Source organism: Sapajus apella, unplaced genomic scaffold (genome assembly GCF_009761245.1).
Source record: "Sapajus apella isolate SASKATOON/1434 unplaced genomic scaffold, GSC_monkey_1.0 scaffold3, whole genome shotgun sequence".
Taxonomy (NCBI): Eukaryota; Metazoa; Chordata; class Mammalia; order Primates; family Cebidae; genus Sapajus; species Sapajus apella.
Genome location: NW_022436943.1, coordinates 40,346,934 through 40,419,022, shown reverse-complemented (window position 1 = coordinate 40,419,022; position 72,089 = coordinate 40,346,934). Strand labels below are relative to the sequence as shown.

General features: G+C 38.0%; 2 protein-coding genes and 1 long non-coding RNA gene across 6 annotated transcripts in view; all 3 read left to right on the top strand.

Moving 5' to 3' along the window:
• Nucleotides 1-1,798, top strand: part of LOC116532850 — an 11,756-nt gene extending 9,958 nt beyond the window's left edge. The window contains exons 2-3 of the long non-coding RNA XR_004260977.1: nucleotides 354-360; nucleotides 1,167-1,798. This is a non-coding gene — a long non-coding RNA (uncharacterized LOC116532850). The remainder of the gene's footprint in view (nucleotides 1-353; nucleotides 361-1,166) is intronic.
• A 20,480-nt stretch (nucleotides 1,799-22,278) lies between these two features.
• On the top strand, nucleotides 22,279-22,854 carry LOC116535789. The gene has a single exon (XM_032257185.1). The coding sequence runs from the start codon at nucleotides 22,312-22,314 to the stop codon at nucleotides 22,852-22,854; it is 543 nt and encodes a 180-aa protein (XP_032113076.1). The 5' UTR covers nucleotides 22,279-22,311.
• Nucleotides 22,676-54,247, top strand: RAD21 (RAD21 cohesin complex component). Of its 4 annotated transcripts, none has more exons than XM_032252390.1 (14): nucleotides 22,676-22,850; nucleotides 30,496-30,671; nucleotides 36,775-36,904; nucleotides 37,987-38,086; nucleotides 41,442-41,548; nucleotides 42,419-42,625; nucleotides 43,120-43,245; nucleotides 43,598-43,720; nucleotides 45,373-45,596; nucleotides 47,108-47,267; nucleotides 48,041-48,189; nucleotides 49,361-49,510; nucleotides 51,125-51,208; nucleotides 52,500-54,247. In XM_032252390.1, exons 2-14 carry the CDS (start codon nucleotides 30,528-30,530, stop codon nucleotides 52,689-52,691), a joined length of 1,896 nt encoding a protein of 631 aa, XP_032108281.1. In that variant the 5' UTR covers nucleotides 22,676-22,850; nucleotides 30,496-30,527; the 3' UTR covers nucleotides 52,692-54,247. The 4 variants fall into 4 exon arrangements, with proteins under 4 accessions (XP_032108281.1, XP_032108289.1, XP_032108306.1 ...); XM_032252398.1 differs by lacking the exon at nucleotides 22,676-22,850 and adding an exon at nucleotides 23,077-23,251 and having other exon boundaries at nucleotides 52,500-52,797; XM_032252415.1 differs by lacking the exon at nucleotides 22,676-22,850 and adding an exon at nucleotides 23,077-23,255 and having other exon boundaries at nucleotides 52,500-52,797.
• Nucleotides 54,248-72,089: the final 17,842 nt, after the last annotated feature.

Sequence of the window (72,089 nt, the reverse complement as noted above, 5' to 3'; positions counted from 1 at the left end):
TTTCTTATTGCATTCTTGTCTGGTTTTGGTTTCAGCATAATGCTGGCCTCATAGAATGAGTCTGGGAGTGTTCCTTCCCCTTCAGTTTTTTTGAAGAGTTTGAGTAGAATTGGTATCAGTTTATTATCTCTAAATGTTTTACAGAATTCAGCAGTGAAGCCGTCAGGTCCTGAACTTTTTATTATGGAAGGCTTTTTATTATGACTTTGATCTCATTATTCAATACTGGTTTGTTGAGGTTTTCTATTTCTTCATAGTTTAATATTCATCAGTTGTACATGTCCAGAAATTTGTCTATTTCTTCTAGGTTTTCCAATTTGTTGGTATACAGTTGTTCATAATACTGTCTAAAGATTCTTTGTATTTCTGAGGTCTCATTTATTGTATCTCCTTTTTCATTACTGAATTTATTTCTTTGGGTCTTCTTTTTTTCTCAGTCTAGCTAAAGGTTAGTCAATTTTGTTTATCTTTTCAAAAAACTAACTTTTTGTTTCATTTGCCTTCTGTATTTTTTGCTCAATTTTATTTATTTATGCTCTGATTTTCATTATTTATTTCCTTCTACTGATTTGGGGCTTGGTTTGTTCTTGCTTTTCTAGTTCCTTCAGGTGCACTGTTAGGTTGTTTATTTGAAGATTTCCTACTTTTTGATACATGTATTTATTATCATCAACTTCCCTTTTAGGATTGTTTTTGATGCATCCCACAGATTTTGGTATGTTTTATTTTTATTTTCATTGGTTTTGAGAAATTTTACAAATTTCCTTTTCAATTTCCTCATTGACCCATTGGCCTTTCAGGAGCATGTTGCTTGATTTTCATGTGTTTTTGTATTTTCTGAGGTCCCTCTTGTTACTGATTTCTAGTTTTATTTCATTGTGGTCAGGGAAAAAAAAAAAAACACTTTATGTGATTTTTATTTTTTTTAATTTGTTCAGACTTGCTTTGTGTCCTAACTTGTGATCTACCCTGGAGGATGTGTCATGTGCTGATGAGAAGAATGTGTATTTGGCAGCAGTTGGGTATAATGTTCTATAAATTTCAGTCAGGCCTATTTGATCTGGTGTATAGTTTAACTACGGTGTTTCTTTGTTGATTTTCTGTCTGGATGATCTGTCCATTACTGAGAGTGAGATGTTAAATATCCTATTAATATTTTACAGCAGTCTATCTCTTCCTTTAGATCTATTAATGTTTGATTTATATACTTGGAAGCTCTGATGTTAGGTGCATAGATATTTATAGTTGTTATATCTTCTTGCCAAATTGACTGCTTCATCATTGTATAGTGACCTTCTTTAACCTTAGTTTTTTAGTCTAGTTTATCTAAGTATAGCTACTTTTGTTTTTTATTGGTTTCCAGTTGCATGGAATATTTTTTCCACCCCTTCACTTTAAGCTTATGCATGCCTATATAGGTGAAGTGAGTTTCTTGAAGGCAGCATATAGTTGGGTCTTGTTTCTTTATCAATTCAGTCACGTTATGACTTTTAATTGGAGAATTTAGACCATTTATAGTTAGTGTTATTATTGGTAAGTAAGGACTTGCTACTGCCATTTTGCTGCCTATTTTCTGGTTGTTTTGAGACTACTCTCTTCCTTTCTCAGTCTAGTTTTTTTTCATGTTTAAGTGATTTTCCCTGGTAGTGTGTTTTAATTTCTTGGTTTTTATTTTTGCTGAATCTATTATAGGTTTTTGCACTGTAGTTACCATTAGGCTTACAAAAAAAATAGATATCACAAGTTATTTTATGTAGATGACAATTTACCTTAGATAAAAAGGCAGAAACAAAGGCAAAACCACACATACAAAAAAAAGCTACATTTTGTCACCCTCATATTTTGAATTTAGTTGTCTCCATTTGCATATTTTTATATTACATATTTTTTAATAAGTTGATGTAGCTATTATTGTTTTTGACAGATGTGTCTTTTGGGCTTTATTATTAGAGTTGTAAGTAGATTACACACCACCATTATAGGAATAGAGTATTCTGGGTTTGTCTACATACGTAATTCTACCAGCGGGTTTTATACCTTGAAAAGTTTTCTTTTTGTCCATTAATTATTTATCTATTTCAGATTGAAGAGCTCCCTTTAGCATTTCTTGTACGACAGATCTGCTGGTGGTGAATTCTCTCAACTTTTGCTTGTCTGGGAAATATTTTATCTCTCTTTCATAGTTGAAGAATCATTTTGTGGTGAATGCTCTCAACTTTTGCTTGTCTGGGAAAGACTTTATCTCTCTTTCATAGCTGAAGAATAATTTGGCTGGACACAGTATTCTTGGATGGCAGATTTTCTTTTTCTTTAAACACTTTGAAAATGTCATTCCATTCCCTCCTGAATACACCTATGCCTTTGTATTGAAGGATTAATTATTTTTTAAAATTTCCTCTGACAGGCTTGTTTTGTTTTTTAGTGGATATATTTGACTAGCAAATCTTTACCACTAGACTGCAGCCTTCTTTATGGCCCTTTTGGTTTCTTAAGTGCAGGTTCACCTTGGCTTTGGTAAATGATTAGAGCGCTGTTGGTTTTGAATGGGTGAGGTCCCAAAGGGACCTGGTAGTGTGGGAAGTCTAGCTAGGAGTTTATGCACAAGGAAACTATGAAACAAATTTACTATGGTGTGGTGCTTCTGAACAGCCACTCTGATTCGGTGTCTTCTTTGCCACGTTGCAGAACAGTGTTTCCAGGGCTGGGGATGGTAGTTCTACTTCCCTACTTTGTCTCTGACTGTCCTCTGGTATATTTCTCCCTTCAGGCAGCCACAATGCTTCCGATAGGTTAAGACAATGACAGATCTCCTCTCAAGAAATACAAGGTGGTAGAAAACCTGGTTGGCCATCTCAATCTCATTTTTTCTTTTGTAGAAACCATGAGTTGGAGAAGATTTTTCAGGTGCTAGTTGCCAGCCAGAATGGGGGAAAGGGCATCATGGATGTGGAAGTCTGATTCTCCCACCGTCTGCTCAAAGTACTCTCATTTCTCTGTGGTGCCAGCATCTGTCATATTTGATTCTGGGTTGTTTCTGTACATCGTTTTTGGTTTTCTGACAAGGAGGTGGGGTAATAAAACCAGCTTGCTTCTATGCCACCATTTAAACTGGAAGTTTAAGATCACTTTGTCTCAGACAAATAATAATCTTCTTAAAATAAGTATATAATGTGTGAGAATAGATTATTTTGTCGAAGGAAAACAAATATAAGTCTCTATTTCTTACAGAAATGAATTTATTTTCTCACTTTTAGCCTTCCATTGGAAAAAAAAAAAAAAGTATACTAAAGCCAGCCTAGTTATTATTCTGTACCCTTAAGACATATTTCAGTGATGAAGTTGACAAGTTATACTCAGATTTTTTTCAGCTATAAAACTGTGCTATTATAAAGATGAAGCCTGTAAGAATCTTTCAAAAGGTAGAATTCAATCATGTAACTCGTTAATTCTACACAAAAAAGTCACATCAAAGACAGATATGTATTTTTTTATAATTTAAAAAACGTCTTATTAAAAAAGAAAAAAGGAAAAAAGGCCAGGCATGGTGGTTCATGCCTATAATCCCAGCACTTTGGGAGGCTAAGAAAAGTGGATTGATTGAGTTCAGGAGTTCAAGACCAGCCTGGATAACATGGCAAAACCCTTTCTTTATTTTAAAAAATACAAGAAATACTAGCTGGGTGTGGTAACATGTCCCTGTAGTCCCAGCTATTTGAGAGGCTGAAGTGGGAGGATCACTTGAGCCTGGCAGGTAGAGGTTATAGTGAGCCATGATTATGCCACTGCCCTCCAATCTGGGCAACAGAGCAAGACCCTAACTCCAAAAGAGAAGAAAAAAAAAAAAGAGAAAACCGAACCAGCTAATGACATTGTTAATAGCAAGAAATATTATTTAAAATAACAGTAGCTGCAAATACAGTGATATTAGTAGCTCTGTCCTTTTATTTAAAGGAGCTTATGTTAGTTTAAATTATATTAAAATCTTTGAATATTTTAGTTCAAAATACTTATACACTGTCTATATAGAAAAGCAATAGATTACTTAGGAAATTTCTACTTTAAAATAAATGTGAATTTCTGACAGCAGGCTCATTCCCTCACTCATTCCACTCCTTCCATGCTGTCCTCTTTGGTTTTTTTTGCCATCCAGGGAATCTCCTGCCTCAGAGCCTTTGCATTTTCTCTTCCTTCTCTTGGATACTTGTGCCGTAAAGACTCACATGGCTCATCCTCTCACTTTCTTCAGATCTTCACATAAATATCACCTTCTGAAGGAGGCCTTCTTTGACTCTGCTATGGTTTGGATACTTGACCTCTCTAAACTTGATGTTGAAATATAATTTCCAATGTTCAGGGTGGGGCCTAGTGGGAGGTGTTTGAGTTGTAGAGGTGGGTCCATCATGAATGGCTTGGTACCACTTTTGAGGTAATGAGTGAGCTCTTGTTCTATTAGTTCCTAACAGCTGGTTGTTAAAAAGAGCCTGGCACCTCACTCTTTCTCTCTCACTTTTTTTCTCACCATGTGATCTTTGCACATGCCAGCTCCACTTCTCCTTCTGCCGCAAATGGAAGCAGTCTGAAACTCTCACCAAAAGCAGATGCTGACAGCATGCTTTTCGTACAACCAGCAGAACCATGAGCCAAATAAACCTCTTTTCTTGTAGAACCTGCAGAACCATGAACCAAATAAACCACTTTTTAAATAAATTATCTAGCTTCAGTTCCTTTATAACAATACAAAGACAGATGCCCTCAATATTCTCTACTCCCATTCCCTGCACTATTTTTCTTCATGTATTTATCCCTTTCTAATGCATTATGTTTAACTTTCTAATGTATTACATATTTTACTTCTTTATTACAATTCAGTAAATATGTATTGCATTGATCAGTAAATAAAAGGAAGGAAGGTAGGGATCCCAGTGACATACATTTTGCTTGAGTGGCTTTGTAGACACTATGTGGCTCTGAGTCTATAATGCTGGTGGCAGCTTCTTGCTCCAGTTCATAGCTAAGGAGGTGTGATGCTGGAATCAAGTGTTTGGAATAGTGTCTTCCTGACTCCCCAGCTTTCCGAAGGTTGCAGAGGTAGCCCTTTCTTGGGTGAGTTAGTTCTTGGTTGATATTCTGGAAGTCGATCTTGGAGACATAGCCTAAAACCAGCTCTTCCCCATGATTAATCTCTTTCTTCTCAGATTAGCCTAATGTTTCCTGTTACCTACAACTGAGCCCCAACTAATAAAGTATTATATCCTCCATTTTACAACAAGAAAGCCAAGTATCAGGAACATTAAATGACAACAATAAGTTAAACCCAAGTTTATATGATCCCACAAACAAAATGAACTGTAAGATATTACAAAGGATATGGACAAATAGCCAGACAGAATACATTCATAAGGCAAGGTATGTGGGAAGGGGCGTGAGGTTTCCATGCCCTCTGTGGGTATGCTGCCCTCCAGACACCTCCACACGTTCAGCAATCCAGAAGCCTTTCTGAACCCTGTTCTTTTGGGTTTTATGGAGGTTTCATTACATAGGCATGATTGATTACTTTATTAGACATTGGTGATCAACTTAACCTTCAGCCTTTCTCTTCTGCTTGCAGGAGTTGGGGAGTAGGGCTGGAAAGGCTGAAGCTCCCAACTCTCTAATTATGCCTTTCTAGTGACCCCCATCCTGAAGCTACCTAGGTGCTCTTAGCCACTGTTATCTCAGTAACATACAAAAAAAAAAAAAAAAAAAGCTTATCACTCAGGAGATTCCAAGGATTTTAGGAGCTGCATGCCAGAAAATGGAATGAAGATCAAATACCTATTTCACAACATTACAGAACAATTCTAGATTCCTCTGCCAATGGCTCAGGATATTTAAAACCTACTCAGTCCAGGAAATTCCTCTTGTAATCCTCAGAAACATAGATTTTTGGAACTAATGATAAATGTGTTCTTTCCAGCCCAGCTCTCTTTCTGGAATTCTTTGCATCTGCTACCAATGCCTATTAAGGGTGCTCCCAAAGACAATAAAATCTTGCCGCTCAATAGTTCAGTGTTTGGCATCATGTATAATGTATGATATTTTAGGAATGTTCAAGAAACATTGCAGTGGAAAACTCAAATTCAGTCACAAAAGTGGCTCTTTGGTTATAAAACATCCATTGTGGGTTTACAATCTATATTAGAATCAAATCTTCTTTCATCTGAAACTGGCTTGTTTTCCTTTTCTGATTATTCAGTTGATGACATGTGATTTGGGACAATCAGGGGCTGAGAATCTGGCGGTTGCTTCTAGTCTTTTGCACAATCTAAGGCAACTACACTCTTTCCGTGTTTAGTTATGTTTTGTGTATTTGTGGAATTTGGTTTTGAAATGGAAACTTTTTTTGAGAAAACCATCTCAGAAAAAAACATGGACAGGGAAAATCCTATCCATTATTTACATAACATTATACAGACAAGCCAAGAACAGGCTGCTTCTCTGAAGAACTAAATCTAGAAACAGATTTCACAATGTAGGAAGCAAATGAAGTTGGAGAGAGCAGAGGATAATAGGCCCAATATATTTTGTTTTCCTTTTTTTTTTTTTTTTTTTTTTTTTTTTTTTTTTTTTTTCAGAAATATTTGAAAGTTAGCAATGCAAAGTTATCAAACGATACATGGGTTAATTGTATTGCACTTTTATCATATTGTTTCATTGTTGCTGTTGTTGTTGTTGTTGTTGTTGAGACAGGGTCTCATTCTGTCGCCCAGGCTGGAGTGCAGTGGTGCAATCTCAGTTCACTATAGCCTCCACCTCCCAAGCTCAAGCAATCCTCCCACCTCAGCCTCCTGAATAGCTGGGACCACAGGCATGCACCATCATGCTCAACTGTTTGTTTGTTCATTTTATATTTTTGGTGGAGACAGGGTTTTGCCATGTTGCCCAGGCTGGTCTCGAACTCCTGAGCTTAAGTGGTCCACCAGCCCCAGCCTCTCAAAGTGCTGGGATCACAGGCATGAGCCACTGCACCTCGCCCTGTGTTTTTCTATTTATTTAAAGAGTCATTTCATAAGTTTTTTAAAAGTGGTTCAAAAAAGTACAGAAGAAATGAATAGTCCCATCAAAGTTATAAATTAAATAGAGAAGTTGTATAAAAGTTAATGAAAGATATGAGATATTTTCTCTTTGCAATCGAAGTCAACATTAAATTTCCCACTGGTCAAATAGAAATCAGACCCTAGTAACAAAGAGAATGCCCTTTAATAACTGCAGTTTCCTCTTATTTAATATAATCATTTAAAGATTTAAAAGAGAGGAGGCTAGAGAGAGAGAATAAAATCTTTGTTACCAATATATATTACATTTTTAAGAATTTTAAATTAGAATATTATAGCTCCAGAAAAAAACTGTTACGTAAGATGTCATCCTCAACATATTATATACTAAGTATAAATAAGGATGATAACTCCCAGAATGCACCAGGAAGATTCAGAGCAGAAGAAATGCTATGAGTGTGCAGGGGTTGGGGAACAACCCTCTGTGTAGTCAGGCATGTATAAGGCGAAAAAGAAATTTCTAGGAAGAAGTTTCATGTTTGGATCTGTAAGATTTGCTGAAAGTCCCAAATTGTACATTTGTTGACTAATCATTAAATTCCATAGCCAGACACACTGCCACACAAATGATGGTTCAATTAATATCTGTTAAACAGATATTAATTGCATGATACTCATGAAGTCTGCTGAATGCAGATGGACCTATCAACTCCTTTCTTCTTTCTTCTTGTCTAAATGGTGAAAGAAAAATAAGCACCATATTCTGACCCTGAAGCAACAAGACAGTCTAAGGATGGTAGTAGAGAAAGACGCAAAAGAGGTAGGTCTTTGAAGAAATCAAGGAAGTGCTTCTCTGTATAGTTTGTTATATGACATTATTAAATGTTTTTAGGCTGTGCATAGTGGCTCACACCTGTAATCCCAGCACTTTAGGAGACCAAGGCAGCAGATCATCTGAGGTCAGGAGTTTGAGATCAACCTGGCCAATATGGCAAAACCCTCTCTCTACTAAAATTAGCCGGGCATAGTGGTGTGCCCCTGTAGTCCCAGCCACTTGGAAGGCTGAGGCAGGAGAATAACTTGAACCTGGGAGGCAGAGGTGGCAGTGAGCCAAGATCGTGCCACTGCACTCCAGCCCGGGAAACAGAGAAGACTGCATCCCAAAAAAAAAAAAAAAAAGTTTTTATGCTTTATTTCTGAAATCTGTTATTCAGGTCATTTATTACATACAGCAAAAAGCATTTCTAATTGATGTATTTCTTTTTCTCTTCTTTTCTTTCTTTTTAGTAATAGCAGTGAATGCAGCTCCCAACTTATGTGTTTCTATTGATATACTTCTAGAAGAAGAAATTTTTATTTTTTCGAGATCCTCAAAAATATACCCATTCTGATTTGGTATCTCCTTTACCACAGCAGCCTAAAACAAAACAAACAAATAAAATCGCTTGCTTCTTTATATCTGCAGTTCATCCTTTCATAGAACACTTTACCAATTCATACTTTCATACTTAATGGTGTAGGATCTACTTTTGACCTTGTCTTTGGGATCTGCTCTAAGAGAAATTTCTGCTTTGGAATTTTTTTGGCTCATAGATTTGTATTATTCTCAACATATCTTTTTCAAATTTAATTAAATCATTGACATTAAAATAATTTTAACTGTTTAATTTAAATCAGGTTTTCTGGTTTAGCTATTACTAAGCTTTTGTCTTCAAAGTAATCACACTGCTACCCTGTGTTGTATAAATAATCACCTCTAAAATTTTCCTTAATAAACCGTTTTTTTTCTGGATTCTTCCCTCAAATAATCACAAGTCATCATCTGTACCAGTTATCGATTTATAGCATCCCAATTCCAAATTCACCTTTGTCTTGCTTTGTGATACAGGAGCTGGGCTATGTAAAGATTTTTTTGTCAGTGAGGGCAGTGTTAGGCTTTGTCAACAGAGGGCAAAAGAGGGACATTGCAGGAGGACAGGACTTTACCTGAATTTTGTGTGCCTTTTTGTTCCAATAGCACTTGACAGCAAGCAGTGTGGGACACCCAGTGGCATTCGTGCTCCAGCAAGTTTTGCCAGCACTGCTGTAAAATGTCATTAGCTCCTTGGTGGGTGGTTTCCCAGTGAGTTTCACCAGCCTTCCAGAGGCCTGATTCCCAGTTAGTTCACTGGTAACCCAAACGGGCAGTTTCCAGCCACCCTGACCTTTGGGACCTCAGCAAATTTCTCTGCCATGAAGTGGCCCACAGCCTCTCCATGAGAGTTTAGATCTCAATGTTGGCATCCTTGGGAGTCTTTTCCCTCTGTGGGTACTTGGCCTCTGCTACAGAGATAAGAGTTCCTTCCAATATCCACTATTATTGTATTCTGTAGACTTCTTCTCATTGTTTCATAGTTAATCCTATTGTTAGTTAATTGTTAGTTCATTATAATAATTCTTTATATTTGAAATGTTCTTTCAAGTTACTGAGTAGTTTCTACCTCCTGACTGTAACCTAACTGACATTTGTCTAAGAGGTTCATAGGAATTCTGCATGGGGTTTCAAGGACATTTGTCACAAATGTCAGGAGCTTACCACATTCCAAACTAAATTAACCTACATGGTGGAATGTCAGGCATGTAAGGCCAAATAATCTAGTACATTAACTAATCAATATATATTATTTTGCAAAGATCCAGGAATCAGAAAAGACTCAAAGGAATTCAATTTCTATTGTGGTAGACTTCCTTAAACCAATTGACATGTATTTTAATTGTGTCTCTAAGACATGATTTTAAAGATCAGCCTGAGAATTAAATTGTACATCTAAATGCTTTAATGTTTGGGGAAGTGTTTAGATACCAGAAGTAGACTCCACTGCTGCTTACAACTCAAGAGTTTGAAATACTTTTTTACTTCTACTAACACTGAGCATATAGACAAACTACTTTTTTAACGTACATACTTTGAACCCACATACAATTGAATATCAAGATATTTAAATTTTTTAAGCTTATGCTATTCTTTCTCAAGAATGACTAATAGTGGGGAAAATACTTGTAAATGATATATTTGATAAGGTATCTCATGTGATCTAGGATTTTCAACATATTAACAATCAAATGACAACCCAATTAAAAATAGGCAAAGGATGTGCACAGAGATATTTCTATAGAAGATATACAAATGGACAGGAAGCACATGAAAAGATACTCAATATTATTTAGTCATTTGGGAAATGCACATTAAAACCACAATGAGATACCATTTTACATCCACTGAGATGGATTTTTTTTTTTTTTTTTTTTTTGAGACTGAGTCTCACTGTCATCCAGGCTGGAGTGCGGTGGTGCAATCTCAGCTCACTGCAACCTCCGCCTCCCAGGTTCAAGTGATTTTCCTACCTCAGCCTCCCAAGTAGCTAGGATTACAGGCATGCACCACCATGCCCAGCTAATTTTTGTATTTTTAGTAGAGACACAGTTTCACCATGTGGGCCAGGCTGGTCTCAAACTCCGGACCTCAGGTGATCTGCCCACCTCGACCTCCCAAAGTGCTGGAATTACAGGTGTGAGCCACTGCACGTGGCCTGAAATGGATTTAACTTTAAAAAACAGAAAGTAACAAGTGTTGGTAAGGATATGAAACACTGGAGCCCTGATACATTATTAATAGGAATGTAAATCGATGCAGCTGCGGTGGAAGAGTTTGGCTGTTCCTCAATGAGTTAAACATAGAATTAGCCTATGATCCAGCAATTTTACTCCTAGATATATACCCAAAAAAAACCTGAAAAAAAGATGGTCAAACAAAAATTTTTGTACACATATGTTCATAGAAACACCATTCGTAGTAGAAAAGTAGAAACAGCACAAATGTCCACGAATTAATGAATGCATGAACGAAACGTGGTAGACCCATTTAATGGAATATTATTCAGCTATTTAAAAAAATCATGCTTCAACGTGAGTGAAACTAAAATGTTACATGTTTTAGAGCAACATCCTGCACATGCTGCAATGTGGATGAATCTAAAAAACGTTATGCTAAGTATATTAGTCCATTCTTGCATTGCTGTAAAGAAATACCCTGAGGCTGGGTAATTTATAATGAAAAGAGGTTTAGCTCACAATTGAGCAAGCTGTACAAGAAGCATGGCAGCATCTACTTGGCTTCTGGGACGGCCTTGGGAAACTTTCGGTCATGGCGGAAGGTGACCGGGAAGCAAGCACATCTTAGTGGCTGGAGCAGGAGGCAGAGAGCAAAGCAGGAGGTACTACACGTTTTTAAACAACCAGGTCGCGTGAGAACTCACTCGCTATCATGAGAACAGCAAGAGGGAAATGTATCCCGACAATCCAATCACCTCCCAACAGGCCCCTCCTCCCACACTGGGGATTACAATTCGACATGGGATTTGGGCAGCGGCACAGATCCAAACCATAGCACCAAGTGAAAGAATCCAGACACAGAAAACCACATATTGTATGATTCAGTTTATATGAAATATACACAATAGGTCAATCCATAGAAAAGCAGTCACCAGGGGCTACAGGGAGGAGGAAATGGGAAGGGACCGCTTAACGGGTTCCCTTTTGGGGTAATGAACATGTATGGAACTAGATGCTGGTGACTGTAACACAGCGTTGTAAATGTATTAAGTGCCCCTGAATTGTACAATTTAAAAATAGTAAAACTGGTGATTTTTATCCTACTGTATTGTACTGTGTGTTGTACTGTAATAAAAAGATAGATTATGAGAGGAAAGGAATTGGAGAGGGAAAACATGGACATTTCTTTCAGAATTTTTGCTGCAAAGGGGAGTTGATAAATGGTGAAGTGGATATGGAGCCAAGGGAAAGGTTTTAAAATATTGAAGATAGTTGCATTTTTTAATTATTAAGTAGATGCTATTGAATGAATGAACAAATGTATGACTACCAGACAGGCATAGAGTGTGTCAGAGTGCACCTCAGGATGAATAGATGAAGACTGACACTGAATCTTTAGAGCCCTAACAAATGACATCATGACCCACTTTTTCCACTGACACTCATGGCCCCACCATGCTGAAGAAATTAATTATGGCACTAGGAAAGCAATATAAAATATAGATGACCATGAAAACTAACTGATGCATTGCTTAGAAACGCAATTAGATTTCACCCCAATTTGTCTTGCCCTAGTGAGACAGTGGATAAAGCTCACTGATATGTGCTAATAGCAAGTTGTGTGAATGAGAAATCCTATTCCAATAGATATGAATGTTGGTGAATATATCAGATGAATAATTCATAGAATTAGATGGTTACATATAAATATGCTCTGATAAACTCGAAATGCTAGTTGAAAATATTCTGTGAATCTTTTCTTAGAAATATTCTTAGAAATCTGCTTATTGACGATTGCCATTATAAAATTGTTAAAATTATTATTCATGTCTCCATCTAATTATTTTACTTTTCTAAATCCTTTTATTGTGGAGAGTTCCTATAATAAACATATACAAAGGTAGAGAGAGATATATACAAAGGTGGAAACAGAATTAAAATGATCCTCCATATATGTATCGCCCAAGTTCAACAACTATCAACCCAAGCCAATCTTGTTTCGTTTATAGCTCCTACTTCTTGGGGACTATTTCGAAATAAATTCCAGATAATGTATCATTTTACCTGTAACTATGTTAGTATGTATCTTTCAAGCATAAGGCCATTCTTTAAAAATATATCCACAATACCATTTTCACATAAAAAGTAAATAATAATTGCTAAATATTATCCCCTTTAACCCTCTTCCGCTATCTAGTTGACAAAGAGTTTGCCCAATGTGAAAACTTATATTCTGCAACTTAAAATTCTATCAGTGGTTGAAGTAATACTAACATAAATTGAATCTAGTTAATTTCAGAAAAAAACGTACAGTTCATAAAAAAAGAGTTTTATATCAGATGCAATTTAGCCAATGAAGAGTAATTTATTCTGGAAAATCCAGAGAAAAAGGCTATAGCTAGCTCTACTCAATAGTGTATCAAAGAGGAAAGGTGCTAATTAGAAAATTCTATCCACCTACCTATCTGTCCTGATCATTTTATTTAGATGTTCTGCGACTGCCCTATATGGACTTAGCATGGCCAAAGAGAGATGCTATTTGGTTTTAAAGGCAGCCTCTTGGAGAGAGAGATAATAGAGAGTTTTCTGGGATTCATTAAATCCATCAAAGACTAACCATTTCAGATAAAATGAAATGCTGCCTTCAAAAGAAACTCATATTGTCAGGGAACAAAAAGTCTCCAGATCTTAGGGAACTGTAAGTTTTGAGATTATACATGTAAATTGAGTTTGTCAACTGTGAAGGTAGTGACTCCGAAAAGACATTAAACTGGCCTTACAAGCATTGATTTACAGGTCTTGATTTTTTCCCCATAGTTTATATTTTTAAAGAGGAATAGAATGTATGATTAGGCTTGGAAGAACACATTTTGTGGGAGACATACCAGAATGGTAGAAGAAGAAGAACAAGAGGAAGAGGAAGAAGAGGAAGAAGAAGAAGGAGGAAGAGGAGGAGGAGGAGGAGGAAGAAGAAGAAGGAGGAGAAGGAGGAGGAGGAAGGAAGGAGGAAGGAAGAAGGAAGAAGGAAGAAGGAGAAGGAGAAGAAGAAGGAAGAAGAAGAAGAAGAAGAAGAAGAAGAAGAAGAAGGAGGAGGAGGAGGAGGAGGAGGAGGAGGAGGAAGAAAGAAGAAGAAGGGAGAAGAAGAAGAAGAAGGAGGAGAAGGAGAAGGAGAAGAAGAGGGAGAAGAAGAAGAAGGGGAAAGAAGAAGAAGAAGAAGCAGCAGTGGAGGAGGAGGAGGAGGAATGAGGAGGAGGAGGAGGAAGAGGAGGAGGGGGAGGAGGAAGAGGAGGAAGAGGAGGAGGAGGAGAGGGACAGAGAAAGAGTGTTTAGAAGTGAAGTTTATAGGAGGGAAAATTCTCTGAATGAAATTATAAAATGATACTCTATGAAAGACAACTGATATGACATAGAAGATTGAACTACATGGAGGGAGATAACAGACATTAACTTTCGTGCTCCCTGTATTTCATATTTCTTTGAACCAGGTAAGTGCTTGTATCAGTGAGGATTAGAGTCAGCTACATATAACAGGAAAAAAATAACGACAGGACTTTATTTCTCAGTTATATAAAATAAGTCTGGAGATAGCCAATTGAGGGTTTATGAGACAACTCTACAAAGTTGTTACATACTCAGAGTTGTCCATATCACTGCATTTTTATCCTTAGTTTAACCTTTGTCCTTGTTGCCCAAAATGGCTGCTGGATTACCAGCCATTTCATCTATATTCCAAGCAGCAAAATAAAGAATGAGAAGAAAGACTGCTCCATTTCGTAGCTATCTGCTGGTAATGCCCACATAAAATTTAAGTAAAACATATTTTCTTGGCCACACCTCAATGCAAGAGATACTGGAAAATGTAATCATTTAGCTAGGTGCCATGTGCCAAACTAAAAACAAAAAGGTAAAAAAGGCAAAGATGTTGGGAAACAATTCTCAGCTTTTGCCATAGAACTCAGTATAAAGATCAATTAAGGAAAGAGAATAAGTGTATTTCAGGAGAAAAAAAATAGTAAATATGTAGAGGAAAATAAGTATGTGATTAGAGCTGGGCATTGTGGCTCACACCTATAATCCCAACACTTTGGAAGGCAGAGGTAGGAGGGTTACTTGAGCCTAGGAGTTTGAGGCCAGCCTAGGCAACAGGGAGAGTTTGTCTCTACTGAAAATTAGCCAGGCATGGTGGTGCACGCCTGTAGTCCCAGCTACTTGGGAGGCTGAGGCAAGAGGATCACTTAAGACAGGAGGTCAAGGCTAGAGTAATCTGTGATTGCTACTGCACTCCAGCCTGGGCAAAAGAGCAAGGCTCTTTAACCATTATTTACTGAGATCACATAACATGCCAAACACTATGCTCGATCCTTTATACACATCATCGCATGTTACAAACAACACAACACTAAAGGGGTAGATACAATTAACCTGATTTTACAAATAAGAAAATTCAGCCTTAGAGAGGTTGGGCAACTTGCTGAGGGTTACACAGCTACTAGATAGAAGAGACATGATGTAAACCCAGGTCTACTTGTTTCCAAAGTCTATTTTTTTTAAATCCTCTTCACCTACTAGGGTTGGAGAACAATATAAAAAAAAAAAAAAGAAAAGAAAAGAAAAATATATTTAAAGTAATTTAAAAATAAATCAGAGAAAAAGCTTCAGTGTGGTTCACATAGTCGCAGCCTTGGAATTACCTGAAGCTGTTAAAAAAGCAGACTTCCCAGCCCCTCCTAAACTACTAAATTTAAATCTGATTTAACCAAGATATCAAGGTAAGTAGTAAGCCCATTATAATTGGAGAAATGTCACGCTCTACCACCCTACCGTAAATATATCCGATCTCACTGATAACAAAACCCCAACTTTAGTCTTAGGGACTAAGTTGAGTTTCTATAATAACACTGATTCCTTATGTGTCATATAGCAAATAGAAGAATGATTTCCAAAGGGCATGGAAGTTACCTTGACTCAGGTGTCAGTTTTTTTCCCAGCACATTAATTTTTTGATCCCATCAAGTTAATATAAAACACATTAGCGGCCGGGTGCCGTGGCTCACACCTGTAATTCTAGCACTTTGGGAGGCCAAGGCGAATGGATCATGAGGTCAGGAGTTTGAGACCGGCCTGGCCAACATAGTGAAACCCCGTCTCTACAAAAAATACAAAAAATTAGCCCAGCGTGGTGGCAGCCACCTGTAATCTCAGCACTCAGGAGGCTGAGGCAGGAGAATCGCTTGAACCTGGGAGATGGAGGTTGCAGTGAGCTGAGATCGCCATTGCACTCCAGCCTGGGCTATACAGCAATACTCTGTCTCAAAAACAAAACAAAACAACACCACCAACAAAACATCACACAGCTGAGCATCTAGCCACGGAGATGCTCAGTACCAAGTACTGTACATAGTGCCCATTCACCATACAATACCAAGTACTGCACACGGTGCCCATTCACTTCAAGTTAGTTCTTGGCTCACTTTAGCTCCATGTTGTGTCTTTAAAGTGCTTACTGCAGCAAGCACTTAATCTCTGCATTTGATGTTTTTCTCATAACCGAGCAACTTCTACTTTTTCTTACACCCCTTCCACCAAGCACTTTCACCCTCTTTGTAGTAAAAGCACTATATTTGCTATAATATTTCCTTGATTGGTGGCAATTTAACATGTCTTTTTAGGTTTGCAATGATTCTTAATAGGATTGTTGGCACTTTTGTTAGTTGCATTGGTTTTAAGAAATCTATCTCAACCCTATTTTCTCTGTGTTTGCCCAATAACTTTTCTAAGCAATTTTACAGAATGAAAGGAACAATGTTTATTGTATTAAAACAAAAATGTCTGCATTCTATAATGGCGAGAATATTTCAGAGTACACATTAATTTTCTGCTTTTAGAAAGCACCCATTCTTTTTTCTTTTTTTTTTTTTTTTCCTGTTTTAGGAGATGGGGTTGCAATGTTGCCCAAGCTGGACTTGAACTCCTGGGCTCAAGCCATCTTCCCATGTAGCTGGGACGCTGGGACTACAGGTGTACACTACCATATCCAGCTAGCACCCATTATTCTCAAATATGCGGCACAATTATGGACAGGTCATGGGCTTGACAATAGAGGAAATGCATCAAAATACTCATTGAGAAAAATTCCCAGCTAGAATTAAAAATGCTCCCAGTATTGAAATATTAGCATAATGAAATTTTCTGAGAAAAGCCCAAGTGATTAACATAGACCTTGATCCAGCTTCTGCCTGTGACGCTTCCCCTGGTCTTCACTTCAGTCCTTGATAAACTCACATTTCCATCTGGCCCAGAGACTACACCCCTCTTATCCCTGGACCCACTCCAGGCCCCTGGCGATTTTTTATTGCTGATACATAACTGCCTGAGCAGACCCTTAGCCTAGCCATAATAAGGATGCTTGCAGCTGCTCTCTGAAGTCCTACCTCATACCCCAAACCTGAACGCAAACCTTGAAACTCAAACCTCAGCGTCTGCTTGAAGCTAAGAATATGACTCTGAATGAAATCTATGGTTTCTAAGATTTACAAAAATCCCTCTCTCTCTTTCTCCCCTTCTCTCTCTCTCTCACACACACACCATTCACACACACACACACACCCCACACACTTACCACTAATTAATATCTAGTATATATTATATTAGAATATCTAGTGAATTAAGAGTTGTTTCAAATAATGACATTTTGTCTAGTGCCAACGGTATCTTGTCTACCCTTAATGTTGGACAGACAGCAGTAAGGACACACAAGATACCGTTGGCACTAGAAGGAAAGGCAGAATCTACAAATTTTTTAGTCACTTTCAGTCCATTTTTCTTTGCTTAACCTGAAACCTTAAAGAGACTATTCACTCTTTCTGAACTTTTCTTTGATCACCTTTAGAAACATCATGCAACAATATTTTATACTTGATTTTTATTTAAATAAATTTTTTTTTAAATCTGGTGCAACATATTTAATACCCATCCTCCCTAACATTGAAACAGCTGTTTTATTGTCTTATTCTTCTCTTCATGTAACTCCTCCTAATTACTATAATTATTTTATTGTTATAGAGAATCCTGTTTTAAAAGGTACCAGTTCAGAAGAACAAGTCTACAAAAGTCTATGTAAATCTTAAACAAATCTGCTACTATTTTATCATCTTTTACTATATTTCTCTCTCTCTCTCTCTCTCTCTCTCTCTCTCTTTCTATAACAGTTTTTATCTCACAAAAAACTCTCAGCTGTGTGTTTGTGGGGGATGTTCTCATAAAATAACATGATACAGACAGAACACAGCTGTTTTTTACAAATATACTCAAGACAGTGGCAACAACCAGCCTCACAGACAATGATTTCCCCAAATCATACCACTCATCAACTGAGTAATCAGAAAAGGAAAGCAGACCATTTGCAACTGAAGGGAGACAAAATCTGTAATTGAAATCTGTCCTCTCATGGTTTTAGTCAAATAAATTCACAATTTCTAAATTTGACAAATGCACATTCATCAGATAAGTATTTCCAGGGAGAAGAGATACTGTGGCTAACTCCTGTAATAAGAAATTTAGCTTGACATTTTAATACAGGGAGATGGATGAGTATGTTGATAAGAGGAAACGCCAAGCCAGAATAAAACATACACCCTGTTCAAAAGGATCAAATCCAGCAGTTTCAGGGATTAGGATTGTATGTGAAGAAACTATATTGAAATCTACAAATGGGAAGGTGGGCTCAGAGTTGAGCGCTCTGAGTAAGAATCAACAGTTCAAGAGAAAAGAAATGTAGTACCTTGGGAGGTAACTTAGGGTAGGAGAACAGCATGCAAGAGAGAGGAAGAAGGGGAGAGAGAGAATAATTTTCAAATATAGTCATAGAACAGGATATGGTCAAAATGGGGAGTAGAGTATCCTGGTATTTACTGCTGTTCTTATAAACTAAATATCTGATAAATATTTGCCATACCTTGCTGGATATTTTATTATTCAGAAAGTAGATAAAACTAGAGTAACAACTGCCATTTATTAATTACTCAGTTCCAAGCACTATACTAAGCAATTTGTATATGTGATCCTATTGAATTATTTCAACCATCAAATATTATCCTTATTGTATAAATAAAGAAATTAAAGCCCAGAGACATTGATTGCACATGTTAAAACAGCTAGGAGGTAGAAGAGAAGAATTTGAATCCAAAGCCAATGTTCATATCCATCCCTCAAAAGTAGAAAAATAAAAGTCTTAAGGAAAAGGTAAGCCTGTTAATTTAAATGTTAGAATCAGACTTGCTGCTAGAAATTAGGAAAAGAGAATTGTTTTTATTCAAATGCGGAGGAAAAATATATGGTTTCATGAACAAAAACTCTAAAAGCTAATGTAATGTAAGAGAGACAGACAGTGGCAATGCATATTCACCTGGCCATAGAAGCTGAGATAAATTTAAACTGAAATTTAATATTAACAACAAAGTCTTCATCTTGCAATGTGGTCATGTGATTCTTAATGTGACAGGAAACATTTCCCACAAGATTAGCTTTGAGACCATTTAGCAGCTGATACACTTAAATTATTTTGAAGTAAGGAATCAAATTGTTCACTGACAGAAATCTAATTTCTGTTCCAGGGAGTTCAGCATGTTTTTTTTGTTTTGTTTTTTTTTTTTGAGATGATGCAACAACTGCCACTGTTGAGTTTGCTTAAAGTCACACCAGCAGGAAGGATTTAAGTTCTTTGAGTATTTAATCCATATTGGCTGAGGGAAACCATGTTTAAAATGGTTAAAAGTACTTGTACCCCTTTACTCCCCAGCTTGGGATTTTAACAACTATCCTTAATGCCAACTTTTTTTTTTTTTTTTTTTTTTTTTTTTTTTTTTTTTTTTTTTTTTTGTGACAGAGTCTCCAGGCACCAGGCTGGAGCGCAGTGGCACGATCTCGGCTTACTGCAACCTCCGCCTCCCTGATTCAAGGAATTCTCCTGCCTCAGCCTCCCGAGTAGCTGGGACTACAGGTGCGTGCCACCATGCCCAGCTAATTTTTGTATTTTTTTAGTAGAGAGGTGATTTCACCATGTTGGCCAGGATGGTCTCAATATCTTGACCTCGTGATCCACCTGCCTCTGCCTCCCAAAGTGCTGGGATTACAAGTGTGAGCCACTGCGCCCCGCCCTTAATGCCAACTGCTTAAAGTCTCCATTAAAAATGAACCAAAAGAACATAAAATATTTGGCTAACTAAAACAGGAATTTACTTGATGAAGCTTTGCTCTCTGGCCAGTATGACCACTTAGCTAACGGACTCTAGCCAGTGAGATGAACAGTTGATCCACAGTAAGTGGAGCACAAGACTGTCCACTTTCTTATCCACCTGCTATCACAGCATAAGGGTAAAAGTGAGTTGTTCTGTGTGTGATTAAAACCCTGGAAGGGTCTAGAAGTAGTGCTTGCTGACAATGAGGAGTCTATGGACTTAAATGTCTTGTTTTTCTTGTGTATTTTACTTAAAAATGAGAACACATTCAGAAACTGGACACAAAATTTCCTTTTAAAAAACATTTTAATTATGGATTCATAATAGTTGTACATAATTAAAGGGTACATCTGACATTTCAATACATTCATACAATGTGTAAAATCATGGTAATTGGGGCATCCATCGCCTCAAGTATTTATCATCTCTTTGTGTTAGAAACATTCCAATTCCACTCTTTTAGTTATTCTGAAATATACAATAAGCTATTAACTATAGTTGCCCTATTGTGCTACCAAACACTAGATTTTATTCCTTCTATCTAAGTGCATTTTTGGACCCAATAACCATGCCCTCTTCATCTGCCCCCTCCCCACTACCCTTCCCAGACTCTAGTAATTATCATTCTACCTTCTATCTCCATGAGTTCTTCTTCTTGTTTTTTGTTTTTTTTTTTTAAGCTCCCACATATTAGTGTGAACATTCACACTAGTGTCTTTCTGTGCCTGGCTTATTTCACTTAATGTTTTCCAGTTCTATCCATGTTGCAGCAAATGAACGGATTTTTTTTCTTTTTTAAGGCTGAAAAATATTACCTTGTGTATATGTACCACATTTTCTTTACCCATCTACCCACTGATGAACACTTAGATTTATTCCATATTTTGGCAATTGTGAATATTGCTGCAATAAACGTGGGAGGGCAGATACCCCTTTGATTTACTGATTTCCTCATTTATTTATTTATTTATTTGGTATTTACTCAGCAGTACGATTGCTGGCTCATATGGTGGCTCTGTGTTTAGTTGTTTGAGGACTCTCCATACTGTTCTTCACAGTGCTGTACTAACATACATTCCTACCAACAGTGTGCAAGTGTTCCTCTTTCTCCACATCTTTATCAGCATTCTATATTGCTGGTCTTTTGGATAAAAGCCATTTCAACTGGGATGAGATTATATCTCATTGTGGTTCTGATTTGCATTTCTCTGATGATTAGTGATGCTAAACATTTTTCATATTCCTGTCGGCCGTTCGTGTGTCTTTTTTTTTTTTTTTTTTTTTTTTTGATAAATGTCCATTCAGGTCTTTTGCCCATTTTTTAATTGGATTATTTATTTTCCTATTATGTTATTTGAGCTCCTTATACATTCTGGCTATTAATCCTGTGACAGATGAGTAGTTTGCAAGTATTTTCTCCCACTTGATGGGTTGTCTCCTCACTTTGTTGTTTGCTTTGCAGAAGCTTCTTAGCTTGGCATGATCCCATTTGTCCTTTTTTGCTTTGCTTGTCTATGTTTTTAAGGTCTTACTAAGAAATATTTGGTTCTGGAGATTTCCCTAATGTTTTCTTCTAGTAGTCTCAATAGTTTCAAACCTTAGATTCCAGTCTTCAAGTCATTTTGTTTCAATTTTTTTTAATATGGCAAAAGATAGGGATCTAGTTTCATTCTTCTACATGTAGTTATCAAGTTTCTCCAAAACAGTTTGTTGAAGAGACCCTCCCTTACCCAACATATGTTCTTGGCAGCTTTGTCAGAAATTAATTGACTGTATATGTATGGATTTATAGTCAACTGTATATGTACGGATTTATTTCTAGGTCCTGTACTCTGTACCATTAGGCTATGTGTCTGTTTTTATGCCAGCATCATGCTGTTTTGTTTACTATCACTTTGTAGTATAATTTGAAGTCAGGTAATGTGATGCCTCCAGCTTTATTCTTTTGCTCAGGATTGCTTTGGCTACTCTGTGTCTTTTGTGGTTCCACATAAATTTTAGGATTTTTATCTTTCTGTGAAGAATGTCATTGGTATTTTGATAGGGATTACATTAAATCTGTAGATTGTGCTGGGTAGTATGGAAATTTTAACACTATTGATTCTTCCAGTCCATGAACATGAAATATCTTTCCATTTTTTGTGTCCTCTTCAATTTCTTTTCATCAGTGGAAAAATCTCTACAATACAAGCAAAAGTGAATTTCTTCGTGGTACAAATAAGTATTTTAAGATAAGAAATTTTAAGGTTCCCTCCCAAGCTATCCTGAAAATTTCCCAAGGGCAGGAATTATCTCTCTTACATTCATCACTACATCCAGAGCCTAGCTGGCACAAAATGTAGCAAACAGAAGACCCTCTGTATTATGGGTTGACTGAGTAAGTGAACCTCTATATTTTACGGAGTTAGTTTGAGGTTTTTATGTTACCTTCATCGCTATAGAGCCATAAAATGAATTTTTTGTGTGGAGCCACACAAAACTGCACCACGACGGTGTTTTTCTTTAAAACGAGCACAAGAATAAAACTAAACGCAAATATTCGCCTCACTGGAAAGCATTGCGCGTGCGCTATCCTGCGCTATTACCCAACACAACTCTTAAAAGACCCTCTCGCAGGAGAATCACCTTTGCGCTTGCTCAGTTGCGGACTCCAGGACCTGAAGGCGGGTTCCAAAAAAAAGGAAATGGTCATTGCGCATGCGCCGCTCTTTCTGCGGCTTAGGCCGGCTGCGCAGGCGCACAGGTACCATTTTGACCGTAAACATCCTGCCGATTTGAACCGAGGATTTGGGCGGCAGGAAGAGCCGCGGCATAACGGCAGCCATCTTGTTTGTTTGAGTGAATCGGAAAGGAGGCACCGGCTGTGGCGGCGGCGGGAGCTGCCCCGAAGCTACACCTCGAAGGGTTCCCCCCCTTTCCCCGCCCCCTCCCCCAACCCTTTTCCCCTCCCCGGGCCACCCAGCCCGCCCAACTCCCAGCGGATAGCAAGGTAAGAGGCTCGTCGACCTCTTCTTTCCTTTCAGCTCCCTCCCCCCAACCCGTTCCCCGCCGCGCTGCCGTCGAGGAGCCGGACTCCTAGAGACGGGAGGGCGAGGGAGAAGGCAGCACTCGCCGCGGCTCCGCGTGCTGCCACCCTCCCTGCGCCCGAGCGGCGGCGCCACCCGCCCAGCCCCCTACGCCCCGGGCCCGCCCTCGGCCAGGACCCGTGCAGCCTGGGCCCGCATCATCGCTTGTTCGGTAACAAATGGTTCTAATCCATTCTGAGATCTACAAAGGCTGTTACTCTGTGGTCCAGTCTCACGTTCCCCAGGAGCCGGGGAAACACTGGGCTACGGAGGAATGGGGAGGAGGTTTGAACGAGCCCGCTCTGGGGACCGGGCCGCCTACTCCGTCGGTAAAAATGGCTGTCTGGGAAGACGCGGGAGGAGGCGGTGGCGGGCCCGGCGTCCGCGGTGCCAGCCCCGGGAGCAGCAACCTTCCGCCGAGCTCGGGTGCGGGGCTCGAGAAAGTGCGGACCTGGTGGGGCGGGGGGCGGCGGCGGATGCCCTTTGGCCAGTGACTGCTGCTGCCCTCCCTTTTTAAAAAGATAATTTTTACATTGGGAATGCTAAACCTTGCACAGACCCGTAGAAAAAGCAACTGAGGGAAGTTGCTGCTTATTCCGAGGACATTTGCTTAATTACTGGTTTTCCCCTCAACTTTTCCAGTCATTTTAAAAAGTGATTAAGGATATCGGGTGTTGTAGAGACGCTGTGGGGGAGGCGTGTGTTTCTGCTAAATGCTTGATGCCTTTTTCGTCGCTGAAAAAGGCTTTTTGCGAATGATCCGCTCTGATAATGTAGGGTGACACTGTCGAGTTGTGCTGCCAGACTTAGTGGCCTTCAAATTTGTAGGAGGGAAATTCTGAGGGGTTTACTTGGTCACTGATTTGTTAATGTCTTCAGCGTGCAAAAAAGCGTTTGTGTGAAGGGTGTCTGGGAAAGACTTGTGTTTATCGGCTTCTTTTTGCAAGGGAAAGTTTATCGTTGCTCTCATACTGGTTAGAAGAGTAACTGGTTTTCAGGCAAAATTTTCTGTTTTCTTAAAATGGGTGTGAATGCCAGTGGGCTGTGCTAGTCTGGAATTTTGGAGACGGGCAGGAGAAGGTTTCTGAAATCGTGAAGTCATTAAATACCTTTGTTAATGTCGGAGACAACTGATTATTTTTGGCACGTTATTGATTAGGACATACGCCATATCTCCGAAAAGTTAACAGTTTGCATAGTTGAGGTGACAGAAGTGCATAACTAATAGACATAGTGCTTTTTATACACAAGTCGGAATTACAAAAGAGATTTTCTTTTCTGGTGAATTACTGTTTTGTGAAACATACAAATTCTAAGAAACTATCTTTTGCAGTTTGGTACAGAATGGAAATTTTCTAATTCTTGGAATAAAGGTTGTGTTTTTAGTTTAAATGTCATGCTAGAGCTGTTAGGCATGATTATATTGGCTAATGTTTTGCAGCAAGATTGTCCTCAAAGTTAACTCTTTGCATCAGCGGTGACACTATGTTAGGTGTGCTCTTGTATTTAGTTTTCATAATCTTTTTTGGTGAACATTATACCCACTTTATTATAGTTGAGAAATAACTTACCGTTATGAAACAACTAAGAGGGAGCTAAATTTGAACCTACGACTGTCTGATTGTAAAACCCTTGGTTAAAGGATGTTAGAACCAAAACGGAGGAAATTTCTAGTGTGCCGGGTTAGAAATACCTTCTGAGATCTGCTCACCGCTACCCCAAAGAGGTATCTCCATTCTGATCTGAGTTAGATATTGATGTTTTCAAAGGTTAGGGAAATCACCAGATTTCAACCTTTTATGTTTTTATAGTAGGAAAACTGAACTGCATTAGAGGTTAGGTAGCTTAACCTGCTAGTTAATGACAAAGCAGGATTATGAATTTACTTCTGAGACAGTTTTTACTTTGAATAGGTGATACACATATATGCCCCAAGAGTTTTTATATATATATAACATTACAGAAAAGTAGGCCTCGCATGCCCTGCATACCTGCTTTCCAGAGTTAACCAGTATCACCACTCTCATGTGTACGCCACAGATATTTTAAGCTTATTCAAGAGCTTGTAAATATATGGAGAGAAGGGCATTCTTTTTTTAAAACTCCAACTTTTCTGCACTTAACCTGGAGATTTTCCATATTAGCACAAATGTATTCCTGTTTAAAGCTTTAGTGTACAACTGTTCCTTGATATTAAAGGGGGATTGGTTACGGGACCGAAATCATGAATGCTCAAGTCCCTTATATGAAATAGTGTAGTATTTGCATATAACCTACTCACATCCCATATACTTTAAACAATCTCTAGTTATAATACTACAATGTAAATGCTATGTTAATAGTTTATATAGTTATAGTTTTTTATTTATTTATTTTTTTATTGTTGTGTTATTTTTTGTCTCCCTTGCCCCACCCCGAACAATTTTTGATTCTGGGTTGGTTTAGTCTATGGATGCAGAAGCCATGGATAAGGAGGACTGACTGTATTCTGTTGTTTGAGTATGTTAATTTTTCATACCACTTATTGATGGCCAAGCAGATTACTTTGAATGTTTTGCTGTTCTGCTCTGGCAAGCCAGCATGGTGTTGTAGTTAGAAGTATGGATTCTAATGTTCAAGCTCCACTTCCATTAAATACTAGTGACATTTACTTGTCTTCATCTGTTTTCTCACCTGAAAAATGGACCAGTATTTACTTCTGTAGGACAGTCATGAAGACGTTGGATACATAAAACACATAGTGGTTAATAAGTTTTATTTGGGTTTTTTGGTGTTTGGTTTTTTGGTTTTGTCTTTACTAATAGGCATCTCCAAGTGTATCTTTTGTATTGGTTACTGAAAGTGAAATTTCTGGCCAGAAAGTGTAAGTGAAATTTTCATAAGATGTTGCCATATTGTCCTTCAGAGAGATCACACCAATTTTCACAACCACTGTCCTGCCATGCTTTCTAATGAAGTATTGATACTGACTGATACTGTTCTAGAAGCATGAGCTTTAGTTTGACTGATTCTTTGAAGCAATCTTAAATTGCCGTTTTTTGCATTCTTGAATATGTTCTAAAGTAGCAATCTTTCTGCTGTTTCACATCAGACTTTAATTTTTCAGGATCAATTAAAAAAATTGCTGCTTTAGAAAAAAATGACTCTCAAATCATGAAAAGCTAAGTTGTGCTCTGGTATCAAATGCAGATTTTCTGCACAGTTCTTTCATTTAGCAGAATACAGAATCTTCAAATATAAAAAGATTGGATAAAGTTTAGTATTAAGGAAAAATATTGGCTTAAAAGGCAATTATAATTACACTTCTCATTCAGGTATACACCAGGAGTTGATCCACCACTGCTACTTTGGCTTCTTTTAGTTATTAATTTCCTCTTGCTAATTGTTTCCCACATTAATTTTAGCACCACTCTGCGTTCCTTAGCCTCATCTGATGCGAAACAGGCATCTATTTAGGAATCCCTGCCTCTGCATAGCTGGGATATTTTAGGCATGGTGCTCTGACCAGCAGCTGAAGTGCTGGCCATCAGCTACCGACACCTGTTGAAAAATGCCAGTAGATTTAATTTTTAAAATGTCTAAAATTTTTTACATATGTCAATTATGAGATCACTTGGTGGATCATATTTATTTTTATTCATTAAGCACATATTTAGTAATTTTCATGCAGCAGACAGTATTCTAGAAGGTTAATATTAAGGAGTTTTTTGTTTATTTAGGATACAGTTGCTTGCTTCCATAGTGGAACTTGGAGCTTATCGTGTACAGCAGCGATTGTATTTCTCAGAACACACCGCCATGTTGGATTTCTATACAGTTCTGTAGATTTTATTTATAACACAGTTGAGGCAGCTTAAGTTTTCTGATGATATTTTAAGGCTTGAAGTAGGCACTGATTTGGAACCCTCTTCCAGTATGGGAAGCATGTTTTAATCTATAAAATACTAAATGCCAAATAAAGGACCTTTGAGGTGTTATTATTTAATGCTCGTACCTTAAGAATGTTTTGAGTTCTTCTTTGTATAGAATATAGTATTTCTTCATTCTTTTCTTTTTTAATAAACACAGAGTCTTGCTGTATTGGCCAGAGTGGTCTGGAACTCCTGGCCTCAAGAAATCCTCCTGACTTGGCCTCCCAAAGTGCTGGAATGACAGACATGAGCTACCATGCCTAGCCAGTTTCTTCCGTCCTTAACTCCAAATTTAGGAAAAAGAGTTCACAACATTAGACAGTTGGTGAAGCCTTTTTTTTCTTTTTAGAAAATTCTTTTTTAGTATGAATTAGTAATCCTTTGGGAAGACAAGAAACAAGAGAATGAGAATTTCAGGACTCTTTACTGTTAAGTGATGGAAATGTAGATAAAGCAAACCTGACTGCAGTAGTCTTGCACCACAGCCCCCTACCCTCCCAAATATTTTTGACATGTAAGAAATCTGTTGCTTGTGATATGCTTAACTAAAATATGTTTTCTCTATATCATTGGAAAGAATGGGAACTTTTTAATTGAAAGTACAGTAAGCAAAATTCTCATTTTAAGATTTATAGACTTGGTGAAAACATGAAAACTATCTGTATCTTTTAGAAAAAAGCTAATTCTAAAGAGATTTTAGTCCCACCTGCAGTGTAAGAGATCCAACTTCTCTGTCTTTGCCAGCATTTGATGTTGCCACTATTTTTTAATTTAGCTCTTACAATAAGTGTGTGGTGATAACATTTTTGGCTTTAATTTGTATTTCTCAAATGCCTAGTGATAAATATCTCATGTTCTTATCATCAGTAAACCTCTTCTATGAAATTTGTCTTCTTTCGCTCACTTTTTTTTCTTTTTAGACAGTCTGTCACCCAGGCTGGAATGCAGTGGCACAGTCTTTGTCTCACTTCAACCTATTCACCCTGGGTTCAAGCGATTCTCCTGCCTCAGCCACCCAAGTAGCTGGGCTTACGGGCACATGCCACCACACCTAGCTAATTTTTGTATTTTTTAGTAGAGATGGGGTTTCACCTAATTTCCCTGACTGGTCTTGAACTCCTGGCCTCAAGTGGTCTGCCTGCCTCGGCCTGCCAAAGCGTTAGGATTATAGGCATGAGCCAGTATGCCTGGCTTCTTTTGCTCACTATTTTTTATTCTTTTTATCCCTGAGTTTTGAGAATTCTTTACATATTCTATATCTGAGTTCTAGTCAGATGTGTGGTTTGCAAATATTTTTTCCCCAGTCTGTAACTTATCTTTGCATTTCTTTCTTAGAGCAAAAGTTTAATTTGATAAAGGCGAGTTTATTGAGCAAGAACTTTTCCTTCATGGGTTGTGTTTTTGGTTTTGTGTCAAAATTTTTACCAAGATTTAGGTACTGAAGGTCTACCCCCTGCCATTTAAAAAGTTTTGTCTATTTTGAATTTTTATATAACATGTGAGGTTTAGGTGGAGGGTTTTTTCCTTGCCTTTTTTGTTTTGGGGGGATGTGTGCGTGTGCATGTTTTCTGGCCTTCAGATGGTATTTAATCACTAGCACCATTTGTTGAGAAATCTATCATTTCTCCATTAGATAGCTTTTGCATCTTTGTTTAAAAAAAAAAAAAAATCAGTTGCTACTTCTGGGTTCTCAGTTCTGTTCCATTGACTGTGTTTCTCTCTCTGCCAATACCAGTGTAGAGTATTGTAGCTATATAGTAAGTCTTGAAATTAAGTAGACTAATTCTTCTCACTTTTTCAAAATAGTTTCAGCTTCTCTAGTTTCTTTGCTTTTCAATATAAATTTGATAATCTTGTCTGTAAATGTAAAAAAACTATTTTGATAATTGTATTAAAGTTTCTTTAAAAACTAAACGTACACTTACAATACTTTTCAGCAATCACACTTCTGGACAGTTGTCCCAGAGAAATGAAAACTTAACGTTCAGCAAAAGACTGTAGGCTGTAACAGCTTTATTTGTAATAGCCAAAAACTGGAAACAACTAAATGTCCTTCACTAGGTGAATGTGCAAGCAAATTATGATATATGCATCTCATGGAATGCTACCCAACGGTAGACGGTAATACTATTGATAAATGTAACAACTTGGATCACAGAAGCATTGTGCTAGATCCAAAAAGCCATTTCAAGAAGTCACATACTATATGATTCATTTATATAACTTTCTCAAAACAACACAATTAAGTCCAGTGTGGTGACTCACACCTGTAGTTCCAGCTACTTGAGAGGCTAAGGCAGGAGGGTTGCTTGAGCCTAGGAGTTCAAGGCTGCAGTGAGCTATGATCACATTACTGCACTCCAGCCTGGGAAATAGAATGAGACCCCATCTCTTAAAAGAAAAAAAGAGTGACAAAATTAGAAATGTGGAACAGATGGTGATTGTCAAGACTTAGGAATGGCAGGGAGAGAGGGATGAACATGAGTTTTGTAGTGATGGAATAGTTTTGTCTCTTTTTGCGTGGTGATTCTACAGATCTGCACATGTGATAAAATGGTATAAAAGTCTGTAGACACATTGTATCAATGTCAGTGCCCTGGTTTTGATACTACCTTCTAGTTATGTAAGATGTCACCTTTGGGAGTAAAAATACATGGGACCTACTATTTTCATGACTCCCTGTGACTCTATTTCAAATTAAAAATTTAAAGTACTTTTTATGTATTGTGCATGTACTTGATTTTATTTCTGTGAAAGCAAGGCGTATGTCGTTTTCTAGTCATGGACATTATAGAAAAAAGGCAGAAATTCATTTGCCAAGGTACATTTCTTTTAACTCTGTGAAAGAGGGAAACTAAATGATGTAAAGGAAATATCCTGCAGTTAATATACTCTTCTGAACTGGGGTTTTCAAGCTACCTTTATTTTGTTAATACATTAGAGTGCAAAAGGAAAGTAAAATGATGGTAACATTTGTGATTCCAAGACTATTTCAGTCATAAGATAAATGTTCTGCTATACATTGTCCTTGATTTAATGTTTAAATTATAAGTAGACAAATGCTTCGTAAGTTCCTCAGTTAAGAAAACTATATATTATAATTCTTTACCTTTTTTGAGCCTCTGTTTTTCTAAACTTCCCACCTGTAAAATGAGGCTGGCCCACCTACTTAGTTTTTCTTGGCGGAATATGAAATGCTTAGTACAGTGCTTTTCATGTAGTAGCAATTTTACAGATCATTGATCCCAGAATCACAATTTTTAATGGAATTCTAAAAATGGAAATTTCCACATAGATTGATATCTGTGCCTAAGTATCTTTCTTCTTAGATGTTGTTTTCTTGCCACAGAAAATATATTCTCTAGCTTTTGGCCAGTAAACAAACTATTTCCACTGTCAATCAAGATAAAAATGAAACCAGGTATGAAAGCAATTTGACTCTTGTCCCTTTTACTTTCACCTCTTAGAATTTTGGGGTCTGTTTTCCCCCCCTCAAAATTAAAGCAATAGACTTTTTTTTAAAATACGTATTAAACATTTACTCTAGCCTTTTATAGTTTTTATATTAAAGAGAGAAGAAAAATTTTAGATGTCTTATGTCTTGATAAGTATTTCAGTTGTCAGATGATATTTACATTAACTTTTTTTCCCCTCTTAGGTTTTCTTCTATTTTCATAACCAACCAGAACAATGTTCTACGCACATTTTGTTCTCAGTAAAAGAGGGCCACTAGCCAAAATTTGGCTAGCGGCCCATTGGGATAAGAAGCTAACCAAAGCCCATGTGTTTGAGTGTAATTTAGAGAGCAGCGTGGAGAGTATCATCTCACCAAAGGTATGTTTAATGTTGACATTTTTATTTACTTTGTTGATTGTTTATTGATATGTGAAACAGAACTTCTAAAGCAGTTTTTTTTAGGTAGGTACATTGGAGGCAAGGGAAATCCTTAGAAATTTTTCTTTGTTATGTGAAGTCTTTCATTATCACCTCTAGACATACTTTGACATGGTCACAGTATGATTCTTTTTTCTTTAAAAAAAATCTCTAAGTGCATTGACATTTTGATTTGCCTATTTTTAATGGCAAATAAGCATGAGTCAGGGCAGTGCCCAAATACTGTTTACTGATTGTTCCTTAGAGGAGCTTTTATTAATGTCCTCTGAAACTGTTCAGAGGCAGTGGTTTACACACTTGGATTTCAAAATAGTATGACTTAAAGTAATACCCTATGGGTTTTTTGCTTTGCCAAGAAAGAACCTTTAAAACACAAGTGGACTTACCATCTACTGTCATTAGCATTTCATTGAGGAGTGCACATGTTGACTTCAAAAATGTATGAAAGACTAATCGCAAAGAGTCCTTAAATATAATTTATATATATTTATATCTGGGTTTCAAAGACTCTTTCCTGCACCTTATTTTGCGTGTACATACACAAGTGCACACGCACGCACCACATGCATGACCCAACTGTCCTATAGTCAAAATGTTCCCGATCACAGCCATGTGAAGCAGCAGTGGGAACTATTCCTAGAATTTTGAGTTTGGACAGTGTTGATGTAATACATTAAGAGTAGTTTTATTACTGGAAGAATGAAGGAATCTCAGAAGAATAAAGCTGGGGATGAAGCAGAGACTTGTTCAAAAAGTATGTGGAAAAGTATTTTTTTTTAGGTGGGAGAAATGAAAGTTTGTGCTTGGAGTTACAGTAAATTACAAAGTTCCATTTGTATATGGAGTTTTGGCTGCTTTTAGACTTACTGCTGGTGGAATTAATTGCTATTAAAAACATTTTGTGTTCTTTCTGGGACAGTACTAATTTGAAAATTTTAATAAGGTGAAAATTTTACAAACAGAAAAACCGTAGTCCATATTACTTAGATCTTTAGTAATATTTTGATAAACCTACTAGACTTTTGTGTGACTGCATAATGCACATAATTTTTTTATGTGTGTACACAAAAATTGCATTTATATTTTGTAACACAACTGCATTCGGGAGCAGCTCTAATAGGTCTAACCATCTAATGTTTGTAATTTACAGCATAATCTCATACAAAGAACTTAAATACAAAATTTGAAACAGACTTAACCTAGACTGAAGTGAGTTTTTTTGAGACAGGATTTCACTCTGTTACCCAGGCTGGAGTGCAAACATGATCTTGGGTCCTGGCAACCTCCGCCTCCTAGGCTCAAGCAGTCCTCCCACCTCAGCTTGCCGAGTAGCTGGGTCCACAGATGGGCACCACCACACCTGGCTAATTCTTGTAATTTTGTAGAGACAAGGTTTTGCCATGTTGTACAGGCTGGTTTTGAACTCCTGAGCTCAAGCAATTTGTCTGCCTCAGACTCCCAAAGTGCTGGGATTACAGGCATGAGCCACTGCACCTAGCCCTTAATTACCTAAATATTCATACATTTACTATAGGAATGCTAATGTATATAATTGTGGGGGGGCTGCTCTAGACATTCTTGGGAATATTGTAATATACTCTGTGTGTGTGTCTGTGTACACACATCTGTGTCATACACACACACTGCATTACCTTTATAATATTCAAAAAGCCCGGAATTCTATAACATTTGGCCCCTAGGATTTTGGATAAGGAATTAGGGAATATGGAACTGTAAATCATTGTTTGGGTTATGTATGATTTATTTTACTCCTCCCTTTTTTTTGGATAGCTTACATTGTTTCTAATTTTTTGAAATTCTGGTCTATCCAATGAAAAACCATTAAAAACAACAGTAGAACAATACAATGGGAGATTGTCTTTTCAACAAATAGTGCTGGAATAGCTAGACATCATGCAAAAGAAATATGAACTAGCTAGACATACTTTACACCCTTCAAAAGAATTAACTCAAAATGGATCATAGGCCTAAATTTAAAACACAAAACTATAAAACTGCTAGAAGATAACATTTCTGAATGACCTGGGATTTGGTAGTGACTTTAGATATGACGCCAAAGGTGTGATCTAAAAAAGAAAAAATTCAAAAGCTGGACTTAAGAATTAGAAAGTACTGCTCTCAAAAGATAGTGTCAAGAGAATGCAAAGACAAGCATTAAAACAAGATATCACTACTCATCTATTAATATGGCCAAAATCCAAAACAGTGACAACACCAAATGTTGGTGAGGATGTGGAGCAGCAGTGACTCTCATTTTTGGTGGAAATGCAAAATGGTACAGCCACTGTGGAAAACAATTTGATGGTGTCTTAGAAAACTAAACATTATTTTTACCTAAAATTTGTTTCTTGGTGTTTACTCAAAGTAGTTGAAAACTTACGTCTTTACAAGAGCCTGCACACAGATATTTATAGCAGCTTTATTCATAATGACCAAAACTTGGAAGCAATTGAGATGTCCTTGAGTAGATGAATGGATAAATTAACCTTTCACTGAAATATTCAGTGCTACAAAGAAATGAGCTATGAAGTCAAGAAAAGATGTGGAGGAACAGGCCAGGCACGATGGCACATGCCTACAGTCTCAGCATTTTAGGAGGCCAAGGCGGGTGGATGGGTTGAGCCCAGGAGTTCAAGACATGGCAAACCCCTTATCTACAAATACAAAAAAATTATCCTGACTGTGTGGCAAGTGCCAGTATTCCCACCTACTTGGGAGGTTGTGGTAGGAAGATCTGTTAAGCTTGGGAGGTCAAGGCTGCAGTGAGCCAAGCTAGCACTAGTTCACTGCAGCCTGGGTGACAGAGTGAGACCCTGTCTCAAAAAAAACAAGAAGATGGGCCTGACACGGTGGCTCACACCTGTAATCCCTGCACTTTGGGAGGCTGAGGCAGGCGATCAAAAGGTCAAGAGATCAAGACCATACTGGCCAACATGGTCAAACTCCGTATACTAAAAATACAAAAATTAGCTGGGCGTGGTGGCATGTGCCTGTAGTGCCAGCTACTCGGGAGGCTGAGGCAGGAGAATCGCTTGAACCCATGAGGCAGAGGTCGTGAACAGAGACTTTGTCTCAAAAAAAAAAATGTGGAAATGCTGTAAATGCATATTACTTAGTAAAACAAACCAATCTAAAAAGGTTACATATCGGTGATTGCAGCTGTGGAACACTCTGGAAAAGCCAACACTGTAAAAATGAGACAGTAAAAGGATGGGAGGTTGGGGAGAGAATGGAGGGTTGAATAGGCAGAGCACAGACGATTCTTTTTAGAGCAGTAAAACTGTTTTGCATGGTAGTATAATGGTTAATAAATGCCATTATACATTTTTCCAAACTCACAGTATGTTAACACCAAGAGTGAACCCTGATGTAAACTAGGGACTTCTGGTAATGATGTGTCAGTGTAAGTTTATCAGTTGTAATAAATGAAACCCCGATGGCAGGTGTCGATTATGGGGAAGATTGTCTCTGTGTGGGGAAGGTGGTGTTTATGAGAAATCTGTGTCTTTTCCTAAGTGTTGCTGTGAACCCAAAACTACTCTTTTTCTTGGATGCAGTCTTCTGACAATTGTTACATCCTTTTTTGTGTATATACACAAAGAAAAATTGTGTGCATGCACACTGGAAAGCCTAGAAGGCATACCAAAAGATTATTAAAGATTTCTGTAGGTGGTAGGATTGTAGGTTGTTTTATTTTCTAAGACTAGCCATTTAATAAACATTTCTTATTAAACTTCGTTCACACCCTTAAGTATGTTCTTGAGATCTATTTTTAGGATTATAATTGATAGGCCGAGTGATAAACATGTTTTTGAGATTTCTGATAGGCATCAACAGTTTGCTCTGCTGAGATTGTACCAGTTTGCACTGCTGGTCAATTTTTTTTTTTTTTTAATAGGTATGCTTACTGGGATAAGTTAATGGAAAAGAGAGAAATCGTACTCTTTTCTTGAAAGTATATGTGTGGCTAATCTTTAACATCCGTAAGCAAATATTGAGAGTGTTTGGCTTAAAAGGATAACAGATTTTTTTCATGCTATGTACTGAGTACTTTGTACCCCTTTAGGGACACTACCAAAGGATATGAGAAAATCTGTTAATTGAAGGTATACATGAACAGCCACAAAGGAAAGCAGACAGTTCAGGAATCATATAAAAGATTGTAATGTGTTTATGAAAGAAAGTGATTTATCTTTAAATGTTTTAAACCATTTCTAGCTGAGCTATTATTTATTTGATAACAGGATATAAAGATACTTCTCCACAGAGTGAACTGTCCTGAAATTTCTAATGTTTGCTTTGGTGTGCAGTTCTCGTTGTGAAAATGTTGGTTTAGTTGTTTAGCATAAGTGTCACACATGGCTCATTTGCAATGCAAGCTTACATACTCCCTTCTCTCTTCCACTCTATTGAAAGACCCACTGGCGCCCTTTGCAGAGCTTTCCCAGAAGATGTAGAGTGACATCTTTATTATATTTGTGTTTACACTGTAACACACAATAGCTCAAAAACATATGCCATACCTCATTTTACCCACTCCTAGGCTAAACTCTGAACCACACTAATCTAGAAAGCAAGCTTTTGCTTAAACACCACTTTTTGAAAGTTGCTAGTTCTAAACAATAGCAAGCAGAGGTTTTTTTTCCCTCCTCTGTTCTTAGATGAAAGTACAGTCAATATTAATTTTAAATTTTATAATACCACATAAAAATAGGTTCTGTTTTTCCATTAGGAGCAACATTTTAATTTGATTTTTTTAAATTAGGGATTCATTGATACATTCTGAATTTGATCACAAATTTGGTGTAACTTCAGATGTCTAAAAATGTATGGCCACAGACATCATCATTTATTCTGTAAGTCACATAAAACGCTCATAGGTACAGAGCCTGAGAGTCATAAGTAAGGTCCTAGAGTGCTATGGAGAATACACATAAACTTTAAAACACAACATTTTATTTTACGAATAACAATATACGAATCATACTTTAAACAAGAGCAAATGTTAAAAGCTTTTTTTTTTATTACCTTAGAACTTGGTGCATCTTATCTGATTTGGGAAAGTATCCAGGGATGTTTGTTTTCATATTGACTTGTTCTTTCAGTAAGTTTTCCTTATGGCTAGAGGAATTTTGAGTACTTGTGTTTAGATTGAGTCTTGTCTCATTGTTTTACCAACTGCTCTCCACATACTGCATCCCATATTAATGTTGATCAAGATCTGCCTTGAAAAAAAGTTGGGTAGTATATTTACTGGTGAAAAAAGGTATGGATACTGTTATCCTTTTTCAATTAGTATACTTTTCAGTTAATGGAAACTTAGTAAAAAGTGGCTTAAACAATAAGGGAAATAACAGACTTCATTAAAATTTTGGAAACAGATCTGAGATTGGTTCAGCAGCTTGATTATGTCATCCAAGGACTCTCCATCCTTAGTTTGTTGGCTTCCTGTCCTCATACTTCAGCATTGTGGTTTACAGGGTGACTGCATGAAGCAACTGAGCAAGCCCTACCTATTCACAAAGCAGGAAAGGAGGAAGGAAGAGAAAGATGGTGTTCTTTTGGGGGGAATATCTTTCTCAGAAACTCTCTGGCATACTTCACCTATTACTCAATTGGCCGAACTGTGTTTCGTGCCATCTCAAGAACAGGTATTAGCAGAGAGGAATGAGACATCTGTCAATATGGGGACATTTGCTTCTCAAACAAAATCAGAATTGACATAGCCAGCAAGAAGCAATGGCTCTGGATTGGCATCCAGAAGTGTTAACGTGCTCCTTAATGTGCTAATGACACAGTTCATGGAACGGTGTGCTTACTTCCTAGCTACCTTCATGTTTATGTTAATTCATGAATTACCACTCAGTCTTTTTGGTATATTCCATATATTCAGGGAATTTAGAGGCAAGGACAGTGAGAAATATATGTGATTATTAGGCAATTTTAAAGGAAAAATGAAAAGATAAAGACTCTAAGTAGCATGAATGCAAGCTTTGAAATATGATTAATGTTTTATTCATAGGTGAAAATGGCATTACGGACATCAGGACATCTCTTACTGGGAGTAGTTCGAATCTATCACAGGAAAGCCAAATACCTTCTTGCAGACTGTAATGAAGCATTCATTAAGATAAAGATGGCTTTTCGGCCAGGTATTGTTGAAGCTTTTTTTTTTTTGCTTTGGAGTTTCTCATATTTTTTGTGTTACTGTAGCTAAACACATTTTCTAAATCAACAGGCTTGCAGAGGCAGTGGTTCAAGGGAGGAAATGTACTTTATTTGCATCTCTTTGACCTGTGAAGTAATGGAGTTCACCCCCTTTTTTGTTCTTCCTTTGGAGCTGCCTTTTTAGTACTTTTTTCAGCAGCTTACATAGACTGAGTCATCAGAGGTTGAAATGTTGAAAACTAATTGTTATGTAATGATTTTTATAAAATATAGCTCAGAAAAGATAATTATAGGGTTTTAAACTTTTTTCCTAAATAAATGTTCTTTGTAGCTTTTTTGTTGTTACCACACCACCATCTAAGTAGATAATTACTGCTTATCTAAATTTACATATCTTTCTACAATTTTTAAAAGCATTGATGAAATTTTATTCTAATTAAAATAATGTGTATAGAAGAAATGCCTTAACAGTTTTTACCGAGGATACATTGTAGTACTTCATTTTATGTCAGTTTGTGAACAGTAAAATGTTTGAGATCCAAAATTTTATTTAAAAATAAAATATTTAGAAAAAGACTACAGTACTTAAATTAACATGTGAACAATAAACACATTTTATCTAAATAACATGCTTTTTGTTTGTCTTTCAAAGTAAGGCATATTTATTAGAGACAACTGGAAAAATATAAAGAAAATTAAAATTGTGTAATTCTGCTTTCTCTAAAATAACCAGCTCCTTTTAACATTTAAGGTACTCCTTTGCAGTCATTCTTCCCCCCATAATTACCATGTTTAAGTAATTACATGTTAATAGTTATTTGTTGATAGGTCCATGTAAACATTTATCAGCTTAATGCATAATTAGTGCTTTGACTTTTTCATAAAACAAGGAATACAATTTATGAGCATAGAAAAAGAGAAGTACTTGTGCATTAAGGTATTTTGCATATGTTTTCAACCTTTCTATTAGAATATAAACTTAGGAATTTATACTTACTTATCTCCTCCTTATCCCTAGATAATTTTGTGGGTAGCTAGATATTCAAACTTAGCATTTATTTTCCAGGTGTTGTTGACCTGCCTGAGGAAAATCGGGAAGCAGCATATAATGCCATTACTTTACCTGAAGAATTTCATGACTTTGATCAGCCACTGCCTGACTTAGAGTAAGTGTCGTCTTCTTTAAAAAATTGTTGGCATGGTCCACGAAAAGCAGTAGTATTTGCTTACAAATGCATAGGTTTTTTTGGAATGTTTTACATTAACAGGTAGCTAAAATGCATATACTTTTATGTAGAATAGTATATATATAAATAAGGAACATAAAACCTAGAAAGCTGTTGTTCTGTGAGAAAAATCATGTGGATGTCAGCTTTAACACAGCTAAGATGTGAGAGTTTTGACATGCTTAGGCCAAAGCTTATGTAAACCTATAAACAGTTGTCTAGGTATGCTCTTTATGCAGTGATATCAGGGAATGTAAACTGTTGGTTCAGAGTTGTATATTAAAGTCAGCTGTTGGTTGTCTTCTTGGCCAGGCTGTACTCAGAGTCATAATTCTATTCTGGTTATGCTTTGTTTTTGTTTTAAATAAACATGCAAGATAACTTTTTATGAAGAGCAAGAAAGGGTCATTGTCACGACACACATTTGAGAGGAGAGAGTTACACAGAGACGGCCATTATAGCAGAATACTGTAGTACGCTTCCCTTTTCTCAAGTCCTTACAATCTAGCCATCATGCCATGATGTTGGAACTTGACTGTAGCTTTCCAAGTGACTTAGCATAACTGACAGCCAAGGAACACCATTACAGATTTCTCTGCTTTTTGAAATTATCTGTGACTTCTAATTAGGTAAGTTTATGACCTATTTTGTTATTACATGTGTGTTAATTCTAGGCTCTATCTAGCTTTTTACTTTTTTTCTCTCCTTTTGACATTTTATTTGAAAATTTTTTATTATGGAAATTTTTAAACATAGCTAAAATTTAGAGAAATTAGTAGGATGAACCTTGCATGTCATTCAGCTTTTGTAATTACAAGTGTATTGCCAGTCTTACTATATCTATTTTTCCCCAGTTTACCTCACAGCCCCCACCATATTATTTTAAATTAAATAACAGATAATCTTATTTCATCTGTAAATGCTTTGATATTTGTCTCTTAGAGGTAAGGAATTTTTAAAGCCTCCATAACACATCACACCTTTAAAAAAATTATCAGTAATTCCTTAATATAGGCATAGCTTGGAGATACTGTGGGTTTGGTTCCAGACCGCTGCAGTAAAGCAAGTCACACAAATTTTTTTGGTTTCGCGGTGCCTATAAAAGTTATGTTCACACTGTATTGTGGTCTATTGAGTGTACAATAATAGCATTATGTTTAAAAAAAGCAGTGTGCATATCTTTAAAATACTCTAATGCTAAAATATGCTAATGATCATCTGAGCCTGCAGCAAGTTGGGTGGAGGATTTGCCTCCATGCTGATGGCTACTGACTGGTATGGTTGGTGGTTGCTGAAGTTTGAGGTAACTGCAGCAATTTCTTAAAATAAGACAGCAGTGAAGTTTGCTGCATTAGTTGATTGACTCTTTCATGGGAGATTTCTTTGTAGCATACAATGCTATTCGATAAATGTTTTACCCACTGTAGAACTTCTGTCAGAATTTGAGCCAATCATCTGAAACCCTACCGCTGCTTTGTCAGCCAACTCTATCGAATATTCTAAACACTTTGTTGTTGTTTCAGCATTATTCACAGTATCTTCACTAGGAGTAGATTCCATCTCAAGAAACTACTTTCTTGGCTTATTCATAGGAAGTAAACCCTCATTTGTTAAAGTTTTATTCCAAGATTGCATCAATTAGTCACATCTTCAGGTTCCACTTCTAATTTTAGTTCTCTTGCTTTTTCCACCAAATCTGCAGTTACTGCCTCCACTGAAGTCTTGAACCCCTCAAAGTCATGCATCAGGGTTAAAATTAATTTCTTCTAAACTTTCTGTCTGTACCACTGAAACTTTCTCCATATGAACAATAAGGTAGTTTTGTTTTCTTACTCATGTTCACTAGAGTAGCAGTTTTAATTCCCTTCAAGAACTTTTTCTTTGCATTTACAACTTGGCTGTTTGGTGCAAGAGGCCTAGTTTTAACATGCCTTCTTCACCAAGCTTAATCATTTCTAGTGAGATATGTGTGACTCTTTGTTTTACTTGAACAGACAGTAACCATTGTAGGGCTATTAATTGGCCTGATTTCAATGTAGTTGCATCTCAAGGAACACGGAAGCCCAACAAGAGGGAAAAACATTAGTGGAGGCGGGGGAGGGCAGGAGCAGCCAGTCAATGGAGCAGTTAGAACACAGAACATTTCCTGGCTAAGTTTGACATATTATATGGGCATCCTTTGTGGCACTCCAAAACAATAGCATCAAACATTATTGAACCGGATGTGGTGGCTCACACCCATAATCCCAGTCCTTTGGGAGGCTGAGGTGGGGAATCGTTTCAGGCCAGGACTTTGAGACTAGCCTGCGCAATATAGTAAGGTCCCCGCCCTGCCCCCCATCTCTACTGAGAAATAAGAAAAAACTTAAAAGATACTAATCAAGATCACCATGACAGATACAATAATGAAAATTTTTTAAATAGCATGAGAATCACCAAAATGTAACACAGAGACATGAAGTAAGCTTGTGCTGTTGGAAAATGGCACCAACAAACTTGCTCAATGCAGTGTTACACAAACGTTCAGTTTATTAAAAACTCAGCATCTGTGAAGCTCAGTATAACAAAGTGCAGTAAAACGAGGTATGCCTATATGATATGCAGTCAGCATTTAAATGTCCCCAATTGACATGTACGCTTTTTTTTTTTCCTCTTCAGTTTGAGTTGAAGCTAAATAAAGTCTACAAACCGCATTTGGTTGATATAGCTTATGAGTCTCCTAACAATCTATTACAGTATAGCTTTGCCTCCCTCCAATTCTTTTTCCTTGCCATCTATTTCCTGTATAAGCCTGGTTGGTTGTTTTGAGGTATTTATGTTCTGGATATGGCTGATAGTATTTAGATTGTTGTTTAGCATTATACACTTTTCATTTTTTAAATATTTTTAAACTGTATGAGAGATTATTCTTATTTATTAGAGGAAGAAATTGAGTCTTAGGGAAGTCAAGGAACATCAGAGTTTACACAGCCTGTAATTTGCAGGATCCTGATGAAAACCCATGCCTATCTTGCCTATCATTTCTAGTTTTTTCCTCTATACTTGATTTAGTGGCTTCTGCATATTACATTGTATTTGCTGATGATTGATGCTTTTCAAATTTAAATACAAGTTAATTTCCACATTACTTAACATTTTTGGATTGTATTGGAGTGTATCAACGTATTAAATACTAAGGCTTCTAAAACTTGGTTGGTTATATGTTTTAATTTTTCTTTTAAAGAGAATTGGGATTCTTTTTTCTTATAAATACAGTGAAACTTGGGAATAAAATGTATTTGACTTTCTTTTAAAGTGACATCGATGTGGCCCAGCAGTTCAGCTTGAATCAGAGTAGAGTGGAAGAGATAACCATGAGAGAAGAAGTTGGGAACATCAGTATTTTACAAGAAAATGATTTCGGTAAAAAGAGAAATTACTAGCCATTAGTTTTAATGTTATAATTATATCGTGTTGCTAATAGCAATTTCAAAAGAAAACCGGACTATATTAACATTCACATTGATAGAAAGGCTTAAAATTTCATCTAATGTATTTTCATCAAGAAAAGAATTTGGTTTTCCACCAGTAGATTAAGCATTATTTTCATACTTAGAGTTAATTGTTTACCTACTCCTCTCCCTACATATAATCATAGAACCTATATGTTGATTCTGTGAGGAGTCCCAACATTGAAGTAGTGATCACATTTAAACTAACCATTTTGGAATAGTTTCCCTTTTGTACTTGCTATTCAAAAACACGTATTCAAAACTAGTAGCAACGCATACTCTTTTAAAGAGATAGGGTCTCTTCTGTGTTATCCGTGCCGGAGTGCAGTGGCTATTCACAGGCAGCATTATAGGACACTACAGCTTCAAACTGTTGGATTCAAGTGATCCCCCCACCTCAGCCTCAAGTAGCTGGGACTACAGGTACATGCCGCTGTGCTCAGAACCAGATTCTTTTCTTGATGAAATGCATTATAACAGGAAAGTTTAAGCTGTGAATATTAATGTAACTTAACATAAGTACATATTTAGGGTTTATCTAGGATTACTTAAATCTAGATCTAAGTTTGAATCTGCTGGACGTGTCCCAGTATTGTAGCTGTGTGTAATTGAGTCATTTTTTAAAACTTTGATGCTAAAGATTTAAAGCTTAAACAAGATATTTTAACAATAAGACTTCAGTAAGCAAATGTAATATAATTATAATAAATCATTAGCTGTTTTCTTTTATAACTGGTATTTCTAAGCTTTCTGAACTAATGACAAATCAAAATTTGTTTAGGTGATTTTGGAATGGATGATCGTGAGATAATGAGAGAAGGCAGTGCTTTTGAGGACGATGACATGTTAGTAAGCACTACTGCTTCTAACCTCCTGTTAGAGTCTGAACAGAGCACCAGCAATCTGAATGAGAAAATCAACCATTTAGAATATGAAGACCAATATAAGGATGATAATTTTGGAGAAGGAAATGATGGTGGAATATTAGGTATGTGAGAAAATGATGGTTATTTGAACATAAACATAACTTCTTTATTAAGTTTTAAGGTTTTGGAAGCAGTTGCTAATTCTGAGTCTTGAATAGCTATTAGATATTTATGTATGAATTGTGATCAGTTGGCTTAATAAGACATTCTGTAAAACTAGCCTCTTAAAATGTTATAACAAAACCTAAAGATGCTTATCTCGGAGTGCTAAATTTTACTAGTACTTAAAACTGTTCTATTTGTGTTTGATAGCTATGGTAAGTAAATATTTTTTAAAATAGATAAATGAACTAGAAAATACAAGTCAAGAATGAGAATTGTTTTATATACTAAGTGTTTTATACTTTTTAAACTACCTAGAGGAGAAACAGATAAAAATTGAATATATGTTTAAATTTTATCCCTTTTAACTAAATTTTGTTTTTCCAGTGATTGGCTATTGTGGTTTTGGCATTTCTTTTTCAAATTATAGCTAACTTACATTCTCTTATTTCAGATGACAAACTAATTAGTAATAATGATGGCGGAATCTTTGATGATCCCCCTGCCCTCTCTGAGGCAGGGGTGATGTTGCCAGAGCAGCCTGCACATGACGATATGGATGAGGATGATAATGTATCAAGTAAGCATTTCATGTTCAGTGATTCTAGGGATGATCGTATGGCATCCAAAAAGATACTTATCATAGAAGATGGCAAATTAAAAGTTGTTTTTTTAATGAATTACAAATATCCTTAAGTACAGTGCTTATGATTGATTACTGGTTCTGATTCTCTTATATGTTTAATCTTGTGCCCCTCCCCATTTTTTGGCCAGTTGGGTTCAAGTCTGGTGGGGCTTTCTCATAACTAGAAAAATATGTTTTTCTTAGTAATAGCAGGATTTCTTTCCATTTTATGAAGGGTTTTTCTCCCCCCATTTGTAGGATATATATTATATACCCAAGCTTTTTGTGACTGTATTTGTTTTTATAGTGGGTGGGCCTGATAGTCCTGATTCAGTGGATCCCGTTGAACCAATGCCAACCATGACTGATCAAACAACACTTGTTCCAAATGAGGAAGAAGCATTTGCATTGGAACCTATTGATATAACTGGTGAGCTTATGAACCTTTAGATTTGTACAACATTCAACATAAGGTCTTATTTCTGGTTCTTGCCTGTCTACTCATCTGGTACTGTTGTTTTATATAACTAAGCTGCTTTTATGTCAGTCATCTGTCATAATGTCTTTCTTCTATCCAATTATAATTTGAGTATTTTGTAGAAATGTCTGTGCAAGTTGCCGTGAAATATAAAAGTATAGAAGAAGTTTTCTGATAATGAGTATCTTTGTCTCTTGGGGTTCCCAAAACGTTAGCAGCTCACATGTGTAACCACTAGAAAACATTGCAAAGCATTTTTTCAATAAAGTACAATTCTAAAGGCTGTACAGTTGGGTTACAATCTGGAAAAAACTAAAAATATTCTTAAAAAAACAAACCTGGAAGCTGGCATGGGGGCTCACACCTGTAATCCAGTGCTTTTGGGAGGCCAGGGTAGAAAAATCACTTGAGGCCAGGAGCTTGAGACCAGCCTGGGCAGTAAATATAGTTAGTAAGACCGTCTCTTCAAAAAGAATTTTTTGTTTATATATATACTCTTAGAATTTGCCTTTTTTCACATGTTCTGAAAAAAAAATTTTTTTAAATTTAAAAACTGGAAACATCAAAAATTCTAGAATCAGTAATCTTTTTTTATAGTATTTTTTAAGTAACATTGCAAGACACCATTACTTAATTTGGGAGGGCTGCTTCTGAGTGACAATCTGAGATAATGTAATGGGGATATAACAGTTTAAACAATTTTTAGATGGTTTATGAGGACAGTAGGGTAGAATACTTTAAATTAATTACAGTGTAATTTAAGACATACATACTTATTACCTTTAAGTAGAACAAGATTACCCTTTTGTGTTTCCCATTGATTAGGGAAATGGACAATTAAGTAAAATATATACTGTATTAGATAGTGAGATTAGAGAGAGACTGTCACTGTATAACGTCCTTTTGTATTTTATAAGTGTTGAACCAAAAACCTTTGGGGTATGTTTGACGGGGTACAATCTTAAGGATTTTATTTAACCCCATGAGCTTTTCTGCATTTTAAAAAAGTGAGACAGTACAGCCTCCTTGCAAGTTTTAAGGATTGGAAATGACTATTTTAAAATGTCTAGGATGGAGTTGCAGGTCTGTCTGACCAGGCTTGGACTTCTTTCACTCTGTCAAGCAGCTTCTGTAACTGCCATATATGAATTATCACTTTTCCAATAAAAATAATAGTATTTGTAGTCATTAAAGAAAACTCAATTTGTGGCAGATACTATACCAAATATTTTACAACCCCTGTAAGTGATAGGCCCTGTTTCAAATGAGAAAATGAGCCAAACTCTGAATAGAGTGCTCATTGTTTATAGTATAAAACTACATAGGTAAAAATATATTGGCCCTTTCATCATTTTACTTATTTTGTGCTAAAAGTCTATACATAACTCATTCAGCAAATTTTTGTTGAATACCTATTGTGTGCCTCTATTCTATTGTGTGCGTCTATTCTAAAGGGTGAATGGAAACCATCAGTTAAAGCATCCTACCCTCATGAAGTTTACCTTTTCTGCTAGAGTCTGTGTGTAGAAAAGCAGGGGGATATAGTCAGTCTAGATCTTGTAGCTGGCCTCTTAGGAAAATGATCTTATTTTCTATTATCCCAGTTAAAGAAACAAAAGCCAAGAGGAAGAGGAAGCTCATTGTTGACAGTGTCAAAGAGTTGGACAGCAAGACAATTAGAGCCCAACTTAGTGATTACTCTGATATTGTCACTACTTTGGATCTGGCACCACCCACCAAGAAATTAATGATGTGGAAAGAGACAGGAGGAGTAGAAAAACTGTTTTCTTTACCTGCTCAGCCTTTGTGGAATAACAGACTACTGAAGGTAATATAGTTTGCGGAATTTTTACTTAATATACATTTTGAGCATCAAAAAAAAAAACTTCTAAAACCTTTGTTTGCATCATTTTTGATGAAGTGTTTTGCAACTGTATGGCAAGTTTCCTTTTTTCTCCCTTAAATCACAGTGTACTAGCCATAACTTCATCTGAAATATATGGATAAGTGACACCTGCATTTCTAAAAGATGTAAAATGAATTTTCCTTACATTAAAAAGCCACTGACATTTTTAATAGTACTTTTCTCTGTAATAAACTATAAGGTATATTGCCTTAGTGTGCTTTACATCTGAATTCTTTAACTGTTTTCTGAATAAAACATGAGTGGTTCTGGTTTTTCAACAGTAAAGAATTCTGGCTTCAAGAGATTTTTTTTTCCCCCATTTATAGGCTCTTTTCTGCCCACATCCCACAGTATTCCAAAATAAGACTCACAGGTGTCTGGTGAATTAAACAGTGCTGTTAGGCTATTATTGTGTCTCAGGTTGAGATATGCACAGAACTCATTGATTTTACTGTGTATTTAGAATATAGTAATACATTCTAAATCTAAAGTATTTCAGAGCAACAAAGTTGTGCTTTTTATTATAAGCACTGTCATATAATTATTTTTAAGAAGGTCCTTAAAACTATTTATTTGACTCAGTAATTAGTAGAAATTTTTCCTAAGGAAGAAATTTAAGGTATATAAAAGCTATCTCTATGAAAACATTGATTACATTGTTGCTTACAGTTTAAAAAGAGAGAAATAATTTAAAAAGTATAGGAATGGCTCAAAATGGAATATTATGTAGCCATTAAAAATAGGTTAAATGAGGCCACAAGTGGAGGTTCACGCCTGTAATCCCAGCACTTTGGGAGGCTGAGGCTAATGGATCACTTGAGGTCAGGAGTTTAAGACCAGCCTGGCCCAACATGGTGAAATCCTGTCTCTACTAAAAATACAAAAGTTAGCCAGGTGTGGTGGTACATACCTGTAAGCCAGCTACTCAAACAGCTGAGACACAATTACTTGAACCTGGGCGGCAGAGGTTGCAGTGAGCTGAGATTCTGCCACTGCACTCCAGTCTGGGCAACAAAGTGAGACACTGTCTTAAAAAAGAAAAAAAAATAGTTTAAATGATAGCTAATGAGGTTACTATATAATAAGTGGAAAAAAAACACAATTTAAAGCTATTTGCTATGAGACCAGTTAGAATGAGTTTTAGTTTATGAATAGGAAAATAAACTGCAGGCAGATAAATAGAAAACCCCTTAAGGTTGTGAAATAATGGATAAATTTTGTTTATCTAAAATGTCTGCAGTTACAATTTGAAAACTAAACTCATTTAAATTCATTTTCAGATGGAATGATGTGTGAATATGATTATGTAAAAGCCATGATAAATTATACATTTATTGTATTTATTAGAACATACATTTGGAAGATGGAAATCAGTGGTGACTTTTCGGTTAGATTTATTTTATAATTAAATTTTTCCTTTTTTTTTCTTATAGCTCTTTACACGCTGTCTTACACCGCTTGTACCAGAAGACCTTAGAAAAAGGAGGAAAGGAGGAGAGGCAGATAATTTGGATGAATTCCTCAAAGAATTTGAAAATCCAGAGGTTCCTAGAGAGGACCAGCAACAGCAGCATCAGCAGCGTGAAGTTATTGGTTTGTTCTATTGGAATAGTTCTCTGATGAAGTTCACATGAGTATTTGGCATATTTGGCTTAAAATTTACCTTTATACAATCAGAGTAAAAGAAATAAGGAATGAAAGATATACTGAAATGTTTGGGCAGGGAATTGCATTGGATCTGATTGCCTTATTTAAGTATGAAGTTTCCTGTCTTCCCAGAGGTTTAAGGTTCAGAACTGGCAGGGTAGATAGTCTGCTAAAGAATTGTCCTGGGCGGGCGCAGTGGCTCAAGCCTGTAATCCCGGCACTTTGGGAGGCCGAGGCGGGTGGATCACGAGGTCAAGAGATCGAGACCATCCTGGTCAACATGGTGAAACTCCGTCTCTACTAAAAATACAAAAAATGAGCTGGGCATGGTGGTGCGTGCCTGTAATCCCAGCTACTCAGGAGGCTGAGACAGGAGAATTGCCTGAACCCAGGAGGCGGAGGTTGCGGTGAGCCGAGATCGCGCCATTGCACTCCAACCTGGGTAACATGAGTGAAACTCCGTCTCAAAAAAAAAAAAAAAAAAAAAGAATTGTCCTACATTGTACTGTGGGTAGAACTTGTCCTTTTAAGGCCCCCTCCCCCTTTTATGTATATTGCTAAAACTTGAGTGATCTTTATGGAGCTAAACTTTTATTTATTCTTCTTCATTAGAGAAAGCACTACATATGTCTTAGTGTACTGCTTTAAAAAAATAAATGGTTCTATAATGCTGTTCAAACTGTATGACCTACATTTTCTCTTCATATGACCAATTGCAGATGAGCCTATTATGGAAGAGCCAAGCCGCCTCCAGGAGTCAGTGATGGAGGCCAGCAGAACAAACCTAGATGAGTCAGCTATGCCTCCACCGCCACCTCAGGGAGTTAAGCGAAAAGCTGGACAAATTGACCCAGAGCCAGTGATGCCTGTAAGTAAGCAAATCTATACATTAAGTCATTTGAAGATATTCATACAGTCAGTAGCAAGTGGTATTTAGAGAGCCCTTTTAAAGTATCTTGGTTTTGGCAGAAAATGGTAAGGAATGAGTCCAGAGGAACAAGAGAAACTGGATATACAGACAGTCTGCTTCAAGTAGGAGAAGATGTTCTGGGAGTCTGCAGTCTTTCTGACTTTTTGAATCGTGTTGCTTTAGAGTGGTCCAAAGTGAGCATCCTTGACTCTGAAGTTCGTTCTGATTTATTCTTTGGCAGACATTCCTGCATACCTTCAGTACTAGACAGTTTTAGATCCACTTACTAAGTAATCAGAATAGACTTGTCAAATACCTGAGAAAATGTAAAGCGGTATCTGTCTACTTCATTCACACTTTGACTGCTATTAAATTCGGCTAGGATAGGAAAGCTAAGCAAGTATAAAGGAAGTAGTAGGGTTTGCTTTAGGGTTTTCCAATCTTAAGTCTATAGGATAAATGAATTTGAGCAAAGGGAGGCTTTTTGACCACCTTAGGCTTCTTGTTCAGCCTCCATCAAGAATACTCTGCCAATTTTAAGAACTAGTGTTTGTGCCCTCTGGTGGTAGGGAGTTGTCAGTAAGAGCATTTTTCTGTATAAGCTCAGGAATGGGAACACAGTAATGAGTAGTGACTCTCATACTGTCTTTCTGGTAATTCTTTGGTTTCTTAAAGACTTTGGTTTTAATGGTCTTAATTCTTTATGTTAAACCTGAGAGAAAATAAATACAGGAAGTGGACCCAGAAAAACAATTTTCTCACTTCTACTATTTGCTGCCATCAGACATTCAAGACTCTCAGAGTGAAAGCTTATGATTTTTAAGTAACCATATGATAACCTTACAGAAGCTTTAGTGGTAAAAAGTGTTTTTGACTCCTAAAAAGTAATTATAAAAATGAAACATGGTTTAAGATAATGATGAAATTTTTTTCCTAAGCTACTTTAGTTTTATAAAAAATCAAAAAGAAGATATATACTGTAATAAATTTTTGCTTGTGGGGAAGTATGAAGATACAACCTCAGTATTTGTTTTCGGCTAGAAAACTTCAGCCACTGTGTATTTGTGTAGTTAAAATGAGCTACCTTTAAAACATACATCTTAAATTGTCTTATTTGTATTGCTTTAAGCCTCAGCAGGTAGAGCAGATGGAAATACCACCTGTGGAGCTTCCCCCAGAAGAACCTCCAAATATCTGTCAGCTAATACCAGAGTTAGAACTTCTGCCAGAAAAAGAGAAGGAGAAAGAGAAGGAAAAAGAAGATGATGAAGAGGAAGAGGTAAACTGGTTAATAATTTCCATTCCAGATTTAGGAAAAACATCCAACTTTCTTTTATTTTTCATATTGGAGCTAACTTAATTGATGTTGAGCATCAGAGTTACTAGAAAAAATTTTGAATACAAGCAAAATTTTACCAAAATGCCTAGTGGCATAGATCATTAGGAACATGAAATTTTATACTTTGCTGTAACTCATTGGCTCCCTTGTGGGCTTTTGAAAGACTGGAATTGCCCTTACACTGATTCTTTGTCTGACTTCTAAATTGCTTGTAGCTGCTTTTACTATCTTGTGGTCAGTGGTCGATTCTTACTGCTATTATCATCTGCATCTGATATAACCTCTTCTGTATCTGTGGTGGCCTGAAAATCAGATAACCATATATTTTCCACTTGTCTGGGATTCGTTTCTGTTTTTCTTTTACTTAAACCAGGGTAAAGCATGACTTCGCTAAAACACTTAGATTGAGTGAAGACTTGAATGACTTTCACTTTTTACAAAGTAAGAGATGCTTTAGGAAATAATTTCTTTTTCCTGGGGCATGTTTAAAGGGTTCAAGGTCTTTCTTGTTCTTTCTTCTTGTTTCTTCTTCCTTATTTCTGGATCATCGAGGTTATTGTTTAAGACTTAGAATTTATTCTTGTTTGATGTTCTGTCAGATATGTTACTTAAACCTTTAAATTTAAAATAAGATGTCCTTTAGGTAGCATTGAAGGGGTTTAAATTTCTTGCAAGACTAAAAAAGGTTATGGATTGGATAAATTTTCATTAGCATCTGTTCTTAATTCTAATAATACCTAGCACTTATCTTTAATATGAATACCTTATTTAAAGCCAAAATTAGCTTTAGAGCTACGCTAACCTATGAATTAGGTGTGCCATTACCCCAGACTTAGTTGTGAATGAATATTAAAGTTGTTGTGGTTTCTGTTATGTCGGGTATATAGTTTCAGCATACATAGCCTAGGAACATCACAACTGTTGCCTTGCACTCACCTTGGACTTTAAGAAGGCATTTAGGCAGCATGTGGCCGAGAACTAGGTTGCTCAAGTAAGATGTAAGGATTATAGCCCATTCATTTTCAAACACCATATAGACCAATAATAAATCCTCATCTTAGCTAGTCTGCAGGCTCTTTGGTATTGCTCCACAATGAGATTAGGAATCTGCCAGAACATAAGTCATCTAGAAAATCATGTTGCAATATTTATGTACTATTTTAAGTTGAAATAAACAGTATATTTAGTGGTACAGTTGATTATATGCTTAAGTTCTTTAACAGGGGCCAGTAACCAAAAGCTCTGTGATCAGTAGCAGTCCACAGACCCTGCACAGTGTGTGTAGGTAGCATCCTTATAGAGCAATATAGAAGTATACTTTCAGCCAAATGTTTGCTTGCATATACACAGAGGACTTTCCTTTGTAATTTAAGGAAGACAAACTCTGGAGTTTATACTCTAGATGCTAAGTGATTTCTCAGCAGCATTAAGTACATTTCTTATTAGTCCAAAATATACAATCTCAAGGTAATTTAGAGCTTTTAGGAGATGTAAAAATACCTCATTTTGCATTGGACTTCTTTTATCAGCTTTTTGGGGGTCATTTTCATTCAGGATGAAGATGCTTCAGGGGGTGATCAAGATCAGGAAGAAAGGAGATGGAACAAAAGGACTCAGCAGATGCTTCATGGTCTTCAGGTATTTCTTCTGTTGTCTTAGAGACAAATGCTCCATCAAAGACTTTTGGCATTATTCCCTGAAAAAAAAAAGAGTTACGTGCTGGAAAAAAAAAGCATACCTTTGTGAAACTTTTTCTAAAACTGCATTATTTTTAAATGTTTAAATTAAATACATAAGCTGTTAGGCCAAGGGTAAGCCTGAAAAGCATGCAGGGGAATGCTTGTGGTTGTCCTGAAAAGCAGAACCATGGAGACATATTACAGAACGCCTGTGTGTCCCTGCACCTTCTTGTTTTTTGTTGAGTAAATTTAATTTGCTGAATCATTAAATTTATTGAATCATTGGGTAGCATCAGCTGTCAGTCACTTTTCCTTGGACCAATGTCATAGACACAGACAATCTTGAATATCTATGAAATGCCAAGCAAATTGCTCAAGGTTTCCTAAAATAGGATAGCTGACATTAAAAAAATTTTTTTTTACTTTAAAAACTATAAGTGCTACATTTTAATGTCATATTACATTAGCTGTCCAAAGAAATTGGTTATTTTAATAATACCTGTCAAAACACTTAGACTTTCTTCTTTGGATTTTAGATGTACCATAATGTACCTTGGCCCTTTACCCTATTGATTAACATGAGAATCACATACTGTTTTTAAAAGTCCAGTCTTTGTCCTGAGGAGAATATACAGTTTGTTTTTTTCCAGTAACCAAAATTGGCATTTGTGTTAGTCTGTTTTGTGTTGCTCTAAAGGAATACCTGAGTCTGGGTAATTTATAAAGAAGAGTTTTTTGGCTTACAGTTCTGCAGACTATACAAGAAATAAAGCACCATCATCTGCTTCTGGTGAGGCCTCAGAAAGCTTACAGTCATGGTGGAAGGCAAAGGGGGAGCAGGTGTGTCACATGGCAAGAGAGATGCTAGGCTCTTAAACAACCAGCTCTCATGTTAACTAATGAGCAGGTTGTTTTTCAGGTTGTCCTGAAAAGCAGAACCATGGAGACATATTACAGAACGCCTGTGTGTCCCTGCACCTTCTTGTTTTTTGTTGAGTAAATTTAATTTGCTGAATCATTAAATTTATTGACTCATTGTGTAGCATCATAAGGGATCCACCCCCACCCCCTGACACAAACACCTCTCACTAAGCTCCATCTCTGACACTGGGGAATCACATTTCAGCATGAGATTTGGTGGGGACAAATACTTGACTATATCAGCATCCTCACTGAATTACTACTTTTATTATACAGGTTACTTTAAGTCATCCTCTTTTTTTTTTTTTTTTTTTTTTGTTTTATTTCAGCGTGCTCTTGCTAAAACTGGAGCTGAATCTATCAGTTTGCTTGAGTTATGTCGAAGTACGAACAGAAAACAAGCTGCCGCAAAGTTCTACAGCTTCTTGGTTCTTAAAAAGCAGCAAGCTATTGAGCTGACACAGGAAGAACCATACAGTGATATCATCGCAACACCTGGACCAAGGTTCCATATTATATGAGGAGCTAGAAGCATTACAGCTAGTGTTCGTTTCACTAGTGCTTACAAATTGCCCCCATGTGTAGGGGACACAGAATCCTTTGAGAAAACTTAGATTTTTGTCTGTACAAAGTCTTTGCCTTTTTCTTTCTTCATTTTTTTCCAGTATATTAAATTTGTCAATTTCATCTTTGAGGGAAACTAATTAGATGGGTTGTGTTTGTGTTCTGATGGAGAAGACAGCACCCCAGGGACTCAGAAGATGATTTTAACAGTTCAGAACAGATGTGTGCAATATTGGTGCATGTAATAATGTTGAATGGCAGTCAAAAGTCATGATTTTTATCTTCTTCTTCATTACTGCATAGAAAAGGAAACCCTGTCTGGGAAAATGCCTGACAGTTTAATTTAAAACTATAGTATGAGTCTTTGACAAGGAAAAAAAAGCCTTTCCGTCAGTAACACTGGCAGTCTTCCTGTTAACCATTTTCCTTAGGGATGGTATGGGAAACAACTAAGGTCACCCTCTTGAGATTCGTTTTTAAGTGTAATTCCATAATGAACAGAGGTGTTACGTGAAATTGTGTTGTGACTGATAACCTTCAGCTACAAAAAGATAGAGGACTGACTTGGTTTGAAGTGTTCTATTTTGTAAATCATTCCATTTGAGTCTTTCTGATGAACTTGGCTATCCTGAAATCTGTTACTTTAGTGAGGCTCCAAAGTGAGCACAAATAGGCCTAATTAGAGTAGAGTGACTATGAAAAAAACATAGCTTTCTAGGAGCTATAAATCAGAATTTTTTAAAAAGATGTTTTGGATATATTTGAGTATTCAGATCATGAAAATAGAAATTGCCCTGCCTATTACAAGGACATACTGATGGGAAATTATACACCTGGTCAGCTTAACCTTTAAGCAGACGATGCTGTACAAACTAATGGCTTCTCTGATATTTATTAAAAGTTTTAGTACTTACCTCCTTTTCCAGTGCTGCACACTCCTGTGTTTGGAACTTTAATAGCTTCGTAACGAATCCTATGTCTAGTTTCCTATAATTTAATTGAAAAAAAAAATCCAAATAAAGGTTTTATTATTAACAGACCAGAGAGCATCAGAAATCATGTGACTATTATTACCAGAATATGTCTTAACTTTTTAGGGCAAGATTAACACTGAAAGTTCTAGCCTAAGTGTTGAAACTTTTGTGGGAAAAAAGTCACTTTTGAAAATCAGACTTCAGTGTATACCCAATAATTTTAAATTATGTGAAATGTTTTAAATTTGTGAACTCGTAATTACTGTTTTAATGATTCAGTTTCTTGAGAGTGATAATTGTATAAAATTGCAATTGCAGCTTTATTTTCAATATGATGTGCCTGTAAACCAAGGAGTTTTCCCCGTTTGTAAAAAGACATTGTAGATAATTGAATGTTTGATTTTAGAAAGGTCGTTAGTTCTTGTTACACATTTTGTTAGTCTGGTTTTTGTTGCTTATCAGGTTTAATATTGTTCTTGAAAATAGTTGATGCTATGTTATGTATAACTTTTCTAATAAAAGTTGTGTTATAAGCTGTACTTTTTTGAGTATTTGTTATTTAATTGGTGGAAGTCCCCAAGGGAAAAGTTGGCTGAAAAATTTAATATAGCCAAACACCTCATTTGTTTGCCTTATCTAGAAGAGTTACCCATATAAACCACGTGAATTTTTCAAAAGAGGTCTTAGACTGAAAAATGGAAGACTAGAATAGCTTGTCTCCAACTTTTTGTTAACAGAACTATGTGATCTGCAATTTTCATAAATGTAATAATTATGTGTGAAGTATTAAGATTAAAAATGAAACCAACAAATGGCTGGTATGGAGGAAGCTTTGGGACATGAATATGTTTCTGTAACTGCTAAGTACATACAAACTATGACATCCTTATGGATGTACATCGTCAGTGCTCCAAGCAAGCTAGGTGGGTAGCCAGGTGCTGGAAATGTCCTTGGTTGATCTGAGATGCCTAACTGAAAACCAGGACATTCAGTAACCTGACATGTACCCACTTTTACATTCTAGCCTAGGATTAGTCCTGTTGCCCACCCCTCCCAGCCCCCACTAAACTTTAAAGCATTGAGATTTTATGGTTTAAACCCTGATTTGAGTGTAAATTTGTTACTGTTTTTAGTAGAAAAAAAAAATCAGGTTTTATTAAGCACCAATTATCCTAAAACCCAAAGCAGCTTTAATTGGGGGCTCACTGCCATAGATGCTTATAGTGAGGAATTATCATTAATGTGAAAGTGATGAGAGCCTAGAATACAGTATATGCCACAGTACCTGGGAGAAGTTCACAAAGAAAAGATTCTCAGATGATAAATAGCATTTGCTGAAATTTAAAAGATGGCTCTGCATAGTAAAGTGAAATGGTGGTGGTTAGCCAGAGCAGAACCATGAGTGTTTGACTTGGAATTCAAAGGCCTAGCTATAGACTGACAGTAGAATCCACTCTCATGACTGTCCTGAAACTTGGAGTTTCCAGAGTGGTGCAGTAGAAAGAGCAATGGGCCAGAGCCCTGGGCCCCTAACTGTAATCTTGACTATAGAGCCTAAAACTCCAGAAGATTCATTCTGTATCCAGGTCTACATCTTAAATAAAATGGAAGTCATGTCCCATCGGTTTCCATTTCCAAGAATTGTGAAAACCCTATGAGCTAATTAAAAGCAGTTTGAAAAGCAACTAACATTTGTATGATGAAGATAATGGCTTTAATTCAGGCCACTTAGGTGCATGCACTTGGGCAAGGGTTTAAACCTTTCTAATCCTAGAGTACCATACGTGAGGTGGACACCTCTACTTGGAGGAACTACATGCCCTTTAACTTGATTTCTTCAAAACAGTTAATTCTACTTTACTACTTTAGACCTCCCTAATGCTTCGTCTTGGTGAGTGGCTCCTTCACCTTCCATGTCCCCTTGACCTGGTGATTCAGTGTTCCTACATTTCAAATAACCATTCCTCTGCTCAGACTATTGAAGACTTGCAGAGATTACTTCAACAGCTCCAGTTACTCAAAAGATAAGACTTTCCTCTAAACACACTAGAGTCAACTGGCAAGTCAGCAGAGGAACATTTAAACAGGGAGGACAGGAAGATTTTTATTTCAAGACCAAGTACCCAGGAGCTATCTGCCCTGCTTTCCATACTCCCCCTGCTGATCTCCCAGCTATGCTCCAGGTCATGCGTCCAAACATCTAGGCAGCCAGGCAGGTAATGGAAATGAGTGAAGCGGCCAGGTGACCAGACCAGCAGTGGAGGGTGAGGAAGAACAGTGCTGAACTGGATGAAACATGGCAGGGGTCCCCTTTCAGCTGAGCGCAGCATCTGCTAAAATGTCACCAACTGCTGGTTCAGAAAAGGAGACAGAGCATTGCCTCATTTGGGGATTTAACAGGAAAGGCCAGAGATCCTGATTTTAAACGTGATATATGATTCAAAACTGTTTCAATACTATGCAGGCCACACACACCTTGGCAGAGAGATCCAGCTCAGAAACCTCAGGCTGGCCGCTTCTGTTAAGCTTTGAGGACTACAAGGAAAGCAAGTTGTGCCACTTCAAGAAGCAAGACTTTCTGTGCTCTTTCCTGTCACTGCTTCAAAGACCACAGACTAGCTACTTCCTCTTAAAGAATGTGGTCCGATTTTTTCAAGACCCTATTTGATGTTCCAGGCCCACAGGGAACATCCTCACCTGACTTTATTTATGCTTCAGGTGTGCCCTTTTAACTTTGTATGACAGCTGTTTTATCACATTCCCAACCTAATGGAAATGTCTTCGGAAAAGCAGGACTTGAAAAATGTAAATCTAAAGACAAAAGTCTCATTTCCTCAAAATCCTCCAAAGCCAAACAATGCAGGGATTCTCAGATGTTAGTTAGCTCAAGAGTCAGGTGGAAGATTGTATATCTGTAGGTTTTTAGCCAGGGAATCTGCAGACAATTCCCAGGTCGTTTTCAGATACTGGAATTCAGCCTTATCCTCTGAGCTGTCATTTCAAATGCCTGGCCAGCATCTGGACCTGCGGCTGGTGGGCGGAAGTGCCCTCCGTGATCAGCTGTTACTTATGCTCTAGGACTAATTAGCTCTCAATTGGCCAACAGCTGTTCAGTGGGAAATTCTCATACAGTTCAATGTACCCGTTTGCTCTCCAATTTGAGCTAACTGGCACATTGTTATTTCCAGAAGGCATCTGGCCAAAGGGGCTCTCAGGTCCTGTTCTAATTACCCCAGCTGTGATAGTCTCCTATGTACTATGAAAATGAGTCAGGGCACCAATGAGTGGCCAGTAATCAACAATGATCATCAAAACAGCAACACAGCTTCTGTAATTTACTGAGTGAGTTTGGTCCAGTGGTTGAGAACATTGGTTGGAATCCAAGAGAGGTGAGTTCAGGATTAGGTCTGCCTCTAATTAGAAACTGCGGTGACTGTCTTAACTTCCTTAACTCTTGGTTCTCTCCTGAGGAAGCTCGTAAGGCTTCTGTGAGGATTAAATAACGTAATGCAAGGAAAGTACTTAGCATAATGCCTGGCCAGTGGTAATTACTGTGTACTAGCTGTTTTTCAGGCCAAAATACTTAACTGAGTGCTTTACCCTGAGCAAGGAATGATGCCAGAACTAGGTGTACTGATGTGAACAAAATACACACAGTTCCTTTAAGTTTTTAGGAAGTTCAAGAAAGTCAAGGCATCTCCAGAGAAGTAAACCTTCCTTCAATTCCCCCAGAGAAACTATTCCCCCATCTTCTCTATTTCCACAATATTTTATTCATAACTGATGACACTTTTCATAATATACTTTGCCTGTCTACTTCTCTTGACTACTTGACTATGGATTTTTGAAAGCTTGTCTATAATCCCAGAACTACCTAATCCAGTGTGTGACTCAATGAGCGTGATCAATTTTGTTGGCTTCAGCCAATGACCATGGTAAAGGACAAAAATAACTCCCTTGAAGCCAATTTCTGTGAAAATTGGTTTTGAGAGTAGAATATGAATTCTTGCCGTTTCTAAACATACAGTTCCTGTAAGTTTTGGTAAGTGTGTGTTATTTTGCTTAGAAAACAAAGAAGGGGCAGGAGCAGTGGCTCACACCTGTAATCCCAGCACTTTGGGAGGCCAAGGCTGGCAGATTGCCTGAGGTCAGGAGTATGAAACCAGCCTGGACAACATGGTGAAACCTGTCTCTGCTAAATACAAAAACATTAGCCAGGCATGGTGGCACACACCTGTAATCCCAGCTACTTGGGAGGCAGAAACAGGAGAACTGCTTGAACCCAGGAGGCAGAGCTTTCAGTGAACCAAGATGGCACCACTGCACTGTAGCCGGGGTGACAGAGCTAGACTCCATCTCAAAAAACAAAACAAAAAACAAAAAAATAAATAAATAAAAAACCAAGGGAGAATAATTTACCACCTTCTCTCTCCCATCAGTCACAGGTTCACTTTTGGAACATGAGTTACCCATTATCTTCCAGGCCCACCAAGCTATCCCCTATCTCACCTATCAAAAGTCTCCTATGGGGTGTGCCCTTTAGAAACTCGTTCAGAGCCCACCTAGCAGAGGGTGGTTGGATCAGAACCAAAGGCTAATGGCCCCCGATTCAGTTGACACATTGAGCAGTTGGGAAGAGAGCTCCAAACCGAGCACCTCAGAGTTCAAACATGTGGTAAAATACAGGAGAATACTTGATTTGGGATTCCAAATCCCTACAATAATTCTTGGGTATGAAACCTTCCTTTCCAGGACACAACAGTGTCATTTTCTTCATGCTGGTTGGAGGGTTATAGCAGGTGGTAAATTCTGAGTTTCTTTCCCCTAAGCCATCTAAAATTTGTTTAGATTGACTCTGCTGAAATAACAGAGACTGCCAGATTCCCTTGATTATAGAAGTTGTGTATGAAATGTCATCCTCTGCGCTACCAATCCTCATGATCACAATGAGTGCTAAACAAGATAATGTATGCACATGTACTTTGCAATCTGGAAAGCTCCACAAAAGCAGTTACTATAATAACAAGGTAGCTTCCTTGGGAAGAAGAGTCACCATAAGAGATGAAGATAACATTATGCCTTCATTTGAAAGTCAATTTCAGCAAGGTAAGAGGTTGCAAGATAGTTCAGGTTGATTTCTTGTGGGAAACATTATAAGCTTAAAAGTCTCGGGGAATTTCAGCAGTTAAGGCTTTTCTTGAAGGGACCCTAGGGCAGAAGCAGCTTTCCCCAAACTTCTTGAAACTTTGTCCCGGTTGATAGTCTCCATAAACATAACACTAAAATTAATAAAGAAAAGAGGGGGATTTCGACTCAACATTTACTGAACAGCAGACACCATGCTAGGTGCTAATAGCATACAAAGACATAATCTTTGTGATTATACCGTCAAAGATTAGAAGGAAACTGGCATATAAACTACATCTTGAAGAATTAGTGGGATTTATTCAACAGGCATGCAAGGGACAGGAAGAAAGGGTGTTCCAAGAAGAAAGGGTGTTCCAAGAAGAAAGAACAGTACAGGCAAAGTCACGGAGGTAGAAAGGAATGGCACTGATTTGGAAGCCAAAATATAATGAAGCAAAGCCAAGGTAGCAGTCAGAGGACAGAATTCACTCTGAGGCTAAGTAGTTTGGCTGAATTTGCTACCAATTATTAAGCTCAAAGACCACCTTGCCTTCAGATAGCCTGCTGTGCATTCCTATGTTTACAAGAAATATGGCCTCTCCTTTTTGGCTTTTCATTAGATCCTGTAGGTTTGTTTGCATTTTTGTTTTCTTTTTTTACCTCCACAAACCAAACAGAAAGCTGAAAAACACTTCCAGACAAACGTGTGCTTGTGGAGTGGGACCATTTTTATAATTCCTTCTGGTTCTGGCACTATTTGCATATGAGCCTTACTGCCAGGAAACCTGAGTGGGCTGATCACTGGAGGCCATGGCAGTGTCTCACACTGACAGCCTGGGAGCACCAGAGGAACACTGAGCCCTGGAAAATCATGTAGGAGAAGGAAGAGCTGGAGGCTTCCAGTGTCCTCAGACCCTTCCCTGGGTTGCTGACAGGGGCACTCATGGCCAGGATTGGCAGAGGGGTAGGACCAAAAGCAGAGGGGGAGGGGCTGTCACTTCAACAACGAGTTTTTCTGAATCTTTCATCAATGTCCTTTTTCTCAATCCTTGAGCAGAGCATACAGCAGAATGCTTTCAGGATGGCTCAAAGTGACAAATGGTTAAGAGCTTAGACACAATCACTTTTGCTCTTAGAAGAATTACATAGTGATAATAATGCTAAGGCTTATTGCCCACTTAATAATAATAATCGTATACTTATTATGGCTAGAATTTGTGAAATACTTTCTAGGAGCCAGCACTATGTTAATCATGTCACACGCATTCATCTTCCCAGCATCTCTGCGTGGTAAATCATATTATCATAACTTTATCAGCAGATGTGGAAACTAAATATGGCCTAGACTATAATTGTCATTGAAGATTCCATTTGTTCCTCTGTATTTTGCAGCTCAACTAAAGTTAGGTGAGGTCATGTGACTAGTTCTGGCCAATGGGCTCTGAGAAGAAGTGAAGCATAGCTCTGAATTAAGGCAGTGAAAAGCCCATGTGCACGTCTCCTCCAACTCTTTCTTTCCTGGACCTCTGGTTGCTAAGCAGGGTAGAAATGCCGCAGAAGCTGCTAGGTGATGGAACCTCCATCAGGATGGGTGCCTGAGTGACTGGAGGGAACAGAGCCTTTTTGCAGACCTGGGATAGATACACATGAGGACCAAGAGATAAACCTTTGTTGCGTGAAGCCACTCAGAGTCCAGTGTTAATTTATTATTGCTACATAACCTAGCATATCCAGGCAATACACCGAGACCTCAAGAGGTTTAACAACTATAGATTAAGTGATTAAGCTGGAACTAGAACCACAATTTCCTGGTTCCCAGACGACGTCTTTTTTCTACTACACAAATTTGAGTCTGTGATAAGGCCCATAGCCTCCATTGCACCGCCCACTCTGGTGTGTAGGAATAACTTCAAAACCTATCCATGAAAGACCCAACACATCTGGGATGTCTCTTCACGGCAGCTAATAGATTAGCTCTGACAGGGCAGGTTGGTTAGAGGCAGATGTGCAGACTGAATTTCAAAGTAGACCCTGCTTGTGACAAAGCTTACACGTCACTAAAGATATTGTATAAGCACAGTGGTCGCCAAACAGCCTCACAAAGAGACAGAAATTTACCATGGTTCAGACTCTAAGCCTTGCCCAATTTGCTTTTTTTTTTTTTTTTTTTCCAGACACGGTCTTTCTTGTCATCCAGACTAGAGTGCAGTGGCATGATCATGGCTCACTGTAGCCTCAACCTCCTGGGCTCAAGCAACCCTCCCACCTCAGCAGCTCAAAGTGCTGAGGTTATAGGTGTGAGCCACTGCACCTGGCCTGGGGCTTACCCAATTGGATAAGGAAACTCCAAGAAGATTCTTTGCTCTGAATGTTCCAACTTGGAGTATCCAGATCATAGAAGACTTAAATCAGAAATCCAATTTATTAACTGGGCATGGTGGCTCACTGACTGGAGACCAGTGATATCCAAGACACACCATCCCTGCCCTATTACAGTATCTAGGGGAACACAGATCAGTAAGAATGCAATTGAAACAATTTTATAGATGCCAGGATTGGACTATGTGGCAGGTATTACGGACTCAGACTGGGGAGTTAGGAAACATTTCTGGAGGAAGTGACAAATACTGAGCCTTGGAGGATGAACAAGAGTAAGGAAAGAGGGTGGGAAGTAGAGTTCTGGTTTAAGGAGACAGTATGGGTGATGATTCAGGGGGTGGACAAGCTTGCTGAGCTGTTTCCCACCACTGAGTGGAGAAAATGAGGGCTGGGCCTTACTGGAAGCAAGAGAAAGTCTGTTACTTGGGGCTTGCTTCTAGGTGAGTAGCCAGGAAAGGGAGAAACAGCTTGAGATTCTTTTTGCTTTCAATCTTTGTCCATCCCAAAATGTACAATAGTAAGTCTGGTGGCCTGGGATACATTTGTAGTTTATCTTTCGATCCTTGACAGCATTTAAGACATGTTGAGGGTGGGCACGATAGCTCATCCCTGTATATCACAGCACTTTGGGAGGCTGAGGCAGGAGGATCGCTTGAGCCCAGAAGTTCAAAAACAGCCGGGGCAACATAGTGGGATCCCATCTCCACAAAAAAAAAAAAAAAAAAAAAATAGCCAGACTGAGTGGCACATGCCTCTGCCCTGGATACTTGGGAAGCTGAGGCAGGAGAATTCCTTGAGCCAGGGAGTTTAAGGCTGCAGTGAACCATAACGATGCCAATGTACTCTAGCCTGGAAGACAGGGCAAGACCCTGTCTCTAAAACATAAATAAATTCAAGTTATTAATTTATAATAAGAAATATGATAGCCACATGGCTCACAATGATTTTGTTGGCCTGACTAATCAGCACTTTCCCATGGTTAATGCAGGATGATCAGTAGTTCATCCCTGAGACTAATTCTTGACCTGGCTTCTGCAGTATCTCACTCTTAATCTCTTTGATGTTTGTTTTTCCTGCCTCACTGGAAACTCATTCTTAAATTCCTTTGTTGATTCCTCTTCATCTCCCAGTTCTTAATACTGAAATACCCCAAGGCTTAGTCCATGACTTCTCTTTTCTATCTTTGCATTCCCATGGTAATTTCTTCCACTCTCAGGACTTCAAATACCATCTACATGCCGATGACTCTTCACTTGATGTCTCCTTCCAGCTGTGACTTTTCTCTTGAACTCTTGGCTGACTGATTGATATCTCCCCTGGGATGTCTAACAGACATCTCAAATTTACCATCTCCAGGGCTGACCTCCTGATCTTCACCCACAAATGAGCTCTTCTGCTCCTTCACCATCATAATTAGTCGAACTCTGTCCTGTCAGTTGCTCAGACCCACAACCTTGGAATAGCTCTTGACTCCAGTTTCTCTCGCACACACCACTTCATGCCCTCCAACAAATCCCACTGCTCTAGCTTCAAAAAATAGATAGAATTCAACCACTTTTTATCACCTTTATTGCTACTATCCAAGTTCAAGTCACCATCCTGTCTTTCCCTAGATCATTGCAATAGCCTCCCAACTGGGGTCCCTTTCCACTGGCATACTCCCCTCCCTCAAACTCTTGCCAACACAGAAGTAAGAGTGATCATGTTTGTCAGATCACATCACTCCTCTGTTCAAAACCTTCCAATGGCTTTCTATCTGTCTTGGCGTAAACAACAGTCATTACAATGGACGACAAGGTCCCATGCAACTTCTGTAGGTCCTGGTTCCTTAGGAACCAGGTTCCTCATGAGGCCTGGTTCCATAGTAATTCCTTCTCCTCCGACCCCATGCCATTATCTCTCTGATCACATTTTCTACCTCTTTCCCCCTTGCTCACTCCACCCCTGTCGCTCTGGCCTCCTTATTTTGTACAGAACAAGCCAAACGCATCCCAGTTCAACATGATTTCTACTGGCTACTTCCTTTGCCCAGAATAGTCTTCCCTCAGATGGCTACGTGGCTGATTTCCTCACCTTCCTCAAGTCTTTGTTGAAACTGACCTTCTCAAAGAGGGTTTGCCTGACCACCGTAACAAAAATTGAAATACCCCTAGCAATTCCAACACCTCTGCTCTGCTTTAGTTTTCTCCATGGCCCACAATTAAAGTACTATGTAGTGTGTGCAAGTGTGTGTGCGCACTTGCACATGTGCACGGATCTCCATTAGAATAAATGATAAATGTTAACTTCATGAGGGCTTGGAGTTCTGTTTTATTAACTCACCTCTGTATCTTCAAGACCCTCAAAAATCCCTAGAGCATAGAAGATATTTGATATTTATTTTAGATGAATGATTATTCTACAGCTTCTACATATAGCAAACCACGTTCAGAATATTGCTTGGTGAGCATGGATTTGAATAGGTGACAGTATCTGATGATCTAAATATTTTAGTGACATCATTTTAGAATGCAGATGTACCTGTCACAGTGACCAAAGTATTCCAGACTGTCTGGCCACTGATTTTCCACTGCCAATGTTATCTTTCCCTGCTTCCATGGCTAATAAATTCCCCTGAAAAACTAATCTATTTATTTTCTTCAAACATACTGTTGTCATCAACCTGGTGATAGCTGAGGCTTACTTTAGTTAAGGAACCATTCTGCCTCTTCTGTACATTGTGTCTATTACATGCTGATTCTATAATTTAACTCTCAAAGAACAACTCCATTTGAAATCCCCTGTTCCCAAGTTCATGAGAGCACTGTCCCTTTATGGGGAGCTCATGCTCACATTTTTCTCCTAGGTTCTATCCAGCTGAACTATGTTCTTCCTTATCATAATATCTGGCAAAGATGGAGATGAGTGTTTAGGTAGGTAAGCAAGCACTCTTGTGTATCCTCGTTTTATCTTGGGCATCAAATAGATGCTTGTACTAATTTCAGTGAGCAGGGCATCCTATAGTCTGAGTCTCCTCTTCTATCCCTCTATGCTTTTCGAAGACATAGGGTAAAACTTCATGATCCACGATGAGGGAAACCATCTCATTGTCTCACACATTCAGGATTATTCTAACCAATTATAGAATGGTTTCCACCTTCAGCACTAATTGATACTACGGGTCAATTCCTTCACCAATGCCTGTACTTTTAATGATTAATTTAAAAGACTTTCCCTAAATCTTCTGCTCACACTCCCTGCCTCGACCTCCTTAAATTTAGCAGACAACCTGCTACATGCTTATAAGAAAACATTCAAGCACTGACTCTTGTATTTGTGGTCAGCTGGTGGTCAATGGTCTCTCTCACGTGTCTGGAATTTAGTGGCTGTGTTTAAGGATGATGGACGTAACTAGACAATGTGCCACGTATAATCCAGCAGGCTAACCCAGGCTTCACAGGGTTGTCAAAAGCAGCAAGTGAGGCCAAGCCCCAATGCACAAACATGGTTCAAAACTCAGTTTTCGTCATGTTTGTTATTTTCTAAATAGTCTAAATAGCCAAAGCAAATGATATTTTTTTTTTAGATGGAGTCTTGCTCTTTTACCCAGGCTGGAGGGCAGTGGCACAATCTTGGCTCACTGCAACCTCTGCCTCCCAGGTTCAAGTGATTCTCCTGCCTCAGCCTCCTGAGTAGCTGGGATTACAGGCGGGAGCACACCATCATGCCAGGCTAATTTTTGTATTTTTAGTAGAGCCATGTTGGCCAGGCTGGTCTCAAACTCCTGACCTCAAGTGATCTGCCCATCTCAGCCTCCCAAAGTGCTGAGATTACAGGTGTGAGCCACCGCACCCGGCCACAAATCAAATTTCTAAGCCCAAACTCAGTATGAGAGGATGGTACTCAAGCAGTGTAGATTCGGGAAGGAGATTATTGTGGACATTGGAAAAATAATCTAACACGATGTAGTTGTTGTTTTAAACTATTTGGGAGCCCTCTGTACCATAATTCCCCTCAAAGCAATTTTTTAAATTATAATAATTCAGGGTAATAAAAAAAAAAAAAAAAAGACTTCTTCCCTGTACACCGTTGCAGGAAAACAATTTATTTGAAAATGCATTGTTTTAATTCTGCAGGGTTTACACATTGTTTCTGCCTCCCTAGCATCCTTTCCTTTGAAGAACCACTTGTCTCCATACAGTGGTTCTAGTGGGGTTGTCAGTCACAGTGCTCTATCCTAGTCCTTTCCATCCCACTTCCTGACTCAGGTCTGGCTAAGGCTCAAAGGCTGGTCCAGGAAAAGAACAATGATCAACCAGAACCAATCAGATGCTTTCCCTGGGAGTGATATGTGGGGATTGGGTAGAGGGAACCCTCTGTCTGCTGGAGGATATGAATCTGGAACTAAAAGTTAGCCACTGTATTTGCCAGGATATAGAAAAATCCTGTCTGCAGAATGAAATAAAGAAGCAAAACAAGGAGGAGAAATGGGAGGCAGTGACCCAGGGGCACTGAATTCTGGTCCTAGTTTAAGAGGTCCTGGTTCCTACAGTAATTCCTTCCATTCTGCTTTACCAAAATACCCTTTTCTGATGAGTGACCCAATACGTTCCCTTTTCCTTAAGCTAACTTGAGCTGAGTTTTCATCATGTGCCCTGACTGATTTGAAACCCTGTAATAGCTATTAAATCAGTTCATCCTCTCATTACAGCCCAATCACCATCTTCAGCTGCCAGCTCCTGAATGCTCTAAAACTTCACTAGATAAAGTGCCGTCATGAGACGGGCATGGAGGAGCAAGGAAAAGGAGTCTGAAGAAAATGAATGGACCACTGGGATAAGGAAACAGACAGGATGAAAAATTACCTCTCAGACAGCAGAGAGGCGAGACAGATCAATGGGAGACTTTTGGCAGCCAAGAAAGTAAATGAAAGGATAAGAAAGATGACATGGAATGCTAAGAACAGTATTACCCAAAACAGTCACAGAAATAAGAGTTAGAACAATGGCTCTGGAGTTGTCAGAGGATGTTTTTTGGGGAAAAAAAATATACTTAGGATGGTCATGAAAAACAAAAGAGAAAGAGCAATGAGTGAGCCACCCCACTGCCCATTGAAATGAAAAATGGGTTGTGAAGACAATTACTTCTAGAAGGAAGCACAGCCCTGTTACTTTTAAATTTTGGTATTCTTTCAAAATTCCATTAAAATGATACAGGCTTATCCTGACATACAGAAGCTAGATTATGTGCAGCTTTCCCAAAGGATCATACCGTAAATGTGTGATCTAGGGTAACTGTGTTCCAACATTCTGTTCCTTTGGCATAAAACTAAATCCTTTTCAGCTGCCTGTCTTGTTGTCTCAAACCACCTTAACTGTTTTTTTGTTTTTCTGCAACTTTTGCGTTAGTTTGTCAGTGTCTCCCAAAATCTCAATATCTTCACATTGATCCACCAAGGGCCACCCCAAGTTTTTCAAATCTAACACTCTTGCTCCCACCCAGAAATCATTTCTATAATGATGCACACATAATGTAAATATTCCACTGAACTATGTTCAGGAATTGTCTTAGCATCTATGTGGTTTGTTTGCAGAGGGATCTTTTGATTGGAGATGAAAGGGCTCTTGAGAGGCTAAAAGGAGGATGATTCATAGTGGCTGTCAACAATATCTGACCCGCTCTAAGTGCAGAATCTCTGCTATGCTATTGGAATTAATTGAGCATGCAATAAACTTATATATGTGGAGATGCTTTAAAAAGTAACTTCAAAATGCACTGATAATTTTAATTATACTTGGTATTTCCTACCTTTAATCCTTCACTCAGTTCACTCAGACTATGGTCTGTTTGTGAGTTATATAGAAGTGTTCCTTGACTCATGACCCACTAGATTTATGATGTGATGACCCTGCCTGCCTTGCTCAAACTTAAGACGTAAATCCTGACATGGTGGAGATGTGTCCAGCACTCCTGCCTCAGTGCAGCAGCCTCCCTGCGGCTGTTCCTGGAGGTGCCCCAGCATCCAGAGCTTAACCCTTCCTGTTCTACCCTCCACTCGCCCCTGTGCACCCCACCCACGCACTGACTGGCTCCAGCCTCTTGAGAACTGTCCTGAACTGGGTATTTATCAAATAAAGTAGAAATTAATATTAAGAAATGTTATTAGGGCCAGGCGCCCTAATAACATTTAACATTACAGATGGCTAATACCTGTAATCCCAGCACTCTGGAAGACTGAGGCAGAAGGATCACATGACCAGGAAGAGAACACATGAGGTCAGGAGTTCGAGACCAGCCTGGCCAACATGGTGAAAAGTCTACTAAAAATACAAAAATCAGCCAGGCGTGGTGGCACATGCCTGTAGTCTCAACTACTCAGGAGGCTGAAGCAGGAGAATCCTTGAACCCAGGAGGCAGAGGTTGCAGTGAGCCAAGATCGTGTCATTGCACTCCAGCCTGGGTAATGGCATGAGATTCTATCTCGAATGAATGAATGAATGAATGAATGAAAAGAAATGTCATTAGCACCAAAGGCAGAATGGAGGCCAGCATGGGACCAAAGGGAAAGGCAAAACAGAACCCTGAGAAACAGAAAGGTCCATGGGTGTGAGAATCAGAAGATGAGATTCAAATTTTAAACTTTACCACTTACATGCTCTGTGCCCTGTAGCTACCCAATAAATAGTGAATAGTTACTTTATTTTTAGAGCTTCAATTCCAACTCCTCATATGTAAAATATAGAAGTAGATATTTACTGCAGAGGGTTGTTGTAAAAAGGGAATAAGATAATGCATAAAAAGTGACAGAGGAGTTCTTGCTACAGAATTAGTGATCAATAAAAGGTATCTACAACTACTACTACCATCATTATTATTCTAAAAAGCCTGAAAGAAAACACATCTCTGATTCCCTTAAGTGGTTGGCCCAGACAACAGGGTATTCAATATTATAACAAATTTGTCTTTGGTATAAGAAAACTAGTAGCAAATAAATTACAAAAGAGTCCCAATTTTTCATTTTTGCCTTAATGTATGTATGTTTATCTCCAACTTAAGCCATCCTGATCTGGTTTTAAAAAATTTTTTTCAGAGAAAAAGTCCAGTTCTATGAAATGAAGTCCATATGGGAAAAATCATGTTTAGGACTTAAGAAACCAATGTTCAAACCCTGATTTAGTCTCTGTTTCTTCTTACACTTTTATTAATATATTTTTTTTGAGATAGAGTCTTGCTCTGTTGCCAGGCACCAGACTGGAGTGCAGTGGCATGATCTTGGCTCACTGCAACATCTGCCTCCTAGGTTCAAATAATTCTCTTGCCTCAGCCTCCTGAGTAGCTGGGACTACAGGCATGTGCCACCATACCCAGCTAATTTTTGTATTTTAGTAGAGATGGGTCTTCACCATGTTGGCCAGGATGGTCTCGATCTCTTGACCTCATGATCCACCTGTCTCGGCCTCCCAAAGTGATGGGATTACAGGCATGAGCCATTGAGCCTGGCTTTTATTAATATTTTTCAGATGAAGAAGCTGGAGATAGGGAAGGGAAGTAACTTCTCAAAAATGCTGAATGATTTTAGGTCTCTGTCTTAGTCCATCTGGTGCTGCTCTAACAGAGTACCATAGCCTGGGTAATTTATAAAGAAGAGAAGCTTATTTCTCACAGTTCTGGAGGCTGGGAATTCCAAGGTCCAGGTACTGGAAGGTTTAATCTGGGGTTTCAAGAAGGAGCCTTGTTGCTGTCATCCTCTGAAGGAGAGACACACTGTGTCCTCACATGGCAGGGGGTAGAAGGGGTCAAACTCACTCCCAGAAGCCCTTTTATAATTGGCATTAATCCTTTCATGAGAGCAGAGCCCTCATGACCTAAACGCCTCCCATTAGGCCCCTCCCAACACTGCTGCATAAAGGATTGTTTCCAACACATGAATTCTGGAGAACACATTCAAACAGCAGCAGTTCCTTTCAGCATAAATCAGGATATTGTTCTGTGATTAACCAAGGTGTGGAAATCAGCACTGATGTGATCTCCTGATGCCTTTTTGTTGGTGACCTTATAGGCCAAACCCGTGAATCAACTGATGTTCCATGTATTACAAACTCCAAATGGGTTGTTTCCAGGTGACTGCCTTCAGCTAACAATCAATTTCTGGCTTACCTCGGTTTCCTAGCACAGGGTTGTTAAAAGAGCTTCGGGGAAAGTGACATCTCCTTTCCATCAGAGCACATCCCAAAAGAAGGACCATAAGAGTTAAATCAGTGGTTTCTCAATAAGGATAACAATAGAATTTTTAAAATTACAGATTCCTAGGGCCCTCTCCTGCAGATTCTGATTCAATGGGTCTGTTATGTAGCCCAGAGATCTGTATTTTTTCAAAGCTTCCCAAATGATTACAATGGACCCAGGCAATTCAGGCTAAAAACAAAAGGTTGTCTAGGTTCATATTCTGTTTCCCCACTTTTGAGATGGAAGTGAGTTCCAGAACTGTTTTTCTTCCTCTAAAATCCACTACACAAAAAAACTAGAGCACAAAGACAATAATACATGATAACTGACAGTCATACATTGGAACAATAGTTAGTGGTGGACTCCACAGTATCTGGGAAATTCACATCCCATCTAAAAGTGGCACCACTACTCAGAACAAGCTATTGGTTGCCTTGTGGTAATATGTGTCCTATATAGCCAGGTCTTTTAATTCATTTGAGAATGGAAAAGATCAGGAATATAGATTTTGCTTTTTTGTGGGGTTATTTTTATTTTTATTTTTATTTTTGAGACAGAGTTTCGCTCTTATTGCCCAGGTTGGAGTGCAACAGTGCAATCTCAGCTCACTGCAACCTTCACCTCCCGGGTTCAAGTAATTCTCCTGCCTCAGCTTCCCAAGTAGCTGGGATTACAGGCATGTGCCACCACGCCCAGCTAATTTTATATTTTCAGTAGAGATGGGGCTTCTCCATGTTGGTCAGGCTGATCTTGAACTCCTGACCTCAGGTGATCCACCTGCCTCGGCCTCCAAAAGTGCTGGGATTACAGGTGTGAGCCACTGAGCCCGGCCAAGATTATAGATTTTGATGTGAAATTTACAAAGTTTTAAATGTTGGAAACTCATACAAATTCTTACAAAACGTTGTTTGAAAGAAACAAAACCTATGTGCAGAACACAAAGAGCGGACAAGCCAGCAAACTGAGGTCTATGTGTCAGCACATTTTCCTTTTTCTACAGCAGGAAGCACAGGACCCAGGGCTGCGGAACTAGCATTGCCTCTGGAGGCAGGAGTCCTAGGTTAGCTTCTCATTCTAGTGCATTTATAGAGCTAGCCTTGAACCTTTCTGAGTTCTTATATCTCATTTGTCAAATGTGAGCAAAAAAACTTGATGTACACAATTGCTCTAAAGAATCAAATGAAATCATAAGTAAGAAGGCATTTTATAAATGGTAAAATGTTCATTTTCATTACTACAGTTAAACCAGAAAATGAGATGTGTGCAGTAATAATGTTCTCAGGTAACAGAAGCTGAAAAGTTTTGTCACTGAGTTAAAATTAGAAAAAGGGAGTTCTGGGTCAGCAAGTTTTGTGGTCAAAGAATGACAAGATCAGAGACTTCAACTCCACATGGCCTTTGCTTTTGGCTCAATTTTGTTTCTGCTGTCTTTTTGTCAAATAGTGAAAGCTGATAGCTTGTCTCAGCAGGGGGCAGCAAGGCTTGGCTGCTGGAATCCTCCAGTATCCTGGCATCATCTCTGCCACAGCTGGAGGGAGTGTAGACAGAGGAGAAGGAGTATGGGGAGGGCAGAGGAAGGATTAGAGGTGGGTGAGATGACACAGGCCCCATGCCCTGAACGCAGTGGATTCCAAGACAGAGGATGGAATTGGTGCTGATTAAATGAAAGGAGGCCCCCAGCTCAGAATGTCAGATTTAAAGCTCTCTCATTGACATGGAAAGTCATCTTGGCACCAGCTCACAAGGAAAGAAGAGAAGCAAATGTGTCATCAGCTAGGCTTTGCAGAGAAGTTTCAGCCCCCAAAACCTGGTGAGCCCTGCTCTTGGTGGAAGCTATTACATCCGATGTATAAGCTGTCAGGTTCCCACAATGTACTAAGCCTGCAATGAGGGCAGAAGGTCAGACTCTCTGAGTTAGTTACATCCTCAAATCTCCATCTGGAGAGGAGCTGGAAATGAAAAGCTAGGAATCACTTTTTGTTACCTCTTCTCTTTTTGAGGTGACGCCAGCTAGGAATTCTATGAAGTACAACTAAAATAGGGGCTCCTAGTCTATTTCATCCCTTTAGCTATCTCTCAAAGCCAATTCCTGTCAGAATAATGTTTATATACGCACAAAGTATCTGATTACAAGGAAAACTCATTAAACTGAAATATAGTTGCCAAAAGATTTTAAAAACATATTTGTGGCTGGGTGTGGTGGCTCATGCTTGTAATCTCAGCACTTTGGGAGGCTGAGGTGGGCAGATCACTTGAGGCCGGGAGTTCAAGACTATCCTTGCCAACATGGTGAAACCTGTCTCTGCAAAAAAAAAAAAAAAAATTTATGTGATTTTATCACCCTTGAATATATACAAAAATTAGCCTGGCATAGTGGTCCGCGCTGTAATTCCAGCTACTTGGGAGGCTGAGGCGGGAGAATTGCTTGAGCCAGGGAGGTAGAAGTTCCAGGGTGCTGAGATCACACCACTACACTTTACCCTGTGTGACAGAGCAAGACTCTGTCTCAAAAAACAAACCAAAATAAAAACGTATTTGTGATAAAATTGTAGTAGTGCTTCTTACTAATGAATTAAATAACAATACCTAGTCCTAAGTCTAAAAGCTACCATAATTTTGAAGTAGTAATAAAAATAAATGATATTTGCATATATCTGCAGTAATTATACT

Bases quoted from the DNA above. Each gene is read 5' to 3' on its own strand.
- RAD21 (XM_032252390.1), top strand. From the start codon at position 30,528: ATGTTCTACGCACATTTTGTTCTCAGTAAAAGAGGGCCACTAGCCAAA. The intron at 42,626-43,119 runs GTATGTGAGAAA...CTCTTATTTCAG, and splicing joins AAATGATGGTGGAATATTAG to ATGACAAACTAATTAGTAAT. The intron at 51,209-52,499 runs GTATTTCTTCTG...GTTTTATTTCAG, and splicing joins AGATGCTTCATGGTCTTCAG to CGTGCTCTTGCTAAAACTGG.
- LOC116535789 (XM_032257185.1), top strand. From the start codon at position 22,312: ATGAATTTTTTGTGTGGAGCCACACAAAACTGCACCACGACGGTGTTT.